The sequence below is a fragment of the Myxine glutinosa genome, chromosome 5 (assembly GCF_964187855.1).
Source record: "Myxine glutinosa chromosome 5, kmMyxGlut1.1, whole genome shotgun sequence".
Taxonomy (NCBI): domain Eukaryota; kingdom Metazoa; phylum Chordata; class Myxini; order Myxiniformes; family Myxinidae; genus Myxine; species Myxine glutinosa.
Window position 1 is genome coordinate 176,247,415 of NC_136265.1, and position 72,089 is coordinate 176,319,503.

The following is a 72,089-nucleotide window of genomic DNA, read 5'->3' on the forward strand; positions in this document are numbered from 1 at the left end:
ACGAGCCTCGATATTGTATACAAAAAAAAAAAAAAAAAAAAAATCTCTTATCTTCCCCCATCCCAAACCTTGATCTTTTCCACCCCTGTTAATTTCACCCCATTTCACTTTTTTGAAATACCAACTTCTTTCCTTGAAGTCCTAAAAGTGTCCATGTGTTTTATACCTCTCCCACCCCCCACCCCCCTTCCCATGCCTCCTCCTCCCAAATCTCCCGATGTCCCTGTTCTCCGCTGTTGTACTTGTGTGCTTCCCTCTCTCTCCCCATCTTGTCTCCCACTCCCTTTATTATGTTTTTATATGATTAATGTTAGCTGTTACACGAGCCTCGATCTTGTCTGACCAGTCTGATTTTTGTCCAGGTCTGCAGAGAGTGAGGAGGCTGCAGACTGCCGATCTGAGGGATGAGGAATGGAGCAGCAGAGAGTGTAGTCATCAGCAAAGAGATAGAGAGGATTTTCCAGAGTCGGAGAGATCATTGATGAAGACCAGAAAAACCACAGGGCCCAGAACACTGCATTGCGGAACTCCAGCCTGAACAGGAAGGGGAGATGAGAGAAATCCATTCAGGGCCACACGTTGTCTACGACCAGAGAGGACGTCCGCAAGCCATGCATGGATATTTCCATGGATACCATAGAAGGAGAGTTTGGTGAGCAGAGCTGGGTGCCAGACCGTATCGAAGGCATGTGATATGTCAAGGGAGACAGCTCTGATTTCCTGTTTGGCATTGAGGACCTCCATCCATTGTTGAGACAGCAGAAGCAGCATGTCCAGAGTAGAGTGACCTGGTCTGAAAACAAATTGATGATCAGAGATCAAGCCATTGGAGAAGAGGAAGGATTTGATATCCAAAGCAATGATAGGATTCCATGACTTTGCTGATAATTGGGAGCAGGCTGATTGGTCTGTCGTTGCAAGGATCTGTTTTTGCACCTTTTTTGTGTAAAGCGGTAATGTTGGCTGATTTCCAAGCAGATGGCAGATGACCTTGAGCAAAAGAGGGTGAAAAGAATAGAGAGAGGGTGTGAAAGAATGGCAGAGCAGGATATTCGGACCCGTGTGCTGATGCCGTCTGGTCAAGTTGCAGAATCAGTTGAGGTTTGACAAACTTCTTCACCTTGTCAGGAGAGAAGGACACAGAGTCCAGGAGCAGCTGGGTTCAACTGGGTGAGGTGGGTAGAGAGAGAGATGGGTTTGGGACACAAGATTTTGAGGCATCCGGCTTTGTCACGTGTGGTGTCAACTGTGTAGCAATTTGAGGTAAGGGAGGGGATGGAGGTGGAACAAACACCAGAAACAGATTTGACCAGACGCCACCAGGATTTGGAGGAAGGAGACAGGTTTGCGAGTTCAGTCTTGAGAGTGGAGAGATTATGCTTCCTGGCTCTGCTGAAGGTAGACACACTTACTTGAGCTTGGTGGAAGGAACTGAGATTGCCTTCAGTTGGATTAGCCTTCCAAGAGGCAAAGGCAAGTTGTTTCAGGGAAACTGCCTCACCACAAGATTCAGTGTACCATGGACGGGAGGAAGGGTATAACAACTGAAGACGAGATGGGATAAATCTGTGCATGAGAAAGAGCAGTTTACTTTGGAAGAATTCCCAGGAAGAGTTGATGTCAGAGGCAGTGGAGATGGGAGACCAGTCCAGATGATTGCTGGCTGCTTGAAGACCGTGCCAGTAGGCCTGAATGAAATGCCAGACTCGTCGATGCTGAGGAGGCTCTCTGAGGATGGCCAGAGAGATATCCACTTTAACAAGCACATGATCAGAAGAACCGATTTGAGCACAAGAACAGCAGCAGACATTTACAGGGAAGTTTGTCATAATCAAATCTAGAAGCGATGATGCTCCGTTGACTGAGATCTGGGTTGGGAAATTGATAGATTGTGTCAGTCCCAATGAGTCGCATAAATCCTTTGCTGAGGTGCCATGGCTGGTGAGAGAGGTACCCACACCCAGCCAGCTGGCATGATGACAGTTGAAGTCGCCATATATGAGGAAGAGAGAGTTGGGATGAGTGGATAGAAGTTGGTCCATGTTGTCAGAAAGCGAAATGTAAATGGAGTCATCACTGTTTGGAGGACGGTACAGAACACATATGAACAAAAAGTGGGAGCTGAGAGGAAGCCGTAGCCAGAGGTACTCCTGGGGGTGGGGTGGAGAGGGCAGTGCAAGGAGAGTGAGGAAGAGAGTTTTTGATAAAGATAGCAACCCCACCACCAGGACGAGGCTCAGGTCTATCATGCCAGAGGAGGGAGTAACCAGGAATAGATATTGTTATGTCTGGGGGTAAAGCAATATCTAGAGCCAGATAGATTTGTGTAGGTAGGTATTCGACTGTCACGATAGGGAATCTACCTTGTAATAAGTTCTGTGTAGTCCGGTTTGGCGGGTTAAGATATCTGCTTGTGAACATACCATGATGTTCGAGTTTTAAATAGTTATGGATTAAAGATAAACCCCTGTGCGTCAAACCTGGTAGCCAAACCTTTGTCCCTTCTGGCAATGCACACCAACATAGACATTTAGACAGGCCCTTAGCGCAGCATTAAATAATTCCCTTCCCCGACAAAGACAGGCAAAAGGAAACCAGGCAAGGACACCGCCGATGATGGCCGCCGCCAACTACACCTCCGGCAGGCCTAGGAACATCGAGTAGCACGAGCTATCACCAAGCTATGGTCCTGTGATTGGTCAGCGCGCTCGGCGCGAACCTCCAGCCAACGAGTGCGAGAGGCGCGAAGCTGGAAGGTTCGGTGGAAGTCGCTGGTTGGTAGCGTGCCAAGGCTGACGTCACCGGTGTGGAAGTGTAATTCAGTGTAACTTATTAATTGGCACTGGTAACTTATTGGTTGACCTAGTAACAAAGCAGATGCATTTTACATGCAAACTCTGTGGGGGACGGGTTTGTAAATGAGTTAGGAATGTGCACGAACATGATGGTCTCTTGATACACCTGGTCACAGCCCCAGGCTGGAGCACCCCCCTATTGTTTGATAAATGGAACTCACAGCAGGGGGGGCTAGCTGGCGCCAGGAAGGCGACCGGTGACGTCGGCGGAGAGGAGATTACGAGTTCAGCGGACAGAGGATTAAGTCGAGTTGGTCGATATAAGCGAGAGCTGCGGCTGGAGTCGAGAGAACTTGCTACGTGAAGCGCTGACCGAACGGGAGTGTCGGATGGAGAGAAGGACCAGCGAAAAGAGTTAACCTGATCCATTATATTATGCGGTATCATTTTGGTAATTGGATGAAGTGAATACAGTTTAATAAACTAGACCTTTGTAACCTGTGTCCGGTCTTTGGAGTCCTGTGAGTCCCCCAGTAAATTCCCTGACAATCTTGGAGGCACCGCTGCGATCAATTGTACAAGCAAGTCTTCTTTAAAAGGTGAGTGTGTCTTGTTTGGTCCAATATGATTTACGAACTTGGAAGTTATGGGTACATACATGGGGGAGCAGGTGATCTGGGGCTTCTTTGCGCACCAATGCCGCGATATAGGTGGCGTGAGCCATCACGAATGGGATTTCGATAAACGACTGTAGCAATTTATTCGTTTTTTTTTCTAAATGATTTCTGTAAATACGTATTTTTGCGCGGGTTATTAAAGGGCCTTACTGTGACCTGGAAGCGGATGGAGCAAGTGTGCACCTTGCGACCGCTTGCTTCCAGGACGTGTAAGGCCGGTACACTCGTTTACCCACCAGCACACGGATAAAGTACTATTTTTTTTTTTTTGCACTTGTTCGAAGCACTTGACTTGATCGGCGCTCGGCGAGCGACAGGGAACCGGGAAACGGAATTATATTTATATATATATATATTTCCAATATGGTACACCGGCCACAACGATTTTAGCGATTATCCGAGTTTTTTTTAACGATTTCTGTAAATACGTATTTTTCCTGCGCTGTGTAATTCTTCTGACACGCGCCACGAAGAAACGCACCACTGATGTGCATGAAGCGACTTGTTTGCCGGTTCGCTAAGGTCCGTCCGTACACGTGTACAATCGTGTACACCCGTTTGAAATAAATAATTTTTTTTCAGTTTTCCCGCCATGCCTATAAATTCATGACAGACAACCCCCCTCATGCCGGTCCAGAATTATGATGAAAGATGGCGATTGAGGAAAAAATTGCATCAAATTTTGTCCAGGTCCATCAAGAAGCCTTTGAGACATGCTTCACGGTTGAATAAAAAAACCACCGTTAAGAGTACTTCTTTTTTTGTTCAAAGCACTCGACTTGGAGCCAGCGACTTGCTCGGCGGGGGATATAATTTTAGATATATATATAGTATGGGCATGCCCTAGTGAGAGATAATTACAGGAAATGGTGTTTTGTGAGTAGCAACCACTCTCTGGTCGAGGCTCATAGAAAAATTGATACTTATTGATTTGGCACGCTTACAATAGATATTAATGGCGAGGGTTCTGTGGTCGTTCGTTTTGGCTTTGCGAATGGACCAAAGAGACAAAGTGAGAAAGAGAGACAGACAGAGAGAGATAGACAGAAAAAGAAAGAAAGAGAGACATAGAGACAAACAGAGATAAAGATGATAGTCAGACACATAGAGAGAGACAGACAAAAAGAGATAGACAGAGTGAGACAAAGTGAGAAAGAGAGACAGACAGAGAGAGATAGACAGAAAAGAAAGAAAGAGAGACATAGAGACAAACAGAGATAAAGATGATAGTCAGAGTCAGACACATAGAGAGAGACAGACAAAAAGAGATAGACAGAGTGAGACAAAGTGAGAAAGAGAGACAGACAGAGAGAGATAGACAGAAAAAGAAAGAAAGAGAGACATAGAGACAAACAGAGATAAAGATGATAGTCAGACACATAGAGAGAGACAGACAAAAAGAGATAGACAGAGTGAGACAAAGTGAGAAAGAGAGACAGACAGAGAGAGATAGACAGAAAAAGAAAGAAAGAGAGACATAGAGACAAACAGAGATAAAGATGATAGTCAGAGTCAGACACATAGAGAGAGACAGACAAAAAGAGATAGACAGAGTGAGACAAAGTGAGAAAGAGAGACAGACAGAGAGAGATAGAAAAAGAAAGAAAGAGAGACATAGAGACAAACAGAGATAAAGATGATAGTCAGAGTCAGACACATAGAGAGAGACAGACAAAAAGAGATAGACAGAGTGAGACAAAGTGAGAAAGAGAGACAGACAGAGAGAGATAGACAGAAAAAAGAAAGAAAGAGAGACATAGAGACAAACAGAGATAAAAATGATAGTCAGACACATAGAGAGAGACAGACAAAAAGAGATAGACAGAGTGAGACAAAGTGAGAAAGAGAGACAGACAGAGAGAGATAGACAGAAAAAGAAAGAAAGAGAGACATAGAGACAAACAGAGATAAAGATGATAGTCAGACACATAGAGAGAGACAGACAAAAAGAGATAGACAGAGTGAGACAAAGTGAGAAAGAGAGACAGACAGAGAGAGATAGACAGAAAAAGAAAGAAAGAGAGACATAGAGACAAACAGAGATAAAGATGATAGTCAGAGTCAGACACATAGAGAGAGACAGACAAAAAGAGATAGACAGAGTGAGACAAAGTGAGAAAGAGAGACAGACAGAGAGAGAAAGACAGAAAAAGAAAGAAAGAGAGACATAGAGACAAACAGAGATAAAGATGATAGTCAGAGTCAGACACATAGAGAGAGACAGACAAAAAGAGATAGACAGAGTGAGACAAAGTGAGAAAGAGAGACAGACAGAGAGAGATAGACAGAAAAAGAAAGAAAGAGAGACATAGAGACAAACAGAGATAAAGATGATAGTCAGAGTCAGACACATAGAGAGAGACAGACAAAAAGAGATAGACAGAGTGAGACAAAGTGAGAAAGAGAGACAGACAGAGAGAGATAGACAGAAAAAGAAAGAAAGAGAGACATAGAGACAAACAGAGATAAAGATGATAGTCAGAGTCAGACACATAGAGAGAGACAGACAAAAAGAGATAGACAGAGTGAGACAAAGTGAGAAAGAGAGACAGACAGAGAGAGATAGACAGAAAAAGAAAGAAAGAGAGACATAGAGACAAACAGAGATAAAGATGATAGTCAGAGTCAGACACATAGAGAGAGACAGACAAAAAGAGATAGACACTGAGTGAGACAAAGTGAGAAAGAGAGACAGACAGAGAGAGATAGACAGAAAAAAAGAAAGAAAGAGAGACATAGAGACAAACAGAGATAAAAATGATAGTCAGACACATAGAGAGAGACAGACAAAAAGAGATAGACAGAGTGAGACAAAGTGAGAAAGAGAGACAGACAGAGAGAGATAGACAGAAAAAGAAAGAAAGAGAGACATAGAGACAAACAGAGATAAAGATGATAGTCAGACACATGTTTTACAGATGGATACAGGTGGGACAAAGGGAAACACCGTATCAAGACAAGCCGACCAATCAAGGGAAACCAGAGACTTCTACTTCAGATACTCCTTGAAAATGGTGATATTTATCCTAGGAATGGGTTCTCTGGTAGTGGGGACTCTGTGTTGTATGGATTATTTTGGGGTAATGAGGGAACAAAACGCAACACCAGCAAATGATACACAGATATATGATCATGCGGAACGACAAAAGCAGAAGAGAAGTTTGATGAAGGATAAAGACACACCTTTAGAATCCGATGGATTACACGGGATTAATACTTTTTTACATTTAGCCCATACAAGGGCTGCTATAGCAAATGAAACTTGTTGTTGGAACTTGTTGTTGGAACTTGTTGTGGGAACTTGTTGGAACTTGTTGTTGGAACTTGTTGTTGGAACTTGTTGTTGGAACTTGTTGTTGGAACTTGCTGTTGGAACTTGTTGTTGGAACTTGTTGGAACTTGTTGTTGGAACTTGTTGTTGGAACTTGCTGTTGGAACTTGCTGTTGGAACCTGTTGGAACTTGTTGTTGGAACTTGTTGTTGGAACTTGTTGTTGGAACTTGTTGTGGGAACTTGTTGGAACTTGTTGTTGGAACTTGTTGTTGGAACTTGCTGTTGGAAATTGTTGTGGGAACTTGTTGGAACTTGTTGTTGGAACTTGTTGTTGGAACTTGCTGTTGGAAATTGTTGTTGGAACTTGTTGGAACTTGTTGTTGGAACTTGCTGTTGGAAATTGTTGTTGGAACTTGTTGGAACTTGTTGTTGGAACTTCTTGTTGGAACTTGCTGTTGGAACTTGCTGTTGGAACTTGTTGTTGGAACTTGTTGTTGGAACTTGTTGTTGGAACTTGTTGTTGGAACTTGTTGTTGGAACTTGTTGTTGGAACTTGTTGTTGGAACTTGCTGTTGGAACTTGTTGTTGGAACTTGTTGTTGGAACTTGTTGTTGGAACTTGTTGTTGGAACTTGTTGTTGGAACTTGCTGTTGGAACTTGCTGTTGGAACTTGTTGTTTGAACTTGTTGTTGGAACCCGTACTTATTTAATTAATTACATTTCTTATTACATTACAGTAATTACATTACAGTAATTACCTGAGGTAATTACAGTAATTACAGTTCCGGTAATTACAGTAATTACAGTAATCATTACAGTAATTGCAGTAATCTTATTACAGTAATTACATTACATTAACTCAGGCACCTTTTGAGTAAGGAAGCTGATATTTGGACATGACACTGACCAAGGGATGTGGCTGTCAAGGAAAATATTGATTTATTGATTAATCATTTAATAAATTAACTCGTTGATTTATAAATGACTTATTTAATTAAAATTCCTGAGAGATACATCTTCGGATGAAATACTTGCAGATTGGTTATGCTATGAGCCAATTGATTAAGGAAAATATTTTGTGATGGCCATATTGGCAATTTCGTGGCCATATTCGTGGCAACTCAGTTAGTGCCACTGCACCTTTAAAATGCATCCCTGCGTTCATTTTTCGATCGATTGAGTTGAAATTTTGAACAATCGGATCTGGACTGTCGTTGTTAACGACTCTAGCATGCACTCGTCCAATCAGGATGGAGCGGTATGGTCCCCGGATCATCACTGCCCGCAGTTTTAATTAATTTTACTTTTTCTCTTGGGCATATAATTTTGAAGACATGCATGTCATGATAGAGGAAATGTTTGTTCTGTTAAACGGAATAAATGTTGTTAATGCATGTGTGTGTGTATTTTTGTGTATTTGGATATATTTTCACGACTAATTCTAGTTATCGTCCTGCAAAAGGTCTGCTCGTTCTTTTCCTTTGAGTCGTAAATTCCTGTTGAATTCTCATTAAAAAGCGGAATTAAGTACGCTGTGTGATGATGGAGATCCTTGATGACGAATCAGGAATAGTGAATGAGCAGACAAATATCACGGATGGTACACCAGATAGGGAAAATGTAGATGAAACCCCTTTTTGCTCAGGTGCTGTGTAGCGCTGCACAAAGATCCATATGAGCGGGGCCTGGGTGCTGTGTAATTAGTACACAAAGAACCAATTACTAGGGTGCTGAATAAACACAAAGATCCATTTTTGGAGCTGGTTCTCCCGGTGCTGTGATTTATTCAAAGAACCAAAATCTTGTAAGAATTAAGATATGATTTGTCGACATCATAAATACTTTAATATATGTAACGATTTTTGTAACGATCATCCTGCAAAAGGTCTGCTCGTCCTTTTCCTTTGAGTCGTAAAATCCTGTTGAATTCTCATTAGAATGCGGAATTAAGTACGCTGTGTGATGATGGAGATCCTTGATGACGAATCAGGAATAGTGAATGAGCAAACAAAGTGACAAATGCTGCGGCTGGAGCAGTAGAAGCGATGTTTTTTAATGGAAACGAGGTAATGAGTAATTAAAAGTGGGAGGGGGCAACACCACGCATACCTCTTTTAAGGTGTGTATAAACCCTGGAATAAACGTGGGAGGGGGCAACACCACGCATACCTCTTTTAAGGTGTGTATAAACCCTGGAATATTTCAGCAATCAATACAATGCTGAAACTATGTAAGTTAATTTAATGAGTAATTTAATGAGTAATTTAATGAGTAATTTAATGAGTAATTTAATGAGTAATTTAATGAGTAATTTAATGAGTAATTTAATGAGTAATTTAATGAGTAATTTAATAAGTAATTTAATAAGGAATTTAATGAGGAATTTAATGAGGAATTAAAAGTGGGAGGGGGCAACACCACGCATACCTCTTTTAAGGTGTGTATAAACCCTGGAATAAACGTGGGAGGGGGCAACACCACGCATACCTCTTTTAAGGTATGTATAAACCCTGGAATATTTCAGCAATCAATACGATGCTGAAATGATGTAATTTACTGTGTAAGAGGGTCGACCTTGGGTTTGTTTGGGTTTGTTGTTTATTTTGTGGATGTGTATTTTTTGTGTATTTTGGATATATTTTCACGACTAATTCCAGTTAACATCCTGCAAAATTTGCTCGTTTTCTGGCCGAGTCGAAATTGCGTTGAGGTCCTATGGCATGCGCCATTAAAAGCGCTGTGTAATGGTTGAGCTCCCTTTATTTCGTTTTGGTCATGCGGATGAGCAGACAAAATGACGAATGCTGCGGCTGGAGCAGTGGAAGCGATTTTTGAATTGTTCAATGATTATTCGATATTGTTATGACTTATTGTCAATAGGTATACTAAGTGGCCATGAGGTAGCCTGTTGCTATGTACAGTTTTATTCTAGTGTTGATTATACCACATAGCTGTGGTGATAAAGGAAATGTTCGTTTAAATAGATGACTATGATATGACCATGACTATAAAATCATGATGATTATTATGAATGATATCATAGGGTTCAAATGCAGAATGATTGCATGAACTTGGGAAAGAACTTTCAAGCCCTATGGGATCAATTGGGTGTTACAAGCGATGGAGTTTCAAAATTTAGCATGATTGAAGGAATTTTACAGTCTTATTTCAGGAGTTTTACGAAATTTAAATTGCCAAGAGATTTTGGGTACTATTAAAGGAAAAATGATGAGATATTTTTCCAATGAACTTTAATATCTGCCATCCATTTTGGCTGTCTCACGAATGAAGGATGAGTTGCCTTTAGTGGTTGCAAAGAAAATTTGTGGAGACCAGGCAAAATGGGGAAATATGTCAGATATGACCCTAGGACAGGACGGTGATTCATCAATTGACATGAGGTACGAACCAGAGGTGACGACCGATAAAATTCGATCTCAGTCAATGGATGGACCTGTCCTGATATCATTGGGGAAAGGGCTTATGCAAGGAGTCATCCAAAATGATTAATTTGATTTATTGATGAATATTGATGAATTAATTGAAATTGAATAATTGATTGAATTGTTGATTGATTGAATCTAATTGATTGAATTTAATTGAATAAAATTAACTGAATAAATTGAACTGAATAAATTGAATTGAATATATTGATTGTTTGATTGATGAAAATGCGGTCTCAAGAAAGAAGCTTTGATATCTTTGCGAGATATTATCAATGTGGAGACAACCTGGGAAAATTGAGCAAGGTGGTGAGTTTATATACAGATATATATGTGCGGTTACCATTGTGTGATTTCCCCGTCAACAGAGCGGACACCTGAGGATTCACCCATTTCATACTGACCCTTTGGCTCATCTGCAAATACTGATCTGTGAGATTGGATTGTGCAAAAGCCACAGCTGAGGGAGATTCTCTGGAAATCACCGTGTGAACAGGTGGAGAGACCCTTCCTGGAGGTACGAGTGAAGCTTTAGAGGAACAAACTACAACACATCCAACGCTACTTTGATAAAAGGCAGAATGGGAAATGGAGCCTGCAAGAACACACAAGGACAACCAGAGATTCCACAAAAAGGTACTTGTACACATCATATGTACGACCGTTATGGTGCCGAAGCTATAAGGCAGGTCGAGAATTGGTATTTGTGGACAAAGGGACATGATGAGGAGTTTCCAAGAGATGGTACATTTGAGCGAAGTCGATTGGAAAGATTGGAACAAAGATTGAAAGCCAGGAAGAGACAGAATCTAACGATAGACTGGCTTGCATTCCATCTTTGGGATGGTGAATCCAGACAACGGGAACAGCAAGAACGGATAACGGAACTAGAACTTAAAATAAAAAGGATACAGGATACAGTGGAGGAGACAAATGCACAACTGCCCTCGAAATTAGGAATGAAAGTCACAGTTGTCCCATCTGATTTCCAGTTGTCTCCCCAAAAAGGACGGTACAGAGAATTTTTTCGTGTTTCAGGAGATAACGAGAGATTGCAGTGGCAACTCAGGGATGTAGAGATGCAGCCCAGCAATACAAGTGCACAGGCGCACAGATCAGACAACGACAGAAACCGGTGTTTCGAGTGTGGAAAGATGGGACATTGGAGAAGAAGATGTCCGTATGTCAACAGGAAGACAAGGTCATGGGGCAAACCAAGATCAAGGGTACCAGTGCTTACCGGTACCTCAGACAATGATTAGGCCTTCATTGCTGCAAATCCCAAATGATGATTGGCCTCAACAGATTCGATTACTGGACAAACATGAACAACTGTCAATGATTCTTGTGTCTGAAAAGTTTTCAGAGCAAGAATGATTCATTTTTCTTTTTGCTTGTTAACAAATTAATAATTAATTGATCAAATGCCAAAATTGGATCTTCTATTTTGGGCACAGCAATTTTAAATTTACAAAGTTTGGAACAATTGCGTTGCAATTGTTGGCAAACCAAGTAACAAGAGTCACATGATGATCAGGTGGGAATTTCGGACTATTGTTCCGCACGATTGATAGGTCAATGGTCGACTGACATGCAAATGGGTGTGTAGTCAAAATTTGGATAGATTATTGTGAAGGCAGAAAGGGTAATTTCAATTTGACATCATAAGGGTTTTCTAAGAATGGACTTTTGGTTTATTTGTCTATAAGCATTTTGAATTTGATTGACAAATTTTATGAAATTGAAATAAAATTGACACCCATCTGATCTGTAAATAATGGTTCCAACGCAAACAAATATGCATAATGCATGTGTGTGTGTGTTTTTGTGTATCAATCTTACAAGATTGTTGACACCGACAGTGTGCCTGTCTGGAAATGGATAGTTATATGTGGATGGGATTGGGATATGTGGATGGGATTGAATATCCAGAGAATCCGTAAAATAAAATAGAAATATAATTTGATTATGAACATTATCTCTTTTGTCAAGGGAAATGGAATATAAAAATTTTTTTTTGATGTGCTGGGTTATGAGCAGCCATTAATTAATAGTAAAATTGTGAGTAATTTTGGGATTCCATTTTTGATAGAATGTATATGAGAATAACATCTATTTATGGATATGAGCTTCATAAAAGGAAATGAGGAAGTACAAAATCATCCAAATTTGGGAGAGGTCTTACACTGACTTCCCAGAATACTCTGCTCATGGATTTTATATATATAAACTTGAATTTTATCAGCATATAAATTGTGCTGTATGTATGGATGTGTTTTAGGCATAGATGATATGGGAAAAGAGTAAAGAAAATTTTGCTGGTTTGAACTATTGTGGGTTTTCAGTTCTGGAGTTTAAACAAAGTCACTGGTTAACAGATGAGAAAGGATAGTAAATAAATTATTCCCTGCTGGGCAAATTAAGTACGATATTACTAAGACTTATGAGAGCTATTGTTCCGCCTTACAGCAGTGGAAAATTATTGGAAAAAATTAGATCCAACATAATGAATCTATAAAAGAATGTGATAGGGATAATATCCTCAATTTGTACTAATTATTTGATTGTGGGTAAAGGAATTAAGTCATCGTAGTGGATTGTTAACAGCAGCCTGAAAATGTCCTGAGAGTGTGCATCCATGTAATCAGAAATCCCAGATTTGTTTTTACAAACAACATTTTGGTAGAGGTCTTGTGTGGAACACTTCCTTGGTAGATAAAAACGGTACTGCATGCTGGCAGCCACTTTTGCGGCCAGTTAGGCCAAACAAATTGAGAGGAAATTGTAGTTAAATACGTAAGTTACACATGGCTATTTGTAAAAAAGGAAATTTGTTGAGATGGGAAACATTTTTTCGAAGGTTTATTAAGGTGTTATAATATGACATGTGGCAAGGCAAACTATTGGATAGGAAAATTAGATCTGGCTATAGAATAAATTTATTGACCCCTTGAAGTTAATCCTTCGAATCATTGTTTCACTGGCATTTTTGTTCACATTGGAAATGGTTTGGTAGAGCTTTGGTTAAAACCTTTGGTTGCGGTATCTTGGAACGAATTGATAAACCATAGGAGATTGATAAGAATAGAAACAAATATGGACCCAAAATAGAAAGTTGGATTCATGCCTCTCATTGCAAGCAAGCACATGGGGCTAAGGTGGACGATCCCACAGAAAATGAGGCTGCACCTAGCAGCCCAGCAGAACATTCAGTGGTAGAAAAATGATAGTCATGATTTACAGTCATTTGAATTACATTTTAACACCCCTTGCATTGATAAACATTACATTTTCAACATGTGATATTCCTACTTGGAATAGTGACATTTATTTGCCTACATGACATACAATTACCTGCTGATATTAATACAGCATGAGTGAAAAAATGTATCACAACTACACTCATGATCAGGGGATTGAGTTCAACCCCGGGAGATAGGGGGATCAGGGTAAGACAAATAATCTGATTATGTTACATATTAAGGGATTTTCTTTATTTACCTTTTAGGAAGCTTGTTAGTTTGGTATATAATGTTAAATGTCATCGACATATAACTATGTCATAGATATGAATATATACAAGGAGTAGCAGACTTGTTTGTTGGTTTAGTAGTTATATTGGCAATTGTTTTAGTGGTGGCTTGCTTGAAAGCCTTAGTGACGGTGTGTTTGAATAAGGTAACCAACAACACGATGATAACGCATGAAGTGACAAATGAGGAAAGAAATGTGGAACCAGAAAAGGAAGACTTTTATGGCGACATAAATACTGAGATTAAAAGACTAAATCAAGTGATGTTGCAAATGAATACAGTAGAATTAAGATAATGGCATAACGACAATGTTATGAGTTGTGTCAATTACAATATCAATGAACTCATATCACCACGAGTGACACACTGTTAGGAAAAAAAAAAAAAGAGGGAAAAGAAAAAGTGGAGAGGAATTATGGTAATAATACATTATGCTTAATTTGTTGGTTTGGGAAAATTGTTGTTGGGAATTAGGTATTCCCGTGTGTGATTGTAATCATATACAATGCTATTCTTAGTTTAGTAATAAAATACATACCTGATTGAATATTATTTGTGTGACGCATATAAATGAATATAACTTTTTGTGTTAAGGAAAAACAACAAATTGTTGAATGTGAAACTGTCGGAAGATATACATGATTATGCTGATTTCATGGTAAGATGTACCCTATCTGATTCAGTGTGTGCGGAAAGCAGATTCAGATATGACTGAGCATAAGGATAAGACGAGATCACATTTTGGAGGGATTGCTAACGGAATTGGGAAGAAGAAAGAAAGAAAATTTGTGGCTAAAAAATGAAGTTAATCGTGGCATACACCCTCTTTCTCAAAGAATGATGAAGACATTCTCCCGTGTAACTTGGAGATGAATGCTTACCTTCACCAAGGAAATTTATGTGACCATTTGCCTGGATCACACTGCAACATATGAAAGAAAGGCGATCACTTACTCTTGTTCGAAGACTTCGAACATTCACCACATCAGAAGTTGCAGGACAACGACATTTTACCTGCAACCTCTGTGAAATGCGGGGACATATGTTATTACTTCACCAACGTCCGGGGAACCAGCATGGAGCTGCAAAAAACGGCTGTGCCCTTGTCACAACAGCTGTGCACGATTCTGCTGGATTGCTCCTGGTAAGGACCATGAATGACCTGAACACCATGGTCCCAACATCATTGTGGATGCATCCGGCATCCCTGTTCCACATCTTGCTGGCCAATCAATGTCACACCAATACTTGCTGCCCACTCACAATAAGGGAGGAGGCAAGTCGACTACAACTGGGTGAAGGCCTTGTTCAGGAATTACTATGGTTTACAGCAAAAAGTGGCAAGAATGCTACAAGGAGAGCAGGGTCAGTCTATGACTCCGCAATGTTACCACAACAGCGAAATCCTACACGAAGTAGTGCAGGAGCTATGAAGACATTAGGAGAAAATGTTTCATACCTGGATTCAAACACAAGTGATCAGCCCTTCCTTTCAAACAAAGTCAACATTTGTGTGGAGGCAAACGTTTTTGCCAGATGGTGCAGATGCTTTACAAAACTTGAAAATGAAGTGAAATTGTTGTATCTTGGTGATGGTGAAGTGTTGTTTTGAAAATATATTTGTGATGCAAATGCAATAGATTGAACAATATGGAAGGAGTCAATGACCAACGAAATGTTTTGTGATTCTTGCAGGATGACGGTGTATGCCTAAGGGAATTTGATTACCAAAGTTATGATTATTTACTTATACTTGTAATGATGTTTACTTGTAGTGATTGATTGTTTACTTATATTGATGTTTAGATTAATGGTTAATATAAACAAAAACAAAAAGATGAGGGAATTGTGGAAGTGTAATTCAGTGTAACTTATTAATTGGCACTGGTAACTTATTGGTTGACCTAGTAACAAAGCAGATGCATTTTACATGCAAACTCTGTGGGGGACGGGTTTGTAAATGAGTTAGGAATGTGCACGAACATGATGGTCTCTTGATACACCTGGTCACAGCCCCAGGCTGGAGCACCCCCCTATTGTTTGATAAATGGAACTCACAGCAGGGGGGGCTAGCTGGCGCCAGGAAGGCGACCGGTGACGTCGGCGGAGAGGAGATTACGAGTTCAGCGGACGGAGGATTAAGTCGAGTTGGTCGATATAAGCGAGAGCTGCGGCTGGAGTCGAGAGAACTTGCTACGTGAAGCGCTGACCGAACGGGAGTGTCGGATGGAGAGAAGGACCAGCGAAAAGAGTTAACCTGATCCATTATATTATGCGGTATCATTTTGGTAATTGGATGAAGTGAATACAGTTTAATAAACTAGACCTTTGTAACCTGTGTCCGGTCTTTGGAGTCCTGTGAGTCCCCCAGTAAATTCCCTGACACCGGCAAGGTTACATCAGCGCGCGCCGAACGACATTTTTGGAGAGCACATCCGGTTCTTGTTTGCGCAGCCCTTCCTCTTGGAGATCCAGCTCTTCGTGCTTGGACATCATTCACTCTTCTTGCTTGCTCTTGGAGATCCAGCAGTTCGTCTTGCACGTCCTTCCCTGGCTGTCGTGTGCGATCGGTGCTTCTGAAGCTTGGAGTGGTGTACGGACCTCGCGGGCGTTGGCTCACCATCTGCGTGTGCTTGGAACGGTGTTCGGTGCTGTGGTGCTGGAGCGGGGGACCTCGTGGGTGCATCGGGGCCGAATGGAGCCATGTTGGACGGCAGCCAAAGACAAGACGAGGGACAGATAAGGCCGCACGCACCATTTTACACGACGAGACAATTCTTTTCCTTTAACCCACTCCTGTGTCTGTTGTTGAGTCTGGTGTGTGGGATCCCAATTTAGGACTTTGATTTAGTATTGCGTTTTCCTGTCCCTACCTTTTATTACAATAACCCTTGTATTATTTTCCATTCCCCACAAATCTTGTGTCCGGTTGAGTTTGTTCGCCTTCGACAGTTACGCGCTCCCGCTTCTTAGTCTTCACTTCTTCCTCCCCGCGTTTCATAGCAAAATCCGTGTTGGTCGTCACCTCAATTAAATCCGTTCTGGTCTTCCGCGGTCCCTGGTGTTAACCGGAGGGATTCACACGACAATATTAAGGAATCAAGACATCTTGAAGGAGGAAAGTTTCTGTTAAGCAGATTACGTCTGGTTTGTCAGAAGCAACCTGCATGGAGAGATCAATCAGGTTTGAGCGAAGGCCCCGGATGTTTGAGGTCCATACCGTTAAGGATGACTGAGGGGGAACATCGGGTGTAGGACAGGGGAGGGGAGGGGAGGGGAGGGGAGGGGAGGGGTAGGGTAGGGTAAGATGAAAGGTGAGAGGTGGAGGGAGGGAGAGCTGTTGATAGTGTGTCAGAGATTGCAGAAGAGTTAGGAGAAAGGTAAGGATGAGGAGGGCAAAAGGTTTGATGGTGATGGGATGAGGCACAGTGAGGGGGTGTTTGAGGGGGAGGGGGGGGGTGAAGAGCAAAGTATAAGGTTGGAGGAGGTGGAGGTATGAGATTAGAAGGGAGACGAAGTGGGGAGGAGGCAGCTTTGAGGAGGGAGGAGGGGGGGGGGGGGGAGAATTGGAGAAAGATGGTCAAGGAAAAGGGGGAGATTTGAAGGGGAGGGGTGAGGGAGATTTGAAGGGGAGGGGCCAGGGGGGAGATTTCGAGGGGAGCGGGGAGTTTAGGTGGGGAGGGGGAGTTTAGGAGGGGAGGGGGGAGTTTAGGAGGGGAGGGGGAGTTTAGGAGGGGAGGGGGGAGTTTAGGAGGGGAGGGGCGAGTTTAGGAGACGAGGGGTGAGGAGGGAGTTTAGGAGGGGAGGTGTGAGGGGGGAATTTAGAAAATGGATGGTTCATGAAAAACGAACATTTATTACAAACTGGGTTTATTGTGATTTTCAAGTTAGAGATCCGTTTAAAAACAATAGAGGAGGGGTGGAATGAAGGTGAGTTTAGAGAATGCAGAAAGGAAGGACTAAGATTTTAAAAAAATTTGAAGTGGAATGAATTGAAGGGAAAATTGAAAAAAGCCTTTTAATAGGAAGAAAAACAGCGTGTTGTAATAAACCACTGAATAAAACACTGCAGGGCAAAGTTTAAACATATTTAAACAAAACCGTGAAAAACAATCTGGGAAAAGTCCCGAAGTGAGGACATGGATTTGAGAAAGTAGGAGAAAGGGTTGAATGAGTATGGAGGAAACTAGAGTTGGAAAGGCTGGAGAGGTTGGAAGAAAAAGGAGAGAAAAGAGGGCGAGAGAACAAGCACGTGTCCACGAGGAAAGAAAGAATTAGAACAGTTATTTTTTAATTTATTTATTTTTTGTATTTAAAACGTTAGACAAAGGGCAAGATGTTCGTGGGAGGTAGGGGGAGAAAAGAAAATCAAAGAAACAAGCAAATGCAGCAAAAGAAAGAACTTATATTCACAATATACCGATGGGGGGGGGGGGGGGGGGGTTGGGGAGAGCCGAGAGAGACCATGCCGCGCACGAAGTGCGATCAAAAGACGACTAATTACACACAAGTTGGCAATAATTACAAAACCAAAACTAACTAGAAACACACAACAACACATATACAACAACATGCATTTTAAAGGCCATTTTCCCTGCTAGAGCGGGGGTTAGCCTTGCGGTCCCCATGACAATCTTCTCCATTTTGCCCTATTTTCTGCATCTCTCCTTGTTAACCCCCTTGCCCGCATTTCTTCTTCCACCATCTTTCGCCAAGTCTTTCTCGGTCTTCCCCATCCTCTGCTTCCTTCTACATTCATTTCCATCACTCTTCTCAACCAGTCACTTTCATCCTTCCTCAACACATGACCAAACCATCTCAACCTGTTCCTCTTCACAGCATCAATCACAGGCTCTATTCCCATCATCTTTCACAATTCATCATTTGTCTTCCTCTCTCTCAACGATACTTCGCACATCCGTCGAACCATTCGCATTTCCACCCTTTCCAACCTTCGTTGCTGCTCTACGTTCATTACCCATGTCTCGCTCCCATAAATCATAACACTTCTCACACATGCAGCATACACCTTTCCCTTCAGCTTCAACGACACTCCCCTCATCATCAGCACGCCACTCAGTTCCCGAAACTTCTTCCATGCACATCTCACTCGAGCAACCGTTGCCGAGTCTGATCCACCTTCTCCATTCAGCATGTCTCCGAGGTAGCAAAATGTTTTCACACCTTCCAGCTTCACGCCGTCTCCAAGATCCAACTCGACATTTCCTCCATCTGCAGCTCCCTCTGTGCACACCTTACATTTGAATGGAGCTGCCACACTGGTTAATGACCCTCTCAGACCACTACATTTTTGATGAAACCACTCAGCGCACATTGTACATTGAATGGAGCTCACTCCGACACCCTTCCTACACACAGCACAGGGCCACTTCCCAGTTCTTTCCACCTCACCACATGCTTTTTTACCACTTGCCATCACCTTCGTCTTTCCGATATTCACCTTCAGACCTTTTGTCTCCATACATTCCTTCCACGTGTTCATCTTTTCCTTCAGTCCATCCATACTTTCCGCAATCAACACCAGATCATCTGCATACAACAACTCCCACGGTAAACCCTCCTTTACGTTCTGAGCCAGCACCTCCATCACAGCTACAAATAGCAGTGGACTTAGTACCGACCCCTGATGCACTCCCACCTTCACCTCAAACTCACCACTGTTCCCGTCCTTCGTCCTTACAGCTGTGCGCGCTCTTTTGTACATTGCCATCACTACTCTGATCAACCATTCCTCCACTCCTAACTTCCTCAATGCCCATGTCAATACTTTGCGTGGTACCCTATCGAATGCTTTCTCCAGATCAACAAACCCAAGAAACAACTTCTTCCTCTTCTCCATGTACTTCTCCTGCAACTGCCTCACAATGAAAAGCGCGTCTGTCGTTCCTCTTCCTGGCATGAATCCAAACTGCATTTCGTCGATCTTCACTTTCTTCCTTATCCTCCTCTCCAACACCCTTTCCAATACCTTCATTCCATGCTCCAATAACTTTAGCGCTCGGTACGAGCCACACTCCAGAGGGTCACCTTTCCCCTTGTATAGAGGGACGAGGGTACTCAGTTCCCAATCCACTGGAATGCGGCCTTCTTTCACCACCAGATTACAGATCTCTGTCATTCTCTTCACACCCCAACTTCCTGCTGCCTTCAACATATCTCCCACAACTCCCGTCGGCCCTCCCGCTTTTCTACCCTTCATTGCTTTTATCGCTTCCTCAACTTCCTTCTCAGTTATCTGCTCTGCCGGTCCTAAAACAGGGTTACTCTCTATGTTGCCATCCCATTCATTCTCTGTATTCAACAGCATTTCCATATATCTTTAACATCTTCCTTTAATTCCATCTGGGTCGACAACGATTTGTTCCACTTCATCCTTCAAGCAACTCACCCCCATCACATCACACCTCTCTTTCGCTATCTGCTTTGAAATCCTGAATACTGCTTTCTGACCCTCTTCCGAATCCAAGCGTTCTCCGAACATTTTCCTACATGCCTCCTGCGCCTTTGCTACCTCTTTCTTTGCAGCCTTCCTGGCTGCCTTATAACTTTCATGCTCTGCTGTTTGACACATATGCAAGAAAATAACCAGTGGAAATTTGACAAAGACACGAATGGGAAAATACTCACTTCGATGCCGTGGAGAGATCGAAGCAAGCCTCCTCGCTTGAGGGACCGGAAGCCAATAATATATTAAATCTTAAATTTAAAAATAAAATATTTAAAATAAATGTAGTAATAAAAATAAAATATAAATTGCCTGCTGACCCTCAAATACATTCTCTACTTGGTCCTAATGCTAATCTCTGACATCTTGCACAGTAGAGCGACATGTCCAACGTGAAGAATTACCTTATTTACTTACAATACATGCCGGATCAATCCCATTATCTGAACAGTATTCTGCTCTCCATCTGGTAAGCAAAGTTTCAATTAATATTACATTTTTAATAAGACTGATGATTTTAAAATGCAGAGCCTCACCAAGGTACTTGTCTAAATGATATCTGTCATACACAATGGCACTATATCAAAGTAGGCCGCTCGGGAGCGCCATATTAATGTTCCACCTGCAAGAGAACACACACAGATAGCCTCTCCCTTTGAAACATGGCAAATAATCCCAATAAATTTGCTCAACTAACAACTTTATATGAAATAGCACAAATTGCATTGAAGATCCATAGTGCTTATCTTTATTTCAGAAACGTGATCATAATCAATAATAATAATAATTTAAAAAACAATACCCATTTTGAATTGTACAGATTTGGTACATTTGGCATCATTCATTTCAACAACCCGAGTGCAGAAGTAGGAAAATAAGATTGGTTTACAAGGAAGATATTAAACTGAGCATTCGGCAAAGAAAACCTGTGAAAGAATAATGTGGTTCGTAAGAATAATCATCACTGAGAAAACCATAAATCCCACAGCACTAAGTTTAGCAGCAGTCTTAAAGGCAAACACGCAAGTGCATAAATAGACAAAGGAGAGGAAGAGATGCCTGTGTGTGCACAACAGCTGCACAAGCATTGCTACTTGCAATATTACAAAAATGGCGAAAGAGTGGTGTGAAGTCATTCCAGTAACTGCTCCGAAGCTCGATCTGAAAGGGGAGTTCTCCACACTACCGCAAAATGCACTGTTCCCAAGAATCATCTGCCAGTGCCAGCTGGGCAGTCAATGGAGGAAGCGTATGCTCATCTTCTGTTCAACATCTACCTTCTCCAACACCTGGGCAACAGGCAGGCATTTTATGGTGTTCAACAGCCTGTGGTTTTTCGCGACGCTCCAAATTAAATGAATAGTCAGGTTTTGCAGTTTTTTTATCGGAAGTAAAGGAAACAAGTCAGGAAACGACGATGGTTCACGAGCGAGCGGTATTCAATGACAAAGGACGGACTACTTTGAAATGGCCGTCCTTTGTAACCTTTAAAAGTCAAAACCGACATTGAAAATATATAAATAGGAATGTATTATTTGTTATGACTAGTTAGCAACACAATACTGAAAATTCGGTTCGATTCCGACAACTTTGAAAATTTGACCTTTGTGACCTTGAAATGTCAAAAGGAAGGTTACTGACCTTGAAATGATAGAAAATAATGTATAATCAGTTATGAGGTTAGTTAGCTACACAATACCGAAAATTCGGTTCGATTCCGACAACTCTGAAAATTTGACCTTTGTGACCTTCAAAGGTCAAAGGTCAAATATTCTGAAATTTGTTGGAAAACTTGTATTTCATGATGTATGTGATAATATAAAATCATGTACGACATTTCACCCTATCAGGAAGCGAACAATGTAATAAAACCATCAAAAATCGACTTTTCTAAATTTTGTGACCTTGTGACCTTGACCTTGGGGCGAAAATGAAAAACATCGAGCTCCGTGGGGCTAGACAAATGACATTGGCCGAACCAAATACCGAAACCCCTGTCAGATTCCACCAAACCCCTCGGAGAAGATGTAGCTTGAACTCGATTACCCCCTAAAAAGACATCTTTTTCGGGCGTGGCTTCGCCCACAATGGGCGCAATACGCCCACTCTAGGCAGGACACAACTAGATCATGATATCAACCTCCCACCCAAGTTTCATCAAGATCGGATGATATTATCGGGTAGTTATGCTGCAGACACAGACACACCCATGACGAATATAGTGGTCACTGTTTGATAACTCGTGAACCAACAAATCATGCCAGCACACTCACTGGCACTCTGACCAAATTTCAAATTCCTGCCCTGACGACCATTGAGACTGCTTAAGCAGCACTGAATCTGCCTTTGGGCTCCCCTCCAAGAGAGGGAGAGATATCAAAACCATAATAAGATACAGTACAATGCAAAAGTTTGACTTAATCCAATGATATTCAGACTTTAGGGTAAATGCATCAAATTATCGGTGATAACAGTCAAACGTGTTTATTAATGTCAATTAACAGCCTTTATAAATACACGACACAGAGTTTGAGTAAACTAGAAAGAGTAATCAGGGATTGCAGACCCTCACTCAGACTCCTTTTGTGTGGTTTTGTGTGGTGTATTTTGTGTACTGTTATGTTACATAATTAACTAGAATAGCACTCGGTAGAGCGCATACCTCTGCCAGGTTGAACAGTTTACGTTTTGTATCCCGCTGATTGGCCGGATCTGGACCTGAACCAAAATCGAATTTGCTTGTTCTCATCACCAAACCAACCCATCCACCAAGTTTTGTCATAATCAGTCAACAACTTTTTGAGATATCGTGTTCACAGACAGATGAAATCATAATCTCCGTCTACCTTCAGTAGCCGAGGTAATAGACGTAATTACATAATTAGTAGACGTACTCACGCTCCAATTGAATGTATTTAATAGATATAGTTACATTCCAATTGCGCGTAATTTATAGATGTACACACATTTCAATAGCATGTAATTAACAGACGCACTCACATTCAAATGGTACGTAATTAATAGACGTACTCACATTCAAATGGTACGTAATTAATAGACGCTCACATTCAAATGGTACGTAATTAATAGACGCACTCACATTCAAATGAATGAATGAATGAATGATCGTTTTGAGGCCATTTTTCCCCGCTACAGCGGGGGTTAGCCTTGCGGGCCCCATGACCTTATGGTTCTCTTTTTGAGGCAGTTTTTATGGCCGGATGCCCTTCCTGACGCCAACTCTTAGTCACCTCTTACGATGAGCAGGGATAACTCACATTCAAATGATACGTAATTAATAGACGTACTCACGTTCCAATGGTACGTCATTCATAGACGTATACATATTTCAATAATACTTAATTAATAAATGTTCTTGCGTTCCAATTGTACATAATTCGTACCAATTAATAGACGTAATCGTGGTCCAATGGCATGTAATGAAGACTTACTAATGTGCAAAGTCAAGGCTCAATAAGCCAGAACAAAGAACGGATCAAGATGCAATATAACAAAATAAAGAGGAGACAGAGGATATGGGGTGTGGAGGGAGGCAGGGGGGCAAACACCAGGGTTGAGGGACAATATCCAGGAAGACTTGGACAAATAAGGGATGTGGGGCAGAATGAGGGGTAGGGGAGGACACAGGAGCTGGACAAGATGGATACAGAAGTAAACTCTCAGTAAGGAAAAACTGGAAATTTGGAAAGTTGTGAACTTTGGGGTAGAGGAGATGACGTTAACGGGGGTAGAAAATAAAATGGTTTTGGGTCGGGATGATATAACATGGTCGTGAAATGAGCAGCGATTCTGAATTTTGGGAGATTCACCAGAAGGGGTTGATGCCTGATGGTGGACCCTGCAGAAACCTGGAGTCGGGAGAGGGGGGGTGGGGGGGCAAAGCATGGAAAGAGCAGCGGATGCAAGAACAAAAAAGAGACTGCAGAAGACATACACTACATGACCAAAAGTATGTAGACACCCCTTCTAATTAGTGGATTCGGCTATTTCAGCCACACCCATTGCTGACAGGTATATATAATCAAGCACACAGCCATGCAATCTCCATAGACAAACATTGGCAGTAGAATGGGCCACACTGAAGAGCTCAGTGACTTTCAACATGGCACCGTCATCGGATGCCACCTTTCCAACAAGTCAGTTCGTCAAATTTCTGCCTTGCTAGAGCTGCCCCGATCAACTGTAAGTGCTGTTATTGTGAAGTGGAAACGTCTAAGAGCAATAACAGCTCAGCCGCTAAGTGGTAGGCCACACAAGCTCACAGAACGGGACCGACGAGTGCTGAAGCGTGGAGCGCGTCCTCAGTTGCAAGACTCACCACCGAGTTCCAAACTGCCTCTGGAAGCAACGTCAGCACAGTAACTGTTCGTCGGAAACTTCATGAAATGGGTTTCCATGGCTGAGCAGCCGCACACAAGCCTAAGATCACCATGCGCAATGCCAAGCATCGGCTGGAGTGGTGTAAAGCTCACCGCCATTGGACTCTGGAGCAGTGGAAACGCGTTCTCTGGAGTGATTAATCACGCTTCACCATCCGGCAGTCGGACGGACGGATCTGGGTTTGGCAGATGCCAGGAGAACGCCACCTGCCTGAATTCATAGTGCCAACTGTAAAGTTTGGTGGGGGAGGAATAATGGTCTGGGGCTGTTTTTCATGGTTCGGGCTAGGCCCCTTAGTTCCAGTGAAGGGAAATCTTAACGCAACAGCATACAATGACATTCTAGACGATTGTGTGCTTCTAACTTTGTGGCAACAGTTTGGGAAAGGCCCTTTCCTGTTTCAGCATGACAATGGCCCCGTGCACAAAGCAAGGTCCATACAGAAATGGTTTGTTGAGATCGGTGTGGAAGAACTTGACTGGCCTCTACAGAGCCCTGACCTCAACCCCATCGAACACCTTTGGGATGAATTGGAAGGCTGACTGCGAGCCAGGCCTAATTTCCCAACATCAGTGCCCGACCTCACTAATGCTCTTGTGGCTGAATGGAAGGAAAAAGCCTTCCCAGAAGAATGTAGGCTGTTATAGCAGCAAGGGGGGGGGGGGGGCAACTCCATATTAATGCCCATGATTTTGGAATGAGATGTGTGATGTTTGGGTGTCCACATACTTTTGGTAATGTAGTGTACCACCGATCTGTCTGCAATGGGAAAGTGATAGGCCCATAGACTCAGCTTCGTCGCGGAAGATTCTAATGATCTTGGAGGCCTTGGTTGTCATGGTGTCAAGCTGTGCAAGGTGTGAGGCAAGAGTGACAGCCCATAGGGGAGAGCACACATTTCCACGATGGCCTCCAAAGCCAGCCGCTGACTGGGCCTCCTCCATTGTGCAAGGTCTTTCCTTGGCCAATGTGAACTTTTGACAACTGACAAGGTCTTCATTCGCAGCTTGATGGAATACTGCTCTCCTATAATCTGGTGTTGGCTTAGCGGTTAGGGTGCCGGCTTGGGATCCTAGGTTCCTGGGTTTGAATCCCGGCCGATTCCTGAATTAACGCCAGGGGGGTTGACTCGGCCTGTCATCCTTCCAAGGTCGGCAAATTGAGTACCAGCTTTCTGGGATGAATGATCACGGTGTGTACCCCAATTTAGAATAGGTACACCGTACCAAGGGTTGGCGTCAGGAAGGGCATCCGGCCATAAAAAACATTGCCTCAAACAGGGAACCATGATTGTCATGGGGCCCGCAAGGCTAACCCCCGCTCTAGCAGGGAAAATGGCCTTAAAACGATCATTCATTCATTCATTCCCCCCTTTTGGGCTAGCTCCCCTGCCGCACACCTTGCCCTTCTTGATGCCACGGAAAGCAAGGACCTCAAAATTAATGGGATTTCCCACAACGAAGCTGAGTGTCTCAGCCTTTTACTTTTGCATTGCAGACAGGTTGGTCACCTCTGTATTCTACCATCTCCTTTTTGGTCTTGCACCCCTGACCCTCTCTTGGCTTTGTCCCTCGCAAGTTTATACAGGGTATACAAGGTCTGCCATTTCTCCTCTTCTTGTTAAACTCCCAAAATCCAGGCTCACTGCACCCCTCCACTCATTTCTTCCACAGGTGAGGGAAAAGAGGAACAACTTCCCCAGTCTGATTAGTACCATTCTTTCCTTATGGCTTCAAGAGAAGCTGTTCTCCACGACCTCATGCCATCCCCCATCCATACTCATGATTTATTCTACCCCAAATAACCACATCCCAGGTTATTATGCTTTTGCCCCTCTCTCCCCTCCCTTGCCTCTTTACATTGGTACGTTCATTTACTGTTTCATCCCCAATTTCCTCATGCTCTTCTTGCTGTGTTTCAGCTTGTTCACCCACACGTCCTCCTTCACCACTTGATCTCATTTCTACGCCGCTATTGGCGTTCCCCCCATTCCATTTTGTTCCATTCCATTCTGCTCTCGCTCTTCTACCAGCCTCAACCATGTATACAGAAAAAAAAAAAAAAAAAAAAAAAAAAAAAAACTTTTCTCCATTCTTTTACACAACTTTGTCAAACAATTTTGCATCACATAGCCCCCAAAGCATGCGCATAGCTTAATAATGCATGCTGAAACAGTCAATCGTAGCTGCCATGACTCACCTTTTGAAACTCAGAGAATGAGATTGCATGATCTCCATCTTGATCAGCTTCCTGAATGGTTCGGTCAGCGATGCTGCCCAGCTGTTCATCAGAGATATTCACCCCAACCATCATCCGTAGCACCTGGTGAGAATAAGTACAAACAGGTCAATGCTGATGCAAGCTCAGGGATATCCACAACAACAACAACAACAACAACATGCATTTTAAAGCCATTTTCCCTGCTAGAGCGGGGGTTAGCCTTGCGGTCCCCATGACAATATTCTCCATTTTGCCCTATTTTCTGCATCTCCCCATGTTAACCCCCTTGCCCGCATTTCTTCTTCCACCACCTTTAGCCAAGTCTTTCTCGGTCTTCCCCGTCCTCTACTTCCTTCCACATTCATTTCCATCACTCTTCTCAACCAGTCACTTTCATCCTTCCTCAACACATGACCAAGCTCAGGGATATCCACGATGCAAACTAATCGTTGATGTTTGCAAAGCCTCCAATTCAATTATCATAAGTATCGCAAATGCCTATTGGCCTACAATGCAGCAAAACTAGCAGAGTCCCATGGAACATTCGAACAATGTAAAATGTGACTTTGTCCTCAACTCTCCCCACCTCCCCCAACCCAAAGGCATCAATCCCCTCCCGAATCCAAGCCTTCAACCCACCTCCCTCCCCCCCCCCACAACACCTCACTCAACCGAAAGTACTCAGCCCCCCCCCCCCACCCCCCAAGCCTCTCACCCCAACTCGAAATCCTCAACATTAAGGTTTCAATTTCCCCCAATTCCCAACCCTCCCCCCCCCCCCCCCCACGCTGAAGGTCCTCACCCCCCCCCCCCCACCCCATAGCCTCAACCTCCCCTTCCAAATCTATCCCATCCTTGCTACCTGCCTACCCTCCTTCCCAACCCCAACTACATCCTCCCCTCACCATCCTCCCACTCATAAAAGCAAATTGGCACCACCACATCAAAACAGCACAATATTTATTAATGCTTTTCCCTCCCCCATCATGCTATCACAGACTTCACAGAAACCCCTCATGGTCTCTTGTCCAACTCACAATCCCATGATATATGCAGAAACCCTCTGGCATTGCTACTCTGAAGTGATCATGAGCAGGCCAATTGTGCCAATAAATGACCCAGAACCAATTATCTTCTTCCTGATCAATAATATACACATTGATAAAAGTAAATAATGACAGATGTTTTCTTTCACAATGTCGCAAGATTCCCAGAAGTCCTCAGACAAAGACATGGGTTTCATGGTCCCGAGGTCGAGTCGTTCAAGACAACATAGTCGGAAGTATGAAGCTTTCATCCGCAGCTCAATGGAATACTGCTCTCCCCTCTGGGCTGGTGCTCCTGTCTCACACCGAGCTCGGCTTCACTCTGTAGAAACCAAAGCTTTCAGAATCATTGGTATCTCCTGTGATGAAGCCGATTCTGAGGGCCTTTCACTCTCTCACCGAGGCAGGTTGGTGGGCTTTCTGTCTTCCACAGACTTCTCTCCCCCTCCGGCCTAGCCCCTCCCCCAAGTTCTGTCTGTGCTCTGTCCCCCCAATATTCCTGCAGGCACACAAGATCTTCCAGCAACCCTCTTCTGGTAAAATTACCAAAATCAAGACTCTCTGCTGACCTTCACTCTTTCATTCCCCTTTTCTCCCACCTCTGGAACAAACTCCCACTCTCTCTTCAATCCCTCTCCTCCCTCCAGGCATTTAAAACAGCTGTTCAGCACCATCTCTTATCTTCCCCCATCCAAAACCTTGATCTTTTCTACCCCCGTTAATACACCCCAGATCCGCCTCTTTCAATCCCCAACTTCTTTCCTGAAATTCCAAGTAATGTTCATTTGCTTTATACTGTGTACCCCTCCCTCATTCCCCAGCTCTCCCCCTCCCACAGATCTACCGACGTCCCTGTTCTCTACTGTTGTTGTGCTTGTGTGCTTCCTTCTCTCTACCCCTCCCTTTATTGTATGTTTTATGTATCCGTTTATGTTTTTTGTGTTTAATGTGTTAGCTCTTACACGAGTCTCGATCTTGTGTGCAAAAAACATATAAAAATAACAATAACAAAGTAATAGCAAAGACCTGTGTAAAGCCGCCGTCACACCTTGACGTTTTAGCCAGCGTATGCCGACGTATGAAAAATTTGGCTATGTTACGAGCACGCTGAAGCACGCTGGCATACGTCGTAGTACGCCGAGCTCGTCGACAAATTTCGTGCATGCACAAAATTTGTCGACGTATGCCAGCGTATGACTCACACCAGCATTCAATTTTGATACGTCGGCATACGCTGGCTAAATCGTCAAGGTGTGACAGGGGCTTAACCTCCATGGGAAAAAGCTCTGCTTGAGAATAATAATAATAATAATAATTCATTTATTTTGTATAGCGCTTTTCCAGAAGCCCAAAGGCGCTTTGACAGAGTAGAAAACATAATGCATAACAATACATGAAAACAACAATTGCAAAAAGACAAGAATCAATAGGGAAATATTTAAAGCAAAAGGAGGGAGAAGGAGAAGAGATAGTCAGGGTTAAATGCTGTGGGTTGAATGTTGAATGCAGTGTTGAACAGGTGGGTCTTTAGTGATGTTTTGAATGTGGTGAGTGAGGAGGAGTCTCTGATGGTGTGAGGTAGTGAGTTCCAGAGGGTGGGAGCAGCGATGGAGAAGGCCCTGTCCCCCCAGGATCTGAATTTGGTCCGGATGGAGGGGGTCAGGAGGTTGGTACCAGCAGAGCGGAGGTTGCGGGTGGGAGTGTGTCTGGAGAGGAGGTCAGCCAGGTAGGATGGGGCCAGGTTATGGAGGGCTTTGTATGTCAAGAGGAGGATTTTGTACTGGATTCTCTGGGAGATGGGGAGCCAGTGAAGCTTGTAAAGGACGGGGGTGATGTGGTCACGGGTCCGGGAATGGGTGAGTAGACGGGCAGCGGAGTTCTGAATGTATTGGAGTTTATTGGTGATTGTTGAGGGTGAACCATAGAGGAAGCTATTGCAGTAGTCCAGACGGGAGGTGATGAAGGCGTGGATGAGGGTTTCTGCAGCCGTGGAGGAGAGGGATGAGCGGAGACGGGCAATGTTTTTCAGGTGAAAGAAGGCTGACTTTGTGATATGTTTGTACTTTGTATTTGTCGAAGGAGAGGGTTTGGTCAAAGATGACGCCAAGATTCCGGATGTGAGGGGAGGTGGATACTGGGATACCGTCGATGTTGAGGGCAAAGTTATGGGTGGATTTTGTGAGCGTTTTTGGGCCAATGATGATTATTTCAGATTTATCACAGTTAAGTTTGAGGAAGTTGATTTGAAGCCAGGATTTTATTTCAGTGATGCAGTTTGTCAGGATAGAGTGGGTGTCGGTGGAGACGGACTTGGTGGAGATGAAAAGCTGGATGTCATCGGCGAAGCAGTGGAATTGGATGCCACAGAATGCCACAGTTATTTGGGTGATGTATATACAACAGACTGCTGCCTCAATCACTGAGGCCTATCTTCACAAGGGCCATGATGCCTATCAGTGTGAAATCCCTATCTACACCGTATTTGGTGTAACTGGTTACACAAGGTCAGAAAACTGCAATACAGTGAACCCTAAATATTAAATATCACGGGGGTTACATTCCTGGAAAACTCCGCGATATCCAAAACCGCTAATTTCCTACGGGGATAAGAGGGTTAGGTTACTGGGCTTTGGGAAAATATAAAGGTAGGTGGGGACAGCCAAAAATAATCAGAATTAAATAAACATGTAAAATAAATATTAAATCGGCTTTACGATGAAATATCCTGAACGTTCAGAAGCAGATGAAACTTGCCCCCTCGCCCCCACCATACCTCCCCCATGAATCTCTTCAATCATTTTCCTTTGTAATCTGTCGATGTACGAGTATTTCCTTTGTAATTTTTTTTGCAGTCCCATAAACCATTGAATATATAGTATTGAACGAACCACTTCGGTCTATATTTTTACAGTTCGGCGCCATTCCATTATCTGTTGTGAGAAACAGCAAAAAGGGTCGTGGTGAGATAACCATCATAACTCAGCTCAAAAATCACGATTGGTCGAAATGAAACCACGTGATAACTAAATCTGTACATGAAGAGGTTGCGCCAGATTGGTCGAAACTACGATATTCATTCGTTTACTGTATTTGAATGAGCTGGAAGAACAGCAGACAATTTCAATACTGTTTCAACAACAACAGACAGACAATGTCAATAATTTTCAATATGCATCAACTTTTTTCAAGTACAAAAAAATGAATGAATGAATGATCGTTTTAAGGCCATTTTCCCCGCTAGAGCGGGGGTTAGCCTTGCGGGCCCCATGACAATCATGGTTCCCTGTTTTGAGGCAATGTTTTTATGGCCGGATGCCCTTCCTGACACCAACCCTTGGTCACGCTCTTACGATGCGCAGGGATACGGTGTACCTATTCTAAATCGGGGTACACACCGTGATCATTCATCCCAGCAAGCTGGTACTCAATTTGCCGACCTCGGAAGGATGACAGGCTGAGTCAACGCCCCTGGTGTTAATTCAGCGATCAACAGGGATTCGAACCCAGGATCCCAAGCCGGCACCCTAACCGCTAAGCCAACACCACCCTAACCAACATTTTTCCAAGTACCTTAAACATAATTTAGTTTTTGGCATATTTTTGATCAGTGTTCAAAAGGCACAAGTGAATGGTATGCAGTAATCACCAACAATAATTAAAGCTTGTATGCTTTCCTCCCTCTCCCCCTCTTGTCTCCCACTCCCTTTAATGTATGTTTTATGTGTTTGTGCATGTTTTCGTGTTTAATATATTAGCTCTTGCACGAGCCTCGACTTTGTATACAAAAATAAAATAAAAACCCAAAACACAAACACTAAAACGTAGATAATACTACAGGAGTGCCATAATAAGGAACACCCATCAAAACCAATTGTGTTATGGAAATCGAAGTGAACAAGGTACTCGGTTGTAGACAGCAACCGCTCAGGGTCGTACTAGTCACAACTTAGGAGCGTTAAAATGGTGACTGGAACCATCTTACACTCTCCATGTCAGGCTACCTTCTGTCTCACTCAAACTACAGCTACCGGGCTAGCTTAAATCTCTTTTTCTTGTAAACAAACATCATAAACTTTTCATCATACACTTTCCTTCTCTTTTATTTAAGACCTGGCCTCAATGACGGCTGTAGTCTGTGCCTGCAGCCTCCAACATAAAAATAAAAAAAATCCTTTTTTCTGACCAAATTTCACCTCGACATATAACAAAAGGTGAAATACAAAAACAAAGAAGAATAAATAAATTAATGATTAGGGGTTATGTTTAAAAAAATATCCAAATCATGATTTTTCTTTTGACAAATTAAGTAAAGTTATCTGTGATGACCTGTTGGCTATTTTTTTTTTTTTTTTTTTTGGATACAAGCTCGAGGCTCGTGAAAGAGCTAACATTAATCACACAAAAAGTCAAACCGACACATCAAACACAAAATAAGGGGAGTGGTAGACAAGATGGGTAGAGAGGGGGAAGGACACAAACACAACATTTGAGAGCAGGGACATGGAGAGAACTGTGCGAGGGACAGGGCTTGGGGGGAGGTGGGAGAGGTATAAAACACGTGGACGCTGCAAGGACTTCCAGGAAAGAAGTTGGAATTTCGAAAAAAGTGCATCTGGGGTGAATTAGCAGGGGTAGAAAAGATCAAGGTTTTGGATGGGGGAAGATAAGAGATGGTGGTGAACAGCTGTTTTAAAGACCTGGAGGGGGGAGTGGGATTGAAGGGAGTGGGGGAGTTTGTTCCAGAGGCGGGAGAAAAGGGGAATGAAAGAGTGAAGGTGAGCAGAGAGCCTAGATTTTGGCAGTTTAACCATAAGAGGGTTGCAGGCAGATCTTGTGCGACCTGAAGGGATATTGGGGGGACAGAGCACAGAGAGCTGGGGGAGCAAGGCCGGAGAGGAGTCAGTGAAGACAAAGACCACCAACCTGCCTGCGGTGAGTGAGTGAAAGGCCCTCGGAGTTAACTTCATCGCAGGAGATTCCAATGATTCTGAAAGCTTTGGTTTCAACAGTGTGAAGCCGAGCTAGGTGTGAGGCAGGAGCACCAGCCCAGAGGTGGGAACAGTATTCCATTGAGCTGCGGATGAAAGCCTTGTATGTGGTGAGGAGCTCAGGTGTGCCAAGGAAGGACTTCGCACAACGGAGGATGCCCAGTCGGCGACTGGCTTTGGAAGCCAGCTTGGAAATGTGGTTTTCCCGAGAAAGATCATGGCAGATAGTGAGACCTAAAAGCTTGAGCGGCACAACTTCTTGGAGATGATTGTTGAGAAAGTAGATGGGAGGGTTTTCCAGTCGGTCCTTTCGGAGAGACATTGTAAGAGTGCGAGATTTGTCAGGATTGAAAGACATGTTCCACTTGTTTGACCAGTTTGTGATTTTGTCCAGGTCTGCAGAGAGTGAGGAGGCTGCAGACTGCCGATCTGAGGGATGAGGAATGGAGCAGCAGATAGTGGTCATCAGCAAAGAGATAGAGAGGATTTTCCAGAGAGTAGGAGAGATCATCGATGAAGACCAGAAATAGCACAGGGCCCAGAACACTACCTTGGGGAACTCCAGCCAGAACAGGTAGGGGAGAAGAGAGAAATCCATTCAGGGCCACACGTTGCCTACGACCAGAGAGGAAGTCCGCAAGCCATGAGTGGAGATTTCCATGGATACCATAGGAGGAGAGTTTGGTGAGCAGAGCTGGGTGCCAGACCGTATCAAAGGCACATGATATGTCAAATGAGACAGCTCCGATTTCCTGTTTGGCATTGAAGACCTCCATCCATTGTTGAGACAGCAGAAGCAACATGTCCAGAGTAGAATGACCTGGTCTGAATCCAAATTGATAAGAGATCAAGCCATTGGAGAAGAGGAAGGATTAGATATCCGAAGCAATGATGGATTCCATGACTTTGCTGATAATTGGAAGCAGGCTGATTGGTCTGTAGTTGGAAGGATCTGTTTTTGCACCTTTTTTGTGTAAAGCGGTAATGTTTGCTGATTTCCAAGATGCTGGCAGATGACCTTGAGCAAACTGAGAGGGTGAAAAGAAGAGAGAGAGGGTGAGATAGAGCGGCAGAGCAGGATTTTAGGACCCGTGGGCTGATGCCGTCTGGTCCAGTTGCAGAATCAGAGTCGAGGTTTGACAAAAACTTCTCCACCTTGTCAGGAGAGAAGGACACAGAGTCCAGGAGCAGTTGGGTTCGACTGGGTAAGGTGGGAACAGAGAGAGATGGGTTTGGGACACAAGATTTTGAGGCAAACACAGAGTTGAGGCATTCGGCTTTGTCACGTGCGGTGTCAACTATGTAGCCATTTGAGGTAAGGGAGGGGATGGAGGGGGAACAAACTTCCGACTTCGGAACTTCCGACAGTTTGGGTTTGGGCCTTCAGAACTCCGGAACAAACTTCGAAACCTCCGACAGATGGCCTCACATTATCCTCAAGCACCCTCTGGTGCAATGAAGAATTCATAGTGGATTCTATGATGGTGAGCTGCTCAGGCCCTGATGCAGCAAAGCTGCCCCAAACCATAATATTTCCACCACCATGCTTTACAGTTGGTATCAGGTTCTTGTGGTCAAATGCTGTCTTTGGTTTTTGCCAAACATGTCTTCTGGTACTGTGGCCAAATAGCTCCACCTTTGACTCATCTGTCCAGAGAACATTGTTCCAGAAGTGCTGGTCTCTCGGCATGGTGACGCCGCACACTTCAACAACAAAGAGCAAACCAAACTAAATGTCTGAGGTTTAAATAAGACAGGTTCCTCCAAGATCCTCTCTAACGATGTTCTAATAATTTGCACATGAGCTGGTACACCTGATTCTAATTTTAGGTATTTGAAGTAGTGATAAATGTAGGGGTGTACTTACTTTTTCCACATGTATGTTGAAATATGTTGAAAAAGTCAAAACTTTACATGGGGTGTACTTACTTTTTCATGTGACTGCGCGCGCGCACGCACGCACGCACGCACAAGTATGTGGACACCCAAACATTGAACATTGCATTCCAAAATCATGGGCATCAATATTGAGTTGGTCCCCCCTTTGTTGTTATAACAGTGCCCACTCTTCTGGGAAGGCTTTCCCCCAGATGTTGGAACATTTCTGTGGGGATTTGCTTCCATTCAGCCACAAGAGCCATTGTGAGGTCGGGCACTGATGTTGGGCGATTAGGGCTGGCTCGCAGTCGGCTTTCCAATTCATCCCAAAGGTGTTCGATGGGGTTGAGGTCAGGGCTCTGTGCAGGCCAATCAAGTTCTTCCACACCGATCTCGACAAACCATTTCTGTATGGGCACTGTCATGCTGAAACAGGAAAGGGCCTTCCTCAAACTGTTGCCACAAAGTTGGAAGCACACAATCGTCTCGAATGTCATTGTATGCTGTAGTGTTAAGATTTCCCTTCACTGGAACCAAGGGGCCTAGCTCGAACCATGAAAAACAGCCCCAATCATTCCTCCTCTACCTAACTTTACAGTTGGCACTATGAATTTGGGTAGGTAGCGTTCTCCAGGCATGCGGCAAACCCAGATTACTCCGTCAGACTGCCAGAGGGTGAAGCGTGATTCATAACTCCAGAGAACACGTTTCCACTGCTCCAGGGTCCAATGGCGGCGAGCTTTGCACCACTCCAGCCGACGCCTGGCATTGTGCATGGTGATCTTCGGCTTGTGTGCAACTGTTTGGCCATGGAAACTCATTTAATGAAGCTCCCGATGAACAGTTGTTGTGCTGACGTTGCTTCCAGAGGCAGTTTGGAACTCGGTCGTGAGTGTTGCAACCAGGCACAGACGATTTTTACGCACTACACGCTCCAGCACTCGGCGGTCCGGTTCTGTGAGCTTGTGGGTTCTCCCACTTCGCGGGCTGAGCTGTTGCTGCTCCATGATGTTTCCACTTCACAACAGCAGCACTTAGAGTTGACCGGGGCAGCTCTAGCAAGGCAGAAATTTGACGACCTGACTTGTTGGAAAGGTGGCATCATATGACAGTGCCACGTTGAAAGTCACCGAGCTCTTCAGTATGGCCCATTCTACTGCCAATGTTTGTCTATGGAGATTGCATAGCTGTTTGCTTGATTATAGTTACCTGACATTTGGTCATGTAGTGTGCGCGCGCGCACACACGCACACACACACACACACACACACACACACACACACACACACACACACACACACACACACACACACACACACACACACACACACACACACACACACACACACACACACACACAATGAACGTAATGATATGATGTTCCACAGTGCCTTATCGGATAAAGGCCATGCACATATGGTAAAAGTGGGGTCAACTGGGGTGAGGGGGGGGGGGGGGGGTGGATGCAGTGATGGGAGAGTAATAATTAATCAAGGAATGTGAAAGGCACCATGAAGAGCTTAATGTTTGGATGTGTGAGAGAGAGAAAGAGAGAAAGAGAGAAAGAGAGAAAGAGAGAAAAAGTTTGGCAGGAGTGGCAGAGCTCCAGAGTAAGGGACCATAAGGAGAAGAAGCAGGCTATACTTGAACGATTGTAGCATTGTCAATGCACCATCGAAAGTCTGCTTGTAATATATTTTACAGCGGCACAAAGTATTATTAATACTTTTTCATGGCCCCAATTAATCACTTTTAAATTCAGCCACAGGTTTTTTCCTAAATGTTGAACATCCTCTCTCATGACCCTTGATATGGCCTCGGGGTATGCACACTCGCCTCCAAGTTGTTTAGCTGGGTTCGAATCTTGACCCAGTTATAAACTGTCATTCCGGTGTTTCACAGACTGGGTGATTCATCAGTGTGTGTGCCGTCCCTGGGATGGACGTCAAACGGGCATGCCATCTGCTGGCATTAGTCGGTGGACATTAAACATCCCACAATTTCCTTCATGAAGAGTAGGTGAGTATTCGCCGGCACCCTGGCCAAGTTACAAATTCCTGTCCTAACTGGCAGAGGGCATTGCATCAGCCACATAGCCACACTGCCAGCAATGATGCAAACCAGCACACACAGAGGCTGCACACAAAATGATGATGATGTCCCTCGCCATCACCTCCATCTACTTCACCTTTTGTCTGGGGCCGGCAGGATAGCCTCGTGGTATGCACATACCTCTGAGTTTTTTTTTTTCTGTTTTTTTTTAGCCTGGGTTTAACTCTGAGCCCAGCTACAAAATGTCATCCTGTTGTTTCACAGCACAGGTAGGGCGATTCATCCATGTATGTGCCGTACCTCACGTGGATGTTAAATTGGGAGTCCCGTCTGCCAGCATTAGTTGGTGGACATTACAGATCCCAATGTGTCCTTCGTGAAGGGTAGGCGAGATACAGCCAGCACCTTGATCAAATTCTAAATTCCTGCACACTCAAATAGCTCAAACCTCTGCCCAAACAATGCTATAATCTCCAATGTAAACGATTCGGCGTTTTTTTTTTAATTGGGTTTTGGCAGGAAATTTACAAGAAACAAGCGTTACGCCTAGGTCCCCCGTCGGTGAAGTGATGTGAGTTGACAAAGTGGAAGACGCAAGGCGGCCATCTTGGATTTTGACGTGGCGACCCAATTTTCAATAGCGTGCTCCCTTATGCGTAGATACATCCACACATCAGATTCGAAGTTAGTAGTTCGATGATCTTTTCAAGATATTTCGCTCACAAGGTTCAGACATATATATGGTGGAGGCCATCTTGGATTTTGACGTGGCGACCCAATTTTCAATAGCGTTCTTCCTTATGCGTAGATACATCCACACATCAGATTCGAAGTTAGTAGTTCGATGATCTTTTCAAGATATTTCGCTCACAAGGTTCAGACATATATATGGTGGAGGCCATCTTGGATTTTGACGTGGCGAGCCAATTTTCAATAGTGTTCTTCCTTATGCCTAGATACACCCACACACCAGATTAGAAGTTGGTACTTCGCTTATTTTTCAAGATATTCCACTCACAAGGTTCAGACATACATGGCGGTGGCCATCTTGGATTTTGACGTGGCGACCCAATTTTCAATAGAGTTCTTCCTTATGCCAAGATACACCCACACACCAGATTAGAAGTTGGTACGTCGCTTATTTTTCAAGATATTCCGCTCACAAGGTTCAGACATACATGGCGTCAGACATACATGGCGGCGGCAATCTTGGATTTTGACGTGGCGACCTAATTTTCAATAGGGTTCTTCCATATGCCTAGTTGCACCCACACACCAAATTAGAATTCGGTCCTTCTCTTACGCACGCACGCACTTCCGCACGCACGGATGGACGCACGGACGGGAAAACCATAGTCCCCCTTTCGCTCCGCGGTGCGACGGGGGACAATAATCTGTGTAGTTTGGTGTAGCGTCTCTGATGCAGAAGTTAAGGGGAGTAAGAGTCTCAAGAGTGGACATGGATGAGCAACGCATGATGTATATACTCACGTACAACCGAATGCTGTGGCTCCCAGAAATGTTACTGTTGTGACTCCCCGTATTGAACAGTTGATTTGGGGCAATCACATTTATTGGCATGATATTGCATAACTTTTCATCAAAATTGGAAGTGTATAATAAACCAACATTCAATCAAACCTGAAATTCAATACATCCAGTGACAGTGGATAAAGAACCTGCAGTAGACAATTTGCATAACCATGGCAAAGGAGTACCTGCAATGTTAACATAATTTGGGTGAATGACTTATTATACAAAATTATGATGTGATGAGACACGGACCCATCGATTTACTCCAGAGTCCAATGGGTCAAGCACGCAGTGGTGATAACGTATGTCGATTCTTTAACAGCGGAAGATAAAGGACTCAACTATCTGACAAAAAGTTCCTAGCACAGTGTTTTGGGACATCCAGGGCATCCAAATGGATTTTCTTGCCAATGCAGTAACCGGCAAAACTGTTAATGCACAATGTATGCATCCAGGGTGTTCTGCTGCACCACGACATTCCAATGAAATATTTAAATGATAAACCCCTTATCATCGTATTGCTTTGCATTATGAGAATGGGGTGGGGTGAATGTGAATGGCAGACAACATAACAACGTTTCATCTGTCACAGAAGATTCACAATGTGCTTCTCAAAAGGAATATTCAGATGATATTCACATAAGAAACGGAAGTGCTTCCTCTTTTGCAACTGAACAATCCAGAAGTAATATGGGAAAAATAAGGTCCAGTTGCAACTTCACAGTGAGGAAGAAGCCTTTTTTGAAGAAACAATCACAAAATCAAGACTCACTTCCGATAAAATACAAGTGCATGTCTGGGCATCGCAACACCAAGATTTATGTTAAACTAGGGCATTGCCCGTACTATATCTATATCTAAAATTATATCCCCCCCCTCTATTTACATGAAATGGTTTGGTCCAAAGCGAACGGCTTGCGAGTACGGTGACAATCCCCCCCCTCTATTTACATGCAATGGTTTGGTCCAAAGCGAACGGCTTGCGAGTACGGTGACAATCCCCCCCCTCTATTTACATGAAATGGTTTGGTCCAAAGCGAACGGCTTCCGGAGTTTGGTAAAGAAATCGCCATCGCGTGCACAAACGCGCAGGAAAGCGAATGAATCGCAAATTCGTTTTTATTAGTTTTAAAACATAGTTTAACGCCAACATAGTTTGCAAACGTGAAATAAATGAATACGCTCTCAAATGTGCCATCCGAGGCAGAGTGTGTCCGCCACGTTCGGCACACGCGATAGTTCGCTGCTCTCTGATTGGTTGAATCGTTTTTTGGACATAGCTCGGTAAGTAATTGTCCGATTAATATGAAACCTTGAAAAGGCACATCCTCGGGTCCCCAGCAATATACCTGGCAAGTTAAAAGTATATCGGACCCGTGGTTGTCGAGAAACAGCGGTCACAGACAAACAGACGTACAAACGTACAGACGTACAGAGATTACTGGAATTATAGATAGACTAGGGCATGCCCGTACTATATATATGCCCGTACTATATATCTATCGGAAATTATATCCCCCCCCTCTATTTACATGAAATGGTTTGGTCCATTCGCAACGCCAAAGCGAACGGCGAACGGCTTGCGAGTACAGTGACAATCCCCCCCCTCTATTTACATGAATGGTTTGGTCCATTCGCAACGACCACAGAACCCCCCCCTCTATTTACATGAAATGGTTCGGTCCAAAGCGAACGGCTTCCGGAGTTTGGTAAAGAAATCGCCATCGCGTACACAAACGCGCAGGAAAGCGAATGAATCGCAAATTCGTTTTTATTAGTTTTAAAACATCGTTTAACGCCAACATAGCGCCAACATAGTTTGCAAACGTGAAATAAATGAATACGCTCTCAAATGTGCCATCCGAGGCAGAGTGTGTCCGCCACGTTCGGCACACGCGCTAGTTCGCTGCTCTCTGATTGGTTGAATCGTTTTTTGGACATATCTCGGTAAGTAATTGTCCGATTAATATGAAACCTTGAAAAGGCACATCCTCGGGTCCCCAGCAATATACCTGGCAAGTTTCAAGTATATCGGACCCGTGGTTGTCGAGAAACAGCGGTCACAGACAAACAAACACACAGACAGACACACACACACACACACACACAGAGATTACTGGAATTATAGATAGATAAAACAAACACAAAAAAGTTCTAGAAAAGCGAATACGCCACAAGTGTAATGTGTGCAGAATGAATTTTGCTTCAACGAGTAACATGAAAACACACATGAGGATCCACACTGGAAAACACCCCCACAAGTGCTCTGTCTGTGATAAAGGTTTCTTGACAAAAAGCAATTTGAATAAACATATGAAGATCCATGCAGGAGAGCGACCCCACAAATGCTTGATATGTGACACAGATTTCTCTAAAAACAGCCATTTGAAAGTGCACATGAGGATCCATACAGGAGAGCGACCTTGCAAATGCTCGATATGTGATAAAGGTTTCTCTCAAAAAGGAAGTTTGAAAACGCATTTGAGGATCCATACCTGAGAGCTGAAATCTGAAATACCCAGAAATGAAAAATGAGGTTCAGAGGATTTCAAGATTGAAGAAACCTGAAATTTAACCAGTGATAGTCAGAGCAACTTCAACACCTGACAAGTGATAGTCAAGCTTTTTTTCCGCTTCCGGTCCCTCGAGCGACGAGGCTTGCTTCGATCTCTCCACGGCATCAAAGTTTGAGTGTTTTCCCGTTCGTTTCTTTGTCAAATTTCCGCTGCGTATTTTGTTGTGTATGTGTTATTGTGCGTTTCTATTTGGTTTTGGTTTTGTAGTTGTTGCAAATTTGTGTAATTCGTCGTTTCTTTGTTTGCGCCTCGTGCGGCCTGCTGGTGTCTCGTGCGGCCTCCTCGTCTCGACTTGTGCCCCGCCCCCTATATCTCGTTTGTTCTTTCACCACTGCTCCTGCTTTCTCAAATCCACGTTCTCACTTAGAGACTTTTCCTAGATTGTTTTGCATGGTTTTGTTTAAATATTTATTTAAATATGTTGAAACCGCAGCCGTGATGCCTACGCCGCCCCCCCCCCCCCAACCCCCCAGAATTTCCATGTTTTAAACGTTTCCCAGTGTGTACCCTGGATAAAAATAGGTACGCCATATCCCTGCGTGTCGTAAGAGGCGACTAAGAGGGTTGGCGTCAGGAAGGGCATCCGACCATAAAAACATTGCCTCAAAAAGAGAACCATGACAATTACAACTAGATGTGGGCAGGGTACAGCCCGAAGTGGAGATCGGTTTCTGAGGTTTGGGACATGGAATGTAGGGACAATGACAGGGAGATCAGGAGAAGTGGTGGAAGTATTGGTCAGAAGAAGAGTGGACATATGTTGTGTGCAAGAGACGAGATGGAAGGGAAGTGGTGTGAGAATGGTGAAGGGTAGGCAGGGACAGAAATACAAGTTTGTGTGGCAAGGGTGCCCGGAGGGCGTGAATGGTGTTGGTGTCCTGTTTTCTGAGGAGTTTGGAGACAGTGTGTTCTGTGTGACAAGAGTGAGTGATAGGTTGATGATGGTGAAAATGATGATTGGAAAGCTCTTGGTGAACGTCATCTCGGGATATGCTCCGCAGGTTGGTCGAAGCGATGAAGAGAAGGACAAGTTCTGGTGTGCGATAGAGAAGCTGATGGAAAACGTGAAAGATGAGGAAGTTGTTGTGGTAGGAGGAGACCTAAATGGACATGTGGGAAGGAGTATGGATGGTTTTGACGGAGTTCATGGGGGTTACGGATATGGTGTGAGAAATGGAGAAGGTGAAAGGATTTTGGAGTTTGCTGATGGAGCTGATTTGTTGATTTGTAATACTCAGTTCCAGAAAGAGGATAATAAGCTTGTTACATACACGTCAGGTGGGTCGACGACAACCGTTGACTACCTGATGGTGCGTAGGTGAGATAGAGGGCACCTCCGGGACACAAAGGCGATCCCGGGGGAAGAGGCTGTTTCACAGCACCACTTGGTTGTCTGTGACGTAAGGGTGAAAGGTGCGAGGAGAGCTCGGCGGGTGAAGTACCAACCGAGAATGAAGGTGTGGAGGTTGAAAGAGGTGACAGTAAGGGAGGCATTAAAAGAGAGGCTGAGTAGGGTCGAGGATGATGTGGTTGAGCTTGAAAGTGGTTGGATGTCAATGAAAGCTAGTCTGTTGGGAGCCGTTGGTGAGGTATGTGGATGGACAAAAGGACCACCGAGGCACTCGGAAACATGGTGGTGGGATGATGAAGTTGGAAAGAGGATTGACGAGAAGAGGAAGAAGTTCAAGGAGTGGCAGAAGGCGAAGGGTACGGGAGCAGAAACAGCAGAGCATGAAAGTTATAAGGCAGCCAGGAAGGCTGCAAAGAAAGAGGTAGAAAGGCACAGGAGGCATGCAGGAAAATGTTCGGAGAACGCTTGGATTCGGAAGAGGGTCAGAAAGCAGTATTCAGGATTGCAAAGCAGATAGCGAAAGAGAGGTGTGATGTGATGGGGGTGAGTTGCTTGAAGGATGAAGTGGGACAAATCGTTGTCAACCCAGATGGAATTAAAGGAAGATGGAAAAGATATATGGAAATGCTGTTGAATACAGAGAATGAATGGGATGGCAACATAGAGAGTAACCCAGTTTTAGGACCGGCAGAGAAGATAACTGAGAAGTAAGTTGAGGAAGCGATAAAAGCAATGAAGGGTAGAAAAGCGGGAGGGCCGACGGGAGTTGTGGGAGATATGTTGAAGGCAGCAGGAAGTTGGGGTGTGAAGAGAATGACAGAGATCTGTAATCTGGTGGTGAAAGAAGGCCGCATTCCAGTGGATTGGGAACTGAGTACCCTCGTCCCTCTATACAAGGGGAAAGGTGACCCTCTGGAGTGTGGCTCATACCGAGCGATAAAGTTATTGGAGCATGGAATGAAGGTATTGGAAAGGGTGTTGGAGAGGAGGATAAGGAAGAAAGTGAAGATCGACGAAATGCAGTTTGGATTCATGCCAGGAAGAGGAACGACAGACGCGCTTTTCATTGTGAGGCAGTTGCAGGAGAAGTACATGGAGAAGAGGAAGAAGTTGTTTCTTGAGTTTGTTGATCTGGAGAAAGCATTCGATCGGGTTCCACGCAAAGTAGTGACATGGGCATTGAGGAAGTTAGGAGTGGAGGAATGGTTGATCAGAGTAGTGATGGCAATGTACAAAAGAGCGCGCACAGCTGTAAGGACGAAGGACGGGAACAGTGGTGAGTTTGATGTGAAGGTGGGAGTGCATCAGGGGTCGGTACTAAGTCCACTACTATTTGTAGCTGTGATGGAGGTGCTGGCTCATAACGTAAAAGAGGGTTTACCGTGGGAGTTGTTGTATGCAGATGATCTGGTGTTGATTGCGGAAAGTATGGATGGACTGAAGGAAAAGATGAACACGTGGAAGGAATGTATGGAGACAAAAGGTCTGAAGGTGAATATCGGAAAGACGAAGGTGATGGCAAGTGGTAAAGCATGTGGTGAGGTGGAAAGAACTGGGAAGTGGCCCTGTGCTGTGTGTAGGAAGGGTGTCGGAGTGAACTCCATTCAGTGTACAATGTGCGCTGAGTGGGTTCATCAAAAATGTAGTGGTCTGAGAGGGTCATTAACCAGTGTGGCAGCTTCATTCAAATGTAAGGTGTGCACAGAGGGAGCAAATGTTGAGTTGGATCTTGGAGACGGCGTGAAGCTGGAAGGTGTGAAAACATTTTGCTACCTCGGAGACATGCTGAATGGAGAAGGTGGATCAGACTCGGCAACGGTTGCTCGAGTGAGATGTGCATGGAAGAAGTTTCGGGAATTGAGTGGCGTGCTGATGATGAGGGGAGTGTCGTTGAAGCTGAAGGGAAAGGTGTATGCTGCATGTGTGAGAAGTGTTATGATTTATGGGAGCGAGACATGGGTAATGAACGTAGAGCAGCAACGAAGGTTGGAAAGGGTGGAAATGCGAATGGTTCGACGGATGTGCGGAGTATCGTTGAGAGAGAGGAAGACAAATGATGAATTGCGAAAGATGATGGGAATAGAGCCTGTGATTGATGCTGTGAAGAGGAACAGGTTGAGATGGTTTGGTCATGTGTTGAGGAAGGATGAAAGTGACTGGTTGAGAAGTGATGGAAATGAATGTAGAAGGAAGTAGAAGACGAGGAAGACCGAGAAAGACTTGGCTAAAGATGGTGGAAGAAGAAATGCGGGCAAGGGGGTTAACAAGGAGAGATGCAGAAAATAGGGCAAAATGGAGAAGATTGTCATGGGGACGGCAAGGCTAACCCCCGCTCTAGCAGGGAAAATGGCCTTTAAAATGCATGTTGTTGTTGTTGTTGTTGTATATATAGTGCACCGTACATTAAACAGTATGTTGTGGAAATGACTTCCAGGGGCTAACATTGCATAGAATAGTTCAGTTATTTCCCATCGTGAATGTAATAGAATAAGCGTGAGGTAATGTATTCACGATATGCGATATGCATGTATAGAAAGACGTTGTCCACCCTTCCTAATGCGTGTGCGTCTAAAAACCACCAACCCCTCAAACCCCTTTTTAATGTTCTTACCTTTGTAATCTGTCATGTTCTTTTGAATCTGTTATGTTCTTTTTTGTGGGTAACGCCAGGCCTTTCGGCACAAGGTTTGGCGGGAAAGCCACGTTTCCATCCTGCCCAAGAAAAGGAGGACGGTCCATCCTCTGGTCCATCAAACGGGACCCTCGGGCCAATAGCGGCCGAGAGGGGAGGGGCAAAGTGTATCATCTGCATTATGTTTACAATCTGTGTTATTAGCGCTATAACCAATACCCCAATGAAGCCCTCAAATACCACTAAACGTATAAGAAATAATGCTGCTGTGAATGCACCTCCATATAAACAATGGTATAATTACGCCATACAGCGCATTTTCAATTAGCGCTCTCTTTTCCAGGAACGCATCCTGAGGTATTCCTTATCTTCCATTGTAACTTTCGAGGAAACATAGTTACCTGAAGCAGCTCCTCCCGTGAAATCTTGTCATCCTTGTCGAGATCATAGAGGCTAAAAGCAACTGCAGGAAGAAAATAATTAAACAACCCAATAAGGTGTTTTCTATTTTTCCTTTAAAAAATATAAACAAATAAGTAAATAAAACATAAACCCACACAATCTATTCCTAATTGCAAGTTAAGCTAGAGCAAAGTCCATGACATGCCATCACAAATCCCCATGCTTCCTACATAAAGCAAAGTTGAAAGATGGCAAAACGTTCCACCAGGAATGACCCAATATATCAAATTTTGAGTTAAGTTCTTTCCACGTTTTGACCCCAGTCACCCTAAGTCCCTATCCAGTGGGGCTCCCAATGTTTATTGCATATACAAAGTTTCATTAAAAAATGTTTAAAATGTGCCCGTAATTGCATTTTTCGGGACTTGACCTTTTGACCTAGCCCACGGGACGGGGTCAAAATGACACTGATCTTGCACCATCTTGCCATGTAGTGATCATAACGACCAAGTTTGGTGAATTTCTGCCCAATTGATTAGGAGGAGATAACGTGACGGCCTGATAGACGGACATAGAGAGACAGACAGACAGACAGACAGGAGACAGACACAGAGCCGATTACAATATCCACCACATTTTTCAAAAAGTGTGGGGATAACAACAACAATGAGTGCAGGGCCTTTAAAGTTTTACATGCATTCCCATAACATCTGTACACATATGCCACACGACTTAGGTATGTCTGTAAGAGTGCATTGTTCACTGTTCAACGAGTCTGTTGTACAGCAAACTAGTATTCATGTACACAAGGACACAATGTCAAATATCTGCGTTATTCAACATTAAAATCCGTTATCCCTGGTGTTGGGCTAGCAGCTAGGGTGCCGGTTTAGGATCCTAGGATCCTGGGTTCGAATCTCGGTCGATCGCCGAATTAATGCCAGGGGGGTTGACTCAGCCTGTCATCCTTCCGAGGTCGGCTAATTGAGTACCAGTTCACTGGTAATTCCCTGTTTGTCGTTGAAGGCGGCAAAAAGGGTTGGCGTCAGGAAGGGCATCCGGCCGTAAAACATTGCTTCAAAAAGGGGACCAAAAAAACAACAACTACCACGGTCCCCGAAAAGGCCAACCCCCGCTTTGCGGGGGAAAATGGCCTCTAAACGGTGGTTTTGTATTCAACATTAAAAGACAGCACTCAAATACTGAATATGGCACTTAAAATAAGTTGTTGACTCTTTTTGCACTCAGATATGTTTCAGAGTCTTTTTGTGATTCATCGAATAACTACCATCATACAACAACAATAACAACACCAAAAACTAGAATGGCACACGGTAGAGTGCAAACCTCGCCAGGCTGAACAGTTTATGTTTTGTATCCCACTGATTGGTCATATCCGAATCCGGATCTTCACCAAAATCTAATCATTTCGTCCGTGTCACATACCCAACCTCTCCACTAAATTTCATCATAATCAGTCCAAAACTTTGAGATATCTTGTTCACAGACAGGGGTGAAAACGTAACCTCCATCCACCTTCAGTAACAGAGGTACCAAACACATGATACAGAGCCAACCCAGCCTCAGCTGTGAAAACAAGGCATTTCTCTCATTGCCCTTCTGTCTCTACCTCGTAGTTCAAGAGCCGTGTCCATCCATGGTCAATCCGATGTGCGTCGAAAATCTCTTGGCTTCTCAAAACGTCAGACATTCACTTCCTTGCTTGTGAAAACCCTTCGGTAACGTTTCCTTGAGTCAAGGTTCAACGTACCAAAACATCAGGAACAAATCCATGTCCTTATCGTCGCCATGATGCATCCAGCTCTCTCCACCCAACGACCAATCACATGATCCCAAATCTTTGGTAGAACATGAAAATGAAAATGCAGGAGAATAAGTTCGCCTTCCAAAGCATCATGGCTTCTGTTACCCCATCCAGCAGTACCGTACTGGTCAGAAGACGAAGAGGATTGTTCTCACAATCAACCAGAAGATTGACATATGTGGGAAACTGGAGAAGAGAGCCAACAGAAATGCATGGATGCATGACTACGTTAGATCGTCAACTATCTCTGACATCAATGTGCAGAAGGCCAAGTTGCTGGAATTTCACACTAAGTCAGTGACAGACAAAGCTGCCGACAAGCGCCCTACTCTACACAAGCCAAAGATGCAGCAGCAGCTAGAAGTTATGTATGAGTGGTTTCCTCTTAATTGTTCGGAGGGAGTGTCAACTCAGGACCGATGTTAATTGAGAATTCAAAGTATTTTTACGATCAGATGGGATTGACCGATCAATGTGCCTTTCTGATGGCTGGCTGGCTCGTTTCAAGCTGCGACATGGGATACGGTAGCTTGACTCTGCCTTCTCCTCTGAGCTCGCAAGGTTAATTGGCCTGATCTTCACGTGTGCACAATTCATAACTTAAACACATGAGCCTCACGTGGAAAGGATGTGAGTCGGCAGGTGAAGGGGGTGGGATGGGAGGAGGCAGGGGAAAGGGTGGGGTGGGAGGAGGCAGGGGAAGTGGGACTCAGCATTGCTAGTATGTGTATAAAATCTGGTCAAAATTAATCAAAGGTCAAGTCCATCCAAAACATGCAAAAAACCTATTGGAAAAAGGCAGCAATTAGAAAATGCATCAACCAAATTTGTTATGCACAACATTCCATCATGTAAAACATTTCATAGGTCAAATCTTCCAAATTACCAAAATGTTGTTTATTCGGGTTTGCAAGTATCATGCTGTGCTCGAGACATTTTTCTTGTTTGTCTGTCTGCGAGCAGGATATCTCAAAAAGTTATGCACGGATTCTGACAAATCTTGGTGGACTGGTTGGGGTGTGACATGGACGAATTGATTCAACTTTGGTGAAGTTCCACACTCAGATCCGGATATGATGTTTTCTTTTTAATGTCCAATTTTCCAAATTTACAAAATTTCTTCACCATTGAGAGTTGGAGCCAAAAACGATTACATCGCATGATATCTCAAAAAGTTGTGGACGGATTTTGACAAAACTTGATGGAAGAGTTGGGGAGGTGATGCAAACAAGCAGATTCGATTTTTATTCAGGTCTGCAAGAACATTTGTGGCCTATCAGTGGTATGGAAAGCTAAACTGTTCGGCCTGGCGGCGGTATATGCTCCACCGAATGCCGTTCTAGTTTCAGATTGCAGAAGAGCCAACTCCGCTCGTGAGACTGTCGAATACCTCAAATCGGTGTTTGCTTCCAAATATTGTGTCCCCGACCCCTCCCTCTCTGTACCCACCCTACATAGTCGCACCCAACTGCTCCTGGACTCTGTCTTTTGCACCTGAAAAGGTGGAGAATTTTCTGGCAACACTCAACTCTGATGACATCAGCGCACACATCGTAAAAACCTGCTCTGCTGCTCTTGCACATTATCTTTCTGCTCTATTCACCCTATCATTTGCCCAAGGTCATCTTCTATCTGCTTGGAAATCAGCCGACGTTACTGCATTACATAAACAAGGTGCAAAAACCGATCCCCCTTAACTACAGGCTAATCAGCTTACTTCCAAAAACCAGCAAGGTCATGGAATTCATCATCGCAGTTGACATCAAATCATTCCTTTTCTTCAAATGCCTGATCTCAAAGCATCAGTTCGATTTCAAACCAGTCATGCTTCTGCTCTCTCAACAATGGATGAAGTCATGAGATCAGTGCTGTCTCTCTGGGCGTATCGCATGCATTCAATACAGTCTGGCACCGCACCTTGCTTTTTAACCTCTGCCTATGGCATCCAAGGCCGACTCCACACATGGCTTACTGATTTCCATTACTCTAATAGCAAACGCTTGGCTCTCAACCAGGATCATCTCATCTCATCTCATATCCCTGTCAAGGCTGGCGTGCCATAAGGTAGTGTTTTGACCCCAGTACTAGTTCCTAATCTTCATCAAAGATCTCTCTGACTCTATGGAAATTCCTCTTTATCTTTTTGCTGCTAGCTCCACCCTGTGCCTTAACATCCCTCATCCTTCAGATAGGCAGACAAAGCCTCTTTCCTGTGAAGAACTTGAGAGTATCATGAGCTGGTCATACACTTGGAATGTCTTTCAATCATGACAAATCTCACACTCTCACTCTGTCAAAAAATAAAAATTAAAAAAAAAAGGTCAACTTTCACTTATGGTTTTTAAAATGGCTTATTTAGGGTCGATTACAAGAACCAAACTTGTATTTTTGCTGAACCGGTATTCAATCCATAATTCCCCACTCACATCTTAACTTGCTGTCGCGGCTGTTGAGTGCTTCTCTCGGGCTGGCATTTTGCGTGCCCTCTTCGACTGGTAGGAAGTGCGCCAGAGTCCTCATAAACCCTCTAAAGTTCACTTGGTCATCCCTGAAACACATCACAGTCCTCAGTTTCAAGCCGTTCCACAAACCTCCAACATGACCTGGCACAACACTACTGCGTTCCTTTATAAATACATTCCACATGTGGTACAGCCAAGAGAATGCAGAAACATCAAAATTCACGTTTACACACGATTCCTTTGAATTTGCCCTTTCAAGCAAAAAATAAAGTATAGAACTATTATTTCTCAGCTTCCATATTGGTTGAAAAACAAAGAAGAAGAAGAATGTACAGCTTTGGCTGGGACTTCGGCTAAATAGTCTCGGAGCATACCTTTAAAGAATTCACCCGAGATTGTCATCAACAATTCTACCCATGATCTTTATTACCCCCATCAACCTTTCCAAATCCAACAATCTTACTTGATAATTTCAGGGTTTCTTTCCCACTTCCCATTCCTCTTTTCCTGTTTGTCCATTCCCTTGGGGTTTGTCCAACTGTCAGTTCTACCTTGCTCTTCCATGAGCTTTGCTCCAATTTAAAAAAAAGAAAAAGGAAAACCTAGAGAATTCATAGAACGCCTAACCCCGCACGGTCTTGAGAACAAAGGACATGGTCGGGGTCAACAAGCGGCAAATTTGATTGGGCCTGATGTAAAATGCCATAATGTCGTGTGCCAAGTCATGCTACGGAAGGGTTTTGAAAGTGCTAACAGGGCAATTTGTGTTCTGCATTGGTCAAGTATATAATTCAATTGAAAAAAAGAAAAAAATGTAAACGTTGGAGAAAAAAATATTTTGGAGGTGTACTGCCGTTGATGCAGCATCTTTTACACCACCTTTTTTGAACAGTTTACATTATTTATTCGTGCCTGTTGTTTGTGTCCTTAAAAAGAGTAAAGTTCCTGTTTGGAATGATTTCAATTTTGTTTGACTGCCAGACATGCAGACAGAGCAAGACAATTACATTACTACTCTGTACGCACGTGCAATTGGGAGGAGTTTCCGTACAATCCTTACAGTACTATAATTCACGGACCAGTGTGCACGTGCGTTTGTCGCGCTACTCCTCGACTACAGTTCTGGGGCGATTACATCCAGACTTGCTACACAGCATAAGCATCACCCGATTAGTGGTGTTTTTTAAATCTTTGCTGGTGATCTTCGGGGGTGGGGGAAGGCCTTTTCTCTATGTAAATGTGTATCGTGTAGCGCCACTCCAGGTGGGAGAGGGTATTACAAGTCCCACCCTTTACAGCACAATATTCCTGTCCCCATATTTTCCAGTGCAGTGAGGTGTTTGAATTACGCAGCGAGAGCTAACTTGAATATGCATTTTGAATTAGACGTTTGAATAAGGATAGTACCATAGCCTCCCTGGCCGCTCCCATGGGGAGCGGGTGTTTCTAATATGCCACATTCAGAGCTAAAGTACTGCCAAACGGCAGGTTCATGTTTTTGATTATTGTTCAAAATATAACATTCAATTTAAATCACGTAGATCCTCGATCATAGACTAACATTTTTTAAACAGACAGACGGACAATGAAAAAGCAATAAATTGCTTAACCTCACCTTTCGCTTCACGTGCGCACGGTAAAAACCTGACTGTCCCATACTAAACAGTCAAAAAAGGGTTGAAATTACAGCCTTTCCTGCTTACCCCTCCGCAAAGAAGGCGTTGATGATACGGTCACCAAGTGGGTTGATGGCGAGCTCTGGGATGCGCTGAAAGTCATCCCGGCTGTAAAAAAGATAAAAATGAAAACACGTGCACGCGATAATCAAGTTTATAAACTCGTGTTGGATAATTACAATGACGCTACTCACAAGGCACTACGCCAACACGAAAGTGCAGCACATGGATTACCACACCTACTGAAATGCAAAATAAGGGGCCATTTGATACTGCACTTACCTGAGATGGCCATTTTCTCCCTTATCTAGGCTACTGAATCGGCTGTAGAGCCTGGTTATTTGGCTGTGAGAGACTGTAAGGCAAACAGAGAGGGATCCACAACACACACAAGAAAAAGCCATATATATCACATAGGTATTGTGTTTCGCCATGACTGTGTCATTGCTGTTGGAAATATCTGTGGCGGGTGCAACCCCTTACTACTTGGTGACAATGTACTCAAAGTCAAAAACAAAATCTAAAATAAAGAGGGCCTTGCGACATGGAAGGACATTCATTCATCTGGGTGTAGCACGTGGCTACTGGTTCCATAATTTCGGGGGGGGGGGGGGGGCAGGACGGGGGGACGCCATGCCACTGATGCAGTGCCCCCTGTACAAAACTGAAGTCAAATTAGGAAGGAAACCCTCAGGAAGAAACTCCTAATATGAAAGGGGGTTCCTTCCTGAGAGTTTGCTTCTGTATCCATCTTGCCATCGCATGCGTCCTCTCCTACCCGTCATTCCTCCCCACGCACATTATTAGTCCAATTCTCCCTCTATTTGTCCTTCAGCCTTGCTGTTCATTAATTTTGTCCTTCAACCCTCTCGTTACTGTTCCTTTTGTTCTGTTGCGTCCTGATCTGTTCAGTTTCCACGAGCCTTGACCTTGCGGATGTGTATATATATATATACACACAAGTTCAAAACACACCTGGTCACAAGTGTGCCGCACTGACCGGGTCCTCAGTCGAGGTCCTCAGCATCATCCTGTTTCGGCCCTTCAACCTCGATACGGTGGGCCAGCAGAGGCACATACACCTCCACATGCAGCAACTACACCTGGATGCGTACATACCCCCACCCCCAACCAGTGCGAACGCAGACTACAACAACAACAACAACACCTCCACATCCAGAATCCACAGCACCAATCAAGTAAACATGGTGGAACACTCAAACACCCACCTTTATACCCTTCACCAACAAAACACACCAGATCATTCATACGCACGCACGCACACACACACAACCACCTACCCTTACATCATACACCACTCAACATACAAAAACACACACTCATGCAAAAATTCATTCATGCAAAAACACACCCTCACCAACTCACTCACATACACAAAATAAGAAATAATAATAATAATATTTAAAAACTACACAACCAACCAACCACCTACCCTTACCAACATGCACAACTCATGCAAAAAAAATTTATGCAAAACCATTGATGCAAAACCACACCCACTCATGACCCACTCCTGCAACACACACACACCCACTCCTGCAACACACACACACACACACACACACACACACACACACACACACACACACACACACACACACACCCACTCCTGCAACACACACACAACCACTCCTGCAACACACACACATCCACTCCTGCAACACACACACATCCACTCCTGCAACACACACACACACACACACATCCACTCCTGCAACACACACACACATCCACTCCTGCAACACACACACACATCCACTCCTGCAACACACACACACATCCACTCCTGCAACACACACACACATCCACTCCTGCAACACACACACACCCACTCCCACTCCTGCAACACACACACACCCACTCCCACTCCTGCAACACACACACTCCCACTCCTGCAACACACACACCCACTCCCACTCCTGCAACACACACACACCCACTCCCACTCCTGCAACACACACCCACTCCCACTCCCACAACACACACACACACACACACCCACTCCTGCAACACACACACACACCCACTCCCACTCCTGCAACACACACACACCTACTCCCACTCCTGCAACACACACACCCACTCCCACTCCTGCAACACACACACACCCACTCCTGCAACACACACACACCCACTCCCACTCCTGCAACACACACACACCCACTCCCACTCCTGCAACACACACACACCCACTCCCACAACACACACACACACACACACTCCCACTCCCGCAACACACACACACCCACTCCCACTCCTGCAACACACACACACACCCACCCACTCCCACAACACACTCCCACCCCTGCAAAACACACACACACACACACACACACACACACACACAGTCCCACACCCATTCCTGCAACACACACACCCACTCATGACCCACTCCTGCAACACACACCAACACACACACACACACACACACACACACACACACACACACACACACACCTACCCTTACAACATACACCACTCAACATACAAAAACACACACTCATGCAAAAATTCATTCATGCAAAAAAACACCTTCACGCACTCACTCACATACACAAAATAAGAAATAATAATAACTAGCCGAAACCCGTGGAACATCCACGGAAGGGAGGATGTGGTGTATGGATAGAGTGTACCATTATGGATGGCATAGGGGATTTGCTTGTCCGAGTAAGAGTTAGGAAGAAAGATGAGAATGAAGAGTGCGTATATGAACAACGATCGCCGACACCGGCACAAATGCATGCTCTGGATTGTCCACTCAGTGGACGGCTTGCTGTCGCCTTCGACTGTCCAATCAGATGAGACAGCTTGCTTAACGTCCTCTGATGCGACGTCACACCTGCGAGGTATCAGGAGGCGGGAACCGAATCCAAAACAGAAGCTAAAGTAAAGACCATCGGAGATCTCCTGCGGCAGCGTTTCTAACCGATGTGGTAAAATACAGTACGTACAGTAAAGGACATTCTCATTGATCCGTTGATTTAACTATAACTGACCTGCGCCGCCCTGCTCTAGCTTGACATGTTAGCAGGTACTCTGACCTTTTTCACAACTTCAAATGGCGTTTCATAAAATCCTGCTGTGACTCGACATGCGCCGCACCATAATCATTGGCTCATAAAACCCGACACTGCTACAGAGGATTATACTACCACCGGAAGCCGGCACTTGGTTGTCCACAGAGGGAGGGAAGAAACACACCATGTGGAATGAAAAACAAAATGCTTTACAATATTCAAGAAAGAAACATTTTTTTTCATTTAATATTCCGTAAGTATTTATTGTACGACTAACGATTGTCAAAATAAGAACCTGCTTTGGGCAATCGCACACTATACCGTCGAGGCCGCTTTTACAGAATAAGAAGGAAATAATTAAATTAATGCTTTCCTATTTACATCGTTGAGTCAATACGTCAAAAAATCATTTTTAAAACCTGTAATCACTGGTTGTAGGGAATGCAGATTTGACGATCAGCTGATTTATGTGTGTGTGTGGGTGTGTATTTTAGACTTGGACAATATAAGAAGGAAAATTGCTTTGCAATACATGCCCATTTGCAAGTTTCAGATCAATATCAGTAAGCAGTAAGCACGGCCCATTATTTAATGACACCACTCGACTGTCCAATCAGCGGACGGCTCGCATTGCCTTCGCCCAGCAGACGCCAATACGATGGTGTCGTAAGATGGCGTCGTATCGGCCGATAATCGGATGCTTTTGGGTCCCAAAGTCGGCGAATTCAGATTTTTCGAGTATGGCTGTACGCGATAAACAAAGAGCGCGGTTCGTAGATGGAAAATGCATTAGTGCCGTGGGCATCGGGTCACTGGGTGCAGCATAAAAGGGATAACAAAGTCGAGTCCTTACGGTATTATTATATAGATAATATAAACAAGTACAAAAAGTTTTAATTAAAACAAAAGCCACGTCGATGTTACACAATGCCTAGATGCAGCTGTGCCTATAACGTCGATGTTATAGGCACAGGACATTCCTATTGATTCGATTACTTCATGTTATTTTTGTGCAAAGTGAAAATATATCTCGGCAATTTCCCGTGTGTGGCGACAAATTTTTAATAAATCTCGGCATTTTCCTGTCTGTTATTTCAGGCGGTGTATGAATGACCATGCCGCGATTTTTAAAAATATATATCTCGGCAATTTCCCGTGTGTGGCGACACGTGAACGAAGCTATGCTCCTCTCTCCACATTATTGTGACGACGTATAAATTAAATATTTCATCGTGACGATTGTCATCAAATGGACGAATTTTTAATATATCTCGGCATTTTCCCGTCTGTTATTTCGGGCGGTGTATGACTGACCATGCCGTGATTGTAAAAAAATATATCTCAATGGACTTGAAGTTACAGGCCTTTGAGAATTCATTTCGTTCTATAAAGGGCAACTTTCATCGGATTTTCTTCCCGTTTTTTTTCAACCGAGTCTAAAACTATGTTAGCGACTGAAAAATGAAATGATATATCGAATTTGATTTGAAAGAAAACTGTGTGAGAGAGCAAGACACCACGGGCCTACAAAACAGGCCTCAAAGCTATGCGAGTTAATAAAATGGTGGATATTTGTTTATATGAAGCCTCTCCCACAATGGGTGGAGCTTTGAGGTTTTGTCTTCTCTGCAAGAACAAGAAGAACAAGAAGAAGAAGAACAAGAAGAACAACAACAACAGCAGAGGGCACTCTATGAGCAGCGTCTACGACGCGGCTAAAAAACTACACACCCAACAAAACCACCTACCCTTACCAACATGCACAACTCATGCAAAAAAAAATTATGCAAAACCATTGATGCAAAACCACTCCCACTCATGACCCACTCCTGCAACACACACACACCCACTCCTGCAACACACACACACACATCCACTCCTGCAACACACACACATCCACTCCTGCAACACACACACACACACACCCACTCCTGCAACACACACACACACACACCCACTCCTGCAACACACACACACACACCCACTCCTGCAACACACACACACACCCACTCCTGCAACACACACACACCCACTCCTGCAACACACACACACCCACTCCTGCAACACACACACACCCACTCCTGCAACACACACACACCCACTCCTGCAACACACACACACCCACTCCTGCAACACACACACACCCACTCCTGCAACACACACACACACACTCCTGCAACACACACACACACACACACACACACACACACACACACACAATCCTGCAACACACACACACACCCATTCCTGCAACACACACACACACCCATTCCTGCGCGACACACACACACACACACACACACACACACACACACACACACACACACACACACACACACACACACACACACACACACGACCCCCTCCTGCAAAACACACACACACACACACACACACGACCCACTCCTGCAACACACACACACATGACCCACTCCTGCAACACACACACATGACCCACTCCTGCAACACACACACACACACACCCACTCCTGCAACACACACACACACCCACTCCTGCAACACACACACACACCTACTCCCGCAACGCAACGCAACGCAGCACACACACACACACACACACACACACACACACACACACACACACACACACACACACACACACACACACACCCACTCCTGCAACACACACACACCCACTCCTGCAACACACACACCCACTCCTGCAACACACACACCCACTCCTGCAACACACACACACACCCACTCCTGCAACACACACACCCACTCCTGCAACACACACACACACCCACTCCTGCAACACACACACACACCCACTCCTGCAACACACACACACACCCACTCCTGCAACACACACACACCCACTCCTGCAACACACACACACCCACTCCTGCAACACACACACCCACTCCTGCAACACACACACACAACCACTCCTGCAACACACACACACACCCACTCCTGCAACACCCACACACCCACTGCTGCCACACACACACACACGCACTCCTGCAACACACACACACACACACCCATTCCTGCAACACACACACACCCACTCCTGCAACGCAACGCAACACACAGACACACACCCACTCACTCCTGCAACACACACACACCCACTCCTGCAACACACACACACACACCCACTCCCGCAACGCAACACACACACACACCTACTCCCGCAACGCAACACACACACACACACACACACACACACACACACACACACACACACACACACACACACACACACACACACACACACACACACACACACACACACACACACACACACACACACACTCCCGCAACGCAACACACACACACACACACCTACTCCCGCAACGCAACACACACACACACCTACTCCCGCAACGCAACACACACACACACCTACTCCCGCAACGCAACACACACACACACACACACGCAACGCACACTCCCGCAACGCACACTCCCGCAACGCACACTCCCGCAACGCACACTCCCGCAACGCACACACACTCACTCCTGCAACACAGACACACTCACTCCTGCAACACAGACACACTCACTCCTGCAACACAGACACACTCACTCCTGCAACACAGACACACCCACTCCTGCAACACACACACACCCACTCCTGCAACACAGACACACACACTCCTGCAACACCAACACACACACACACACACACACACACACACACACCACACCACACCACACCACACACACACACACACACACACACACACACACACACACACACACACACACACACACACACACACACACACACACACACACACACACACACACACCTCCATTTCTATTCCGTAACCTCAACCTACACCGTTCGACGTGCCTCCATAAACTTCCTCCATATCCAAAATGAGCCTTTCAAGGCACGCTGGGCAACTTTGTCACACATCCTCCTTCTTTCTGTCCCACACACTCCAAGCCGAGAAGGAAATGCAGAAAAGGAATTGCCAAAATACCCTCTACACCCCACCTCAAATGGCTGACACGAAACTCGCCAACCCTTTTCCCAACACTCTCCCTCCAGCTCACTGTACTTTCGTCTCTTCCTCTCGTGCACCTCCTCCATGTTCTCTTCCCAAGGTACAGACAACTCCCCTAAGATGACCTGTCTTGTTGCACCTGACCAAATGACAATGTCAGGCCGCAACCTTGTCACACAGATCTCCTCTGGGAATACCAATTGTGGCTTTGACTGTGTGTGTGTGTGTGTGTGTGTGTGTGTGTGTGTGTGTGTGTGTGTGTGTGTGTGTGTGTGTGTGTGTGTGTGTGTGTGTGTGTGTGTGTGTGTGTGAGAGATATATATAGAGGCAGGTTTAGGTTACATTGACCTACTCTTGTGAAAGACACCAAGAGATCTTCAGGGTCCACCAACAAATCCTATATAAAATGACAACTTAAACTTCGAGGTGTTTATTACCTCTGGGCGCCCGGACCCACCCATATCGATGATTATAGGATTTATATCATAAGAAGTACGAACACCTTCCCCTCGAGCAAATATAGCAACCTCAACTGGATGGGCACGATTTGACGCCATAATACTCTAGTCTCTACCAGTACCACAATGAGCATAATCACACCACCTAACGAAGAAGAAGAACCTTCACCACAGGAATTAGGGTTAAACTAAAGGAGCAGCCATTTCCCGTTTACTTTAGTGCCTGATCACACGAATAAACAAACTCGATATCGCCCCCACAGACCCAGCAACATGTCCAGGTCCCAAACTCACAACCCGTTTCTCTCTTGATCTCCTCAATCTCCTCTTCACGCAGTAAAGACGAAGCACGCGAACCCATATTGATTGATTCAAGACGCCCAGCCCAACGTAACCCCGTTACGTTAAACACTAAAACTCATGTTCTGACGTTTCGTACAACGTGATGCCATCACTACGTCAATTATCGGGCCATTGGAGATACAGTACTCGACTCAGAGATTTAAGATGTAAAGACTTAATCATCTTTTAAAGCTCTGTAATTTTCATAATGTTTTTTTTATTACTGCGTTTTATTTTTATTATTTCCATATTGTTGAAATAAATTGATAAAATGAGCAGCAACATTTGAGGCGCTGTATAAGGGAAAACAGCGTCATATGTAATTATGGTTAAATCTGAAAGGATATTGTGACAAAGATATACATTGGCATATTAATTAAGCAACATAATGCCGTCATTGGAATGATCGAATATTTAATCTGTGATAAAACTTGTAAATGAAAATTAACATGACGTCGGCCATGAATAGTTCATCACGTTTTACATGATCAGCCAACCAGGCGCTGGGAATCTTGCACGACGCGGTAAATGATCGACGCCCTGTTTACACTGATTATATTGTGAAATAATCAAAATGACATCACGTGGATGGAATGTGGGATTTCCTCGATTTCAGTCGAACTTCTTGAAGTATTGTCGTAATACTCCCAATAGAAAAATAGGTGTAAAAGCGACAGTTGGTGTGGAAGAGCAAGAGCTATGTATTTATATGACGTTTGCAAATAGGGGGGTTTCAGTTAGTGATGGGCGATTATGGGAATTTTGGAATCGAATCCGATTTCGAGTACTTTTTTTTTTTTTTTTTAGGGGTGTGGGAACTATTAGATATGGACTGATGCTGAGAATGGATGATGGAGGGTTGGGAGTGTTTTTTATACCTACGCCCCCGAAGGTGGCCAGATGCATTATTTTGAATCATCAATCTTTGTTTTTAATTGAAAAGAGCAGTAATAGACGGGTCAATATACAACCAGAACAGCCGTACCCCAAAAAAATTGCAAATTTTAGTTTTATTGCATTTCCTTATATTTTAAGACTTACTTAGGAACATATCAAAAGTTGGACATAAATGGACCATGGGAAAGTAAAAATTTTTGACATGATAAAAATGTCACAAAACCATGCACGATTCACTACGTCGAAAACGTCTTTGGTTTTTTATTTTTGTTTCTTTTTGTTTATATAAATTAATTTGTTCCACTGAGATCGCCCAATGATCGCCCAATTGACATATTATGGGAGATGTCATTTTGCTTCGAAAAGAGTGCACCAAATTGGCAAGGCATGATGCACTTTCTGCATGAGGAGTGTGATCACCCAGGGAAAGCCTCAATACAGTTTCTCCCAATGATTGATATGAACCCAGGTGACAAAACCTGCATCTTGTCAACTCTTGATTACCTGAGCAAACTTGCATCAAAACACAACATGCCAGCAATCATCACATTTGACCAACCGCTGTTTTGGAAGGCCTCTGAGATAGTGAATGCTCTTCCTGCTGATAACCCAATCCATAATGCAGTGCTACTGCTTGGGAGCTTCCACACATTAATGAATTTGGTGGGTGCCATTGGAAGTTTGATGGATGGAAGTGGACTGAAAGAGATCCTGGAAACAGTGTATGGTCAAAATGCTGTTGTGCACATGCTGAGTGGGAAGGCGGTGCAACGTGCTTTTCGTGGCCATTTGCTTGTGGATCAGTGTCTTACACGTCAGGTTGTTGGCAAGATTGTGGAAGTTGACCCTGGGTTTCAAGAACAAGTGGCAGAACTGGAGCGACTGTACATTTCCCTGGAGACTGTCGAAAGTGACACTATAGAGTCTGTGTTGCAATCAGAGTGCATTCATTTCATTGACAATAGATTGAATCAGGAAAGGAATAAACTTGCAAAGGACTCGAAAACCAGTGCACTTTGGATCAACTACCAGCGTATGTTGGGAATTGCAAGGGCACTTGTGGCAGCTGATCGGACGGGGTCCTGGGAGATGCATCTCCAAGCCATATCAGCTTGCTTGCCGATATTTGCAGCTGCTGGCCATCCCAATTACCTGAAGTCAGCTCGACTCTATCTCGAGAAGATGCTTGCGTTAGAGGATGACAACCCTGAGGTTCATCAGAAGTTCCAATCTGGTTATCATGTAATCCGGCGCAGTGACCAATACTGGGCTGGCCTAGGCTCTGATCTTGTGATAGAACAGACATTAATGCGCTCACTGAAAAGCCAAGGGGGGCTGACTCGAGGAAGTGGGATGTCAGAGCACCAGAGAGCAGTTTGGACTCTGTCTTCAACCATATCGTCCTCCTACAACCTTGCTATGCAAGAACTGACCTCGAGTAGCTACTCAACAAGTGAACAACATAAGGAGTTGACAACATCCAGGGTGAGTCGAGATGAAACTGATCGTGGCAAAGTTGCCGAAAAACTGGACAGCTTCACACCATTTTCTGATGACAAGTCATTGCGCAATATCATCACAGGGGTTACTGCAAATGAGGATGTCAATGTTCATGACCTATTCAAAGTAGGTAGTGACATTGTCAAGAAGATGGATGATCACCCAGCTTACTCCTATTCACACAAAAGGAGTTCTAAAGCCAAGACACTTGCATTCAGCAGGGCAGTCAAAGTTGCTGAGGACCGCACAATAGATCCAGCGTTACTATTCCAGAGGTTCTTAGTGGTGTCACAGACGGGAGATCTCCAGATAGGTGAAGTGATGAAATATGAACTCTGCCCATACCCAATGTCTCTTTTTGAGGCAAAAAACATCCTGCGCCAGCCAGATAAACCACAGTTGGCGGAGGCAATAAGGAATTATGCTACAACCAAATCTGACAATGCTGTCAACCAGACAGTTCCAGGAACAGATCACTATGTTCTTGACGGGGGATCACTTATTCACCGCTTAAAGTGGACAGAGGGATTCACCTACAGTTCCATTGCAGATGAATATGCCTCATTTACAGTACGACACTATGGCAAAGCTACTGTTGTGTTTGATGGTTATGAGGCTGGGCCAAGCACAAAGGACTGTTCTCATCAACGTCGGAATAGAAACAAGAATGCCACCAAGGTTAACATTACGGAGTCAACAAAATTTGTTGGGAAAAAGGAGGACTTTCTGTCGAATGAGTCAAACAAGCAGGCAATGATACTGTTGATTATAGAGGTGTTGCACAAGGAAGGCTGTGAGGTGATCCAAGCAGAGGGAGATGCTGATGTTGAGATTGCAAAAGCGGCCGTCGCAAATGCGGCTTCCAGATCTACAACCCTCATTGGAGAAGATACAGATCTCCTTCTCCTCCTGCTCTTCTATATGGTGGAGACAAACTGCATTGAACTCTATTTCCGTTCTGACAAGGCAAAATCAAATGTTTACAATATCAAAGTCCTTCAGCAGATACTTGGAAATGCAGCCTGCAGAGATATATTGTTCCTTCATGCATTAACTGGCTGTGACGCAACGTCTCGTGTCTTTGGGATTGGAAAGAAGTCAGGGTTTCAAAGAATCATCAAGAAAGAAAAGGAACTGATAGACAGCTCAAAGGTGTTCTGTAAACCACAGCAGAGTCAGGATGTTATTGAAACTGCAGGCTGCAGAGCAATGGTGGCATTGTTTGAAGCAAATCAGAACGACTCATTGGCATCGATCAGATACAACATTCTCTGCAAAAAGGTTGCAAGGGCTAAGGCATTTGTCACTCCTGAAAGACTGCCACCCACATCCGCTGCCTGCAAGTTTCATTCTCTGCGGACCTATTACCAGGTAATGGAATGGATGGGCCTTTGTTGTGGAATGGAGCCAACGGAGTGGGGATGGAAGGTAGAAGGAGGAAAACTTGTTCCAGTGATGACAGACAAAAGCCCTGCTCCAGACATACTACTTCAGATGATTCACTGCAACTGTTCAGGGGGGTGCAAAACACTAAGGTGTTCATGTAGGAAGCATGGATTAGAGTGCACCAGTGCATGTGGACATTGCCAGGACAGCAACTGTGACAATATGAGTGTTGAACCAGACATAGAGGAGGAGGAGGAGGACGATGAAACTGGAATCTAAGACTAGAAGTCATATGGTACTTCCACATGTGTCAAAATTGTCCAATTTTTTATATGTTGCTTTCCATGTCATAGACTGGCAGAAACAATCAAAGAACATATATTTGTGCAAATATTTACTTTAAATTGCGAATGGTCTCAGGATTAGCACTGCATAAACTACCAGCAACGATCATAATACAAATATTGGTGCAAAATTAACTTTAAATTGTTAGTGGTCTGATGATTTATCAGTCAATTTTTTTACGTTTTATCTGCCGGCAGCCATCTTGTTTTCTGACGTCACTGAGGGACTTTCCCATGCGGCAAAATTGTCCAACTTTTAATATGTTGTCTTCCACTTCATAAACTACTAGAAATAAGCATAAAACAAAAATTTGCAATTTTTTTGGGGTCAGGCAGTATATTGACCCGTCTATAAAGAGACGTGTTGAGGCTCATTACATGATAGGAATCATCTCTATTTTTATTTTTTTTACAGAAAACGTAAATTCCAAAAATACAAAGAAAAATGTTTTTTGTATCTAAATGACAAATTTCAATGCAATGGAAATAGTTTGCAAATAATTATAAATCATTATTCTTGTTCAAGAACAACATAATATCCACATTTTTGGGTTTTATCCTGCTTCTGTTCACTAATGTCAACTCCCCTACTTTGGAGAACACACGCTCAGCAGGCATTGAACTTGCAGAAGCACAAAAACATATTTTCTGGCCAGTTTGTCAGCAGTAGTGAGAGTTTGTATGTGTATATATACATTGTAGCGGCTACCGCTGGGTTTACACAATCGCCTTGCACCTACCAAGGACGCGGAGCGATCACCATGCCGGGCTCGTCCAGGACGCCCGGGCAGGCCCGCGCTCAACTTGCCAGGCCTCGGCCGGGACGCCCGGGCATGCCCGGGCACGCCCAGCCACACCCGCTCTCGACTTGCCAGGTCGCGTTCGGGACGCCCGGGCATTCCCGGGCATGCCCGCCCTCGACTTGCCAGGCCGCGGCCAGGATGCCCGGCCACGCCCCCTCACGCCTTTCCCGGGCAAACGCTCCGGGATAATGTGTGTATATATATTGCTGCCCGATAAACGGGCTTTTCAGAGTACCCGAGTTGTTTTGTGACAATAAAGAAACTCGGACGAATTCCAGCTTTTTGTCGCGTCCATTCTTCCGATTACGTGGGAGCACAGCTCCTTCATTGGTGACCTACCGACATGGACACGGCAGTTGCCCTTAAACTGCCTACCTTCTGGGAGGCTCACGTGGCGGTTTGGTTCGCCCAGGCGGACTCCCTGTTCGCCCTGCGAGGCATCACGGCCGACGACACCCGCTTCCACCATGTGGTAGCAGCGCTCGGTTCAGCCACCGCGGCCCGTGCCCTGAGCCTCCTCGAGAGCCCGCCAGCCGCTGACAAATACGGCGTGATTAAAAAGCTCCTCCTCGACGCTTTCGCCCTCTCATCTGCGGAACGCGCACGGCGCCTGCTCGACCTGCCCGAGCTCGGCGACACGCGCCCGTCCGAGCGAATGGACTACATGCTTTCGCTGCTCGGCGAGCACTCTCCGGCATGCCTGTTCCAGGAGTTGTTCCTCCGTCAGCTGCCTAGCCCGGTACGCCTCGCCCTGGCGAGCACGACGATCACGGATCCCCGCGCCCTCGCCAGGGAAGCCGACAAGATCTCCGCGGCAGGCCAACGCATTGCAGCAGTGACCTGGGGCCCACCGCCGTCCGACGCAACGCCCATGGCGCCCGAGCACCCGGCACGGTCGACGACCGAACTGCCGACGCAATTGGCGGCCGCAGCGCCGAGCCGACCACCTCCAGCACGATGACCGGGGCCTCCACCTGACCAAGCGTGGTGTTACTATCATGCCAGGTTCGGACAGAAGGCCCGGACATGCCGACCCCCGTGCACCTTCGGCAGGCCGGGAAACGGCCGGGCCGGCGTTCATTACCAGCCATGAGCGCCGGCCACACGGGCAACTTACTTTTCATCACGGACAAAGCGTCCGGACGGCGCTTCCTGTGCGACACCGGCGCCCAACTGAGCGTCATACCCGCCTCTGATCAGGACAGGCAGTCCGCGGTTTGCGGCCCCTCCTTGGTTGCGGCCAACGGATCGGCCATCCGCACCTTCGGCCCGCGCAACGTCACCCTCTGCTTCGGCGGCCAACGCTTTACTTGGACGTTTGTAACCGCAAACGTGCCCATGGCTCTGCTAGGCGCCGACTTCCTCTGCGCACACGGACTGCTGGTGGACGTCCAACGGCGTCGCCTCATCAACGCCGAGACATTCAGCTCCCTGGTATGCACATTGAGCAGCTCCGCTCCGACCGAGCTGGCATGCGCCCTCCCGGCAGCGAACGAGTTTGCTCGCCTGCTCACGGAGTTCCCGGCCCTCACGCGGCCGACGTTTTCGGCCGTCGCGGTACGACATGGGATCGAGCACCACATACCAACCACGGGCCCGCCGGTCTACGCCAGAGCCCGCCGCCTCGACCCAGCCAAGCTCGCCGTGGCCAAAGCCGAGTTCGACGCTTTGGAACACCTCTGCATCGTGCGGCGCTCCGATAGCGCGTGGGCTTCGCCACTACACATCGTCCCAAAGCCAGGGGGCAGCCGGCGCCCATGTGGCGACTACCGCCGCCTTAACGATGCTACCACCCCTGACAGGTATCCGATCCCGCACATACAACACTTCTCCGCCCGTCTGGCAGGACGGGTCATTTTTTCAAAAATCGATCTCACACAGGGATACCACCAGGTACCTGTCAGGGCGGCCGACGTCCCTAAAACGGCCGTCATCACGCCGTTCGGCTTATTCGAATTCCTACGGATGCCGTTTGGCCTCAAGAAAGCGGCTCAGGCGTTCCAGCGCTTGATGGACGGCGTGCTGCGTGACCTGCCGTTCCTCTTCGTTTACCTGGACGACATCCTCGTCGCCAGCACGTCCCGGGCCGAGCACCTCCTCCACCTCCGAACACTGTTCGGGCGCCTCAGCGAGCACGGCCTCATCGTCAACCCGGCCAAATGCCACTTCGGCACGACGGCCGTTGATTTTTTGGGCCACCACATCACCAAGAACGGGGCCGTGCCGCTGCCAACCAAGGTCGAGGCCATCACCACGTTTCCGCGTCCCCGCTCCATAAAGGCCCTGCAGGAATTCCTGGGAATGGTGAATTTCTATCACCGCTTCGTGCCCCGCGCTGCTCAACTCATGCGGCCCCTCTACGAAGCCCTCCGGGGCAAGCCGGCCAAGCACGACATCGTCTGGTCTGCAGCAATGGACGCGGCCTTCCAAAGCTCAAAGCGGGCCCTCGCCGACGCAACACTGCTCGCTCACCCGGTGCTCAACGCTCCCATCGCCCTCACCACGGATGCCTCCGACTACGCGGTGGGCGCCGTACATGAGCAATGGGTGAACGGGGTTTGGCAGCCACTCGCTTTTTTCAGCCGGCAGCTCCGGCCGAACGAGCTCAAATACAGCACGTTTGACCGTGAGCTCCTCGGTCCTCACCTGGCCGTTCGCCATTTCCGCCACCTCCTGGAGGGCCGACCCTTCACGGCGTTCGTCGACTACAAGCCGTTGGTTCACGCAATGGCCAAGGTCACGGAGCCGTGGTCGGCCCGCCAACAGCGCCACCTCTCCGCCGTGTCGGAGTTTACCACGGACATCCGGCACGTCGCCGGCAAAAACAACGCCGTGGCCGACTGTCTTTCTCGGGTCAGCGCGAACGCGGTCCACCTCGGCGTGGACTTCGCACTTATGGCGGCGGACCAAACCAGCGACACCACGGTGCAAGCCCTCCGGGCGGCGGACACGGGCCTCCGCCTGGCCGACATCCCCTTCGCGGCCACTGTCCTGCTCTGCGACGTCTCCCAAGGCCAGCCTCGCCCCATCGTGCCCGTCACCTGGCAACGCCGCATCTTCGCCTCCCTCCACGGTCTTTCCCACCCGGGCCGGAAAGCTTCCCAGAAGCTGGTGTCAGCGCGATTCGTCTGGCACGGCCTTCGACGGGACGTCCGCGATTGGACCAGCACCTGCACAGCCTGCCAACAGGCCAAGGTCCACCGACACACCCAGGCCCCGCTGGCACCTTTCACCGTGCCCGAACGACGTTTCGACCACGTCAACGTGGATCTGGTGGGCCCCCTCCCCCCATCACGGGGGTTCACACACCTGCTCACCATGGTGGACAGGACCACCAGGTGGCCGGAGGCCGTTCCCCTCGTCTCCACCACCACCGCCGACGTGGCGCAGGCTTTCATCGCCACCTGGGTCGCCCGCTTTGGCGCACCGGCGGACATCTCATCAGACCGCGGACCGCAGTTCACCTCCGAGCTGTGGGGCGCGGTCGCCCGCAACCTGGGGGTCAAGCTCCACCGTACTACGGCCTACCACCCCCAAGCCAACGGGTTGTGCGAGCGATTCCACCGCTCCATGAAGGCCGCGCTCATGGCCGGCCTTCAAGATGGCGGTTGGGCCGACCGGCTGCCGTGGGTCCTTTTGGGCCTCCGCACGGCCCCCAAGGAGGACCTCCGGGCATCCACCGCCGAGCTTGTCTACGGCCAGGCGCTACGCGTCCCGGGCGAATTCGTGCCCGACGCTACCAGTCCCTGGTCCGCAGCTCACCAGCGCTCGGACCTCCAGGAGGCCGCCCGACGGTTTGCCCCCGTGCCAACATCCCACCACGGTGACCCCCAGTCCTACGTCCCCCCAGCGCTTCGCACAGCGGAGTACGTTTTTGTGCGTCATGACGCACATCGGGGGCCACTCCGGCCGCTGTACGACGGGCCCTTCCGGGTCCTGCGACGGGACGACAAGTCGTTCGTCATCGACATCGGCGGCAGGTCGGACCGGATTGCGGTGGACCGCCTCAAGCCGGCGCACGTGGACATCGACCAACCGCCACGGTTGGCCCTTCCGCCGTGGTGAGGCCGCCCCCCGTCCACGGTGCCCCCCACTCGACCGCCCACCACCACACCGGACCCCCCCCCCCCCCCCCACGACCCGCCAGGGGTCGCTTCGGCCGGGTCATCAGGACCCCCCTCAAATTGACCCTGCCGGTGCAAGTCGATTCTGGGGGGACGTGTGTAGCGGCTACCGCTGGGTTTACACAATCGCCTTGCACCTACCAAGGACGCGGAGCGATCACCATGCCGGGCTCGTCCAGGACGCCCGGGCAAGCCCGCGCTCAACTTGCCACGCTTCGGCCGGGACGCCCGGGCATGCCCGGGCACGCCCGGCCACGCCCGCCCTCGACTTGCCAGGCCGCGTCCGGAACGCCCGGGCATGCCCGCCCTCGACTTGCCAGGCCGCGGCCAGGACGCCCGGCCACGCCCCCTCTCACCTTTCCCGGGCAAACGCTCCGGGATAATGTGTGTATATATATTGCTGCCCGATAAACGGGCTTTTCAGAGTACCCGAGTTGTTTTGTGACAATAAAGAAACTCGGACGAATTCCAGCTTTTTGTCGCGTCCATTCTTCCGATTACGTGGGAGCACAGCTCCTTCAACATTATACATATACATATACGTACAGTGCATTCAGAAAGTATTCAGACCCCTTCACTTTTTTCACATTTTGTTATGTTGCAGCCTTATGCTGAAATCGTTTAAATTCATTTTTTTCCTCATCAATCTACACTCAATACCCCATAATGACAAAGAGAGAACGGGATTTTAGAAAGTTTTGCAAATTTATTAAAAATAAAAACTGAAATATCACATTCACTTAAGTATTCAGACCCTTAACTCAGTACTTAGTTGAAGCACCTTTCGCAGCGATTACAGCGAGTCTTCTTGCATATCACGTGGCCAGACTCTCCTCAGTGAAAGACGCATGAAAGCCCGCTTGGAGTTTGCAAAAAAGCACCGAAAGGACTCTCAGACTGTGAGAAACAAGGTTCTGTGGTCTGATGAAACCAAGATTGAACTGTTTGGCTTCCGTCTGCCATAAAGCCCAGATCGGTGGAGTATTGCAGTGATGGTTGTTCTTCTGGAAGTTTCCCTCATCTCCACACAGGATCTCTGGAGCTCAGCCAGAGTGACCATCGGGTTCTTGGTCACTTCTCTTACCAAGGCCCTTCTCCCCCGATTGCCCAGTTTGGCCGGACGGCCAGCTCTAGGAAGAGTCCTGGTTGTTCCAAACTCCTTCCATTTAAGAATCATGGAGGCCTCTGTGCTCTTGGGAACCTTCAATGCAGCAGAGATTTTTTTTGTAGGCTTCCCCAGATCTGTGCCTCGACACAATCCTGTCTCTGAGCTCTGCAGGCAGTTCCTTCGACCTCATGGCTTGGTTTTTGCTCTGATATGCATTGTCAGCTGTGAGATCTTATATAGACAGGTGTGTACCTGTCCAAATCATGTCCAATTAATTGAATTTACCAAAGGTGGACTCCAATCAAGGTGTAGAAACATCTCCAAGATGATCAAGAGAAATGGGAGGCACCTGAGCTAAATTTCAAGTGTCATAGCAAAGGGTATGAATACTTATGTAAATGTGATATTCCAGTTCTTTCTTTTTAATAAATTTGCAAAACTTTCTAAAATCCTGTTCTCTCTTTGTCATTATGGGGTATTGAGTGCAGATTGATGAGGGAAAAAATCAATTTAAACGATTTCAGCATAAGGCTGCAACATAACAAAATGTGATAAAAGTGAAGAGGTCTGAATACTTTCTGAATGCACTGCATATGCAATATGTATATATATATATATCTGTATATACACACACATACATGCATATATCGTTTCGGCCCTTTCACTCAATGGTGAAGAATCACTTTAAAATTCTACAAGTTGGATCCGTATTCGGATCTTCACCAAATTAAAAACACTTCTTCCTTGTCACATACACAACCTCTCCACCAAGTTTCGTCCAAATCTGTCCACAACTTTTTGAGATATCGTGCTATATAGAATTTTTGGTTTGATCACTCAATGGTGACGAATCACTTCAATCACGAAAATCGAGAGAATCAATAAAATTGATAGATTCGTTGTGTAATTAAAAGAAAGAAATAATAATCGTAAAATAATTAATTTCTTAATCAATTGGCTAATAACATTCACTACCTGAACCACCACTGTTATATCTGAATCTGTAACTTTCTGAAAATTGAATAATTAATGGCATAATTAAATAATTAATCGATTAATTGATTAATCGATAAACCAAAAATAGCCTTTACAGCCAAATCACTTTGTCATTGTCCTGTCCAAATATAAGCTTCCTAACAGAAAAGGTTCCTGAGATATTGCCCAGATGAGAAAGGAAATAAATAAGTACGTAATCAATTTATAAAAATCAATTAATGAATCAATTAATTGATTAATTTAAAAATGAAAAATGCTGCTTTGGCCAAAACACTTGTTCACTATTGTACCCAAGTTTCAGCTTCCTACCTCAAAGGATGGCTGAGATATCGATCGGACAAACAAGATAACTTTAACCTTTGACCGATATAGTCAAAAAACATTGACAGCCTCACTTTTGTCCTTTTGAATCCTCTGGTAAAGTTTGATGAAGATAGCTGAAAGCGTTCGTGAGTTATCACGCTCACAGACTAACAAACACAAAATACATCATGCAGAGCACGATACTTGCAAAATCGACCCCTCCCCAAAATAAAAAAGTTGCCATGGATACATCAAATTGTCCATTTCATTAAGATAAAAATTGACGCTGGTAATCAAACCTCCGGTCAATCGAATTAAGATTGATGATTTTTCAGATGAAAATTGATAGTAGAAGTTTGTCCTTGAGTTGATGTTTGACATTTTGACCTCTGAAATAGTTGCTTTCCCAATTCAGCGATGCACTGTGCAATTTTCTTCAATTTTCAGGTTAATCAGATGAAAATTGATGATTTTTTAGATTAAAATTGATTTTATAAGTTTGACCTTGAGTTTACCTTTGACCTTTTGACCTCAAAATAGTTGCTTTCCCAATTCAGTGATGTGCCATGGAATTGCTGTTTAATTTTCAAGTTAATTGGATTAAAATGGACGATTTCTCAGATGAAAATAGATTTTAGAAGTTTGACCTTGAGTTGGCCTTTGACCTTTTGAGCCTAAAAATAGTTGGCTTTCCAATTCCGTGATGCACTATGCAATTGCTCTTTAATTTTCAGGTTAATCAGATGAAAATTGATGATTTCAGAAGTTTGACCTTGAGTTTACCTTTGACCTTTTGACCTCAAAATAGTTGCTTTGATTGCTATTTTGCCTATTTTGTCCTTTTTTTATAAGTTGCCAACAGATTTATAAGTTGCCAACGGATTTTTATAAGTTGCCAACGGATATTTTATAAGTATAAGTTGCTATTTTGCCAACGGAACCGACCAAAGGTAGTGTTCCTTTTCAATGAACTAGTGGGCGCGTTGGTCCATTGGATCATTTCCATTGGTCTTCACCCGCTGGTAGTATACCTGCATGCCGGACTGCTTGAGCATTATATTGCCCTTCACCAAGCTCAGATGTGCTTGAGCCAGGGAGAGGGGGGATTAAACGTTCGTTATTACTGCCAAATAATACTATTGTAGCGGTTACCGCTGGATGTACATAATCGCCTTGCACCGGCCAGAACACGGCCAGACGCGCCTCTCCCGGGCATGCCCGGACTCACTGTTCCCGGGCACGCCCGAACCTCCCGGGCACGCCCGGTCTCGTCTTTCCCGGGCATGCCCGCTCTCGCCTTTCCAGGGCTCGCCCAGAGCGTCCGGGCATGCCCGCTATCGCCTTTCCAGGGCTCGCCCAGAGCGTCCGAGCATGCCCGCTATCGCCTTTCCAAGGCACGCCCAGAGCGTCCGGGCATGCCCGCTATCGCCTTTCCAGGGCTCGCCCAGAGCGTCCGGGCATGCCCGCTATCGCCTTTCCAGTGCTCGCCCAGAGCGCCCGGGCACGCCCAGCCTCGACTTGCCAGGCCGCAGCCAAACACGCCCGGGCAGGTCCAGACTCGCCTTTCCAAGG

At 45.4% G+C, this 72,089-nt stretch overlaps 1 protein-coding gene across 2 annotated transcripts; it reads right to left on the bottom strand.

Annotated features, from left to right (window-relative positions):
* Positions 1-20,912: 20,912 nt before the first annotated feature.
* Positions 20,913-59,196, bottom strand: CHP1 (calcineurin like EF-hand protein 1). 2 transcript variants are annotated; one of them, XM_078779112.1, is made up of 7 exons: positions 59,009-59,196; positions 51,512-51,584; positions 51,257-51,337; positions 49,518-49,639; positions 45,266-45,327; positions 26,788-26,910; positions 20,913-21,476 (listed from the first exon to the last, which is right to left on the bottom strand). In XM_078779112.1, the coding sequence occupies exons 1-7, from the start codon at positions 59,073-59,075 to the stop codon at positions 21,423-21,425; spliced, it is 582 nt and encodes a 193-aa protein (XP_078635238.1). In that variant the 5' UTR covers positions 59,076-59,196; the 3' UTR covers positions 20,913-21,422. The 2 variants fall into 2 exon arrangements, with proteins under 2 accessions (XP_078635238.1, XP_067971587.1); XM_068115486.2 differs by lacking the exons at positions 20,913-21,476; positions 26,788-26,910 and adding an exon at positions 44,825-44,944 and having other exon boundaries at positions 59,009-59,146.
* Between the last annotated feature and the right edge of the window lie 12,893 nt (positions 59,197-72,089).

Bases quoted from the DNA above. Each gene is read 5' to 3' on its own strand.
- CHP1 (XM_078779112.1), bottom strand. From the start codon at position 59,075: ATGGGTTCGCGTGCTTCGTCTTTACTGCGTGAAGAGGAGATTGAGGAG. The intron at 51,585-59,008 runs GTGAGTTTGGGA...TTTGCCTTACAG, and splicing joins GATCAAGAGAGAAACGGGTT to TCTCTCACAGCCAAATAACC. The intron at 21,477-26,787 runs GTGAGTCATGGC...CCTGTTGCCCAG, and splicing joins CATTCTCTGAGTTTCAAAAG to GTGTTGGAGAAGGTAGATGT.